The 72,089-nt window shown below is 35.2% G+C and overlaps 1 long non-coding RNA gene across 1 annotated transcript; it reads right to left on the reverse strand.

The window, feature by feature from the left end:
- Positions 1-8,773: 8,773 nt before the first annotated feature.
- LOC144581502 (uncharacterized) lies at positions 8,774-59,553 on the reverse strand. The gene is made up of 4 exons (XR_013532384.1): positions 59,367-59,553; positions 56,108-56,192; positions 41,503-41,546; positions 8,774-9,541 (listed from the first exon to the last, which is right to left on the reverse strand). It is a non-coding gene; the product is annotated as an uncharacterized LOC144581502 (long non-coding RNA).
- Positions 59,554-72,089: the final 12,536 nt, after the last annotated feature.

Consider the following 72,089-nt stretch of genomic DNA (forward strand, 5'->3'; position numbering starts at 1 on the left):
ATTGTTTTCATCTTAAGTTGTGTTTAAAGGTCAGTAAATTATATTTCTGTTTGATCTGCACAGACAAATTTTTAATCAATCTTCTTTGTATGTACCCACTTTCTCTTTGGCCTTCTCTGCCTTATTTTGATGCGGCACAAAAGCCCTCACCAGAAGCCAAGCAGATGCCAGTGTCATGCTTTCTGTACAGCCTGCAGAGCCACAATTTGAGAGAATTCTGTTCACATTTTCAGACTGAAACCAAGGGGAAAGAGATTCTTCTTTAATTAAATAAGATTCCAGTCCGATGGCTTAGAGGAGACATTGAACACCTGCTCTCTCCCCCCGCCGCCCCCCCCCCAAGAAAAGGAACCAAAATTACATACAGACAAACTTTGAATAGAAAATCTAGGGAAGAACACTAAGTCCAAGAGAGAAGTCACAAAAAGCACTTCAAACAGAAGACAGGAAACTGAGCATCTAGCTTAGCCAAGATTGGCCAGGTGCCTAGAAGGGATTGCAGGGAAAGAATAAACAAGAGAACTTCAGTTGTCCGCATTTCCACCATGGACTGCTGCAATCCAAACCACGAGAGAGCTCCTCTACCCAAGAAACCCTGACATTAGCATTACTGGTGATTTGTAGACTCTGTGAGGGTATTACTCCAGACAGGGAAGTTGTTTGGGTTATTCATTCCTCCAAGATCCAAGTAGCTGAAGCTGGGCACCTGGAATAGTAGCACACTCATCACAGGACTGCTTTCTGCCCTGGGAACCATAGCTCTATATCTCTATATTCCAAGAGTGCCCAGTGTCCACGTGGATGGCTACAGCAGTATAGTGCTGGCTAGACTCAAAGAGGCTATTGAGTACTCAGTACTCTAGCAACAGTGAATAATATTCTCCAGAAAATGGACTGCAGTACACACACACACACACACACACACACACACCCCAGCCAGCAGATCAAAGCATGTGCTTTCCAAAAGCCAATAGCTACCTGCCTGGGGCTGTGAGAAGTGACGTGACTCTGCCCCTAACAGCAGCACAAACTCCATGCTCACCGCCACAAGGGGAGAGTGAGATCCCCTCCCACCAGCAGAGTGTCTCTGTGATCTGGCACATGCATAGAGAGCCAGACCTGTTCTCCCCTAATACACATGCCTGCAAGCACAGCAACTGCTGCCATGGGAAGGTGGGCTGGTGAGCAAGAGAGCTGTCTGTCTGGGACTGTGAGTGGTGACTATTCCTCCACTGGCAGCATGGCCTCTGTTCAAAGGCTCATGAACAAACGGTGGAATCCCTTTACTCTTTGTCGGGCACTGTGGTGCAGTTGCCACAGAGTAACTATATACAGAAGATTGAAATGAACCTCTATCTCTCACCATATACCAAAGTCAACTCAAGATTCAAGATGGGTTAAAGACTTAACATGATATGTGAAACTATAAAACACTGGAAGAAAACATGGAAAACTCTTTAGAACATTGGTCTAGGAAAAGATTTTATGTCTAAAACCTCAAAAGCATAAGTGACAAAACCAAAAATAGACAAATGAGATTATATTAAACCAGAAAGCTTCTACACAGCAAAAGAAACAATAAACAGGTTGAAGAGACAACCTCTTAAATGCAAGAAAGTATTTTCAAATTATTCATTTGAGTAATTACTCTTCCAGGACTAATATCTAGAATATACCAGAAACTCAAACATCTTAACATTTAAAAATCTTGCCATTAAAAAATAGGCAAAGGGCATAAATAGACATTTCTCAAAAGACCACATGGCCAGTATATATATGAAAAAAATATTCAACATCACTAATAATTAAGGAAATGCAAATCAAGACCACAATGAGAAAATGTACCATCCCAGTTAGAATGGCCATTATTAAAAGGACAAAAATTTCATTCTGTTGAAAATGCAGAAGAAAAAGGAACTCTTATACACTGTTAGTGGGAATGTAAATGATTACAACCACTATGGAAAATACTATTGAAATTTCTCATAAATCTTAAAAGGAATGACCACATGACCCAGAAATTCCACTATGGAGTATCTATTGAAAGGAAAAATAAATAGTATACCAATTGGATACTTTAACTGGCATGTTTATCTCAGTGCTATAGACAGCTGCCACAATATGGAATCAACCTAAGTGCCCACCATGAAAAAATGGATAAAAAATATGATATATACATATACAACAGAATACTATTTGATCATAATCAGGGAATGAAATCATGTTATTTCAGCAACTTAGATGGAACTGGAGGTTATTATGTTAAGCGAAATAAGTCAGGCACAGAAAGACAAATACCACATGTTCTCCCTTACACATGGAAGCTAAAAATCTTCATCTCATTGACTTAGAGAATAGAAAGACAGATAACAGAGACAGGAAGGTAGGGAAAACAACAGAGGAAAAGAAGTTGATTATGGGCACAGGGATAGAGTTAGAAAAAATAAATAAGTTCTAATTTTTTATAGCAGACTAGTGTGACTATACTTAGCAATAATATTACGTATATTTCAAAGTTACTAGAAGAGAATATTTGAAATAGTACCAAAACATAAAAATACTAAACCCTGAAAGTGATAGACATCCCAATTACCCTGACTTGATTATGTTATTTGCAGAAAACAAGCAATCACATTTACCCTACAAATTTGTAAGTTATTACATATCAATAAAAGGAAAACATATTTATAGTTCTAATTAGTAAGATACAGAAAAATTATATAAGGAGTCATTTATGTTATATGAGAGTAGGCTCATCATAATATTCGATATTGTTACTATTAGCAAAATTTGTGTTAGTTGGCATAACTTTTCAGGATGCACTGACAATGCAAATAGATTTATTTTCAGGATGATCACAGTACACAATTATATCAGTATTTAAATATATTTTTCTAATTAAACAAAAATAATTTATTTTTCCGTTCTCATGCTGTTATGAAGAAATACCAGAGACTGAGTAACTTATAAAGAAAAAAGATTTAATTGATTCCCAGTTCCATGTGGTTGGGGAGGCATCAAGAAACTTAGAATCATGGTGAAAGGCACCTCTTCAATGGGTGGCAGGAGAGAGAATGTATGCAAGCAGAGGAAACGCCAGACACTTTTAAAACCATCAGATCACATGAAATTCACTATCAGGAGAACAGCATGGGGGAACTGCCCCCATAATTCAATTAGATTCACCTGGTCCCACCCTTGACACATGGGGATTATTACAATTCAAGGTGAGATTTTGTAGGGACACAGAGCTAAACCCTATCAAATATATATAAATATATTAAAGCATTATATAATTAAAACCGGAAAATAATGTAAATGGGGATATATAGAAAAGTAGGTATGTAAACTATGAATAATCTGTAAGGTATTACTAAGTTACTGTTTTAAAGAATGAAAATCTATCTATAACTACATCAGAGTATATCTCTATAACAGTAAATATATACGTATGTATTGTATTTCTGTGTATGTGTGTATACATACACACAAAGACACAACATAATCTCTAAGATGTGAAAAATCTGTCATAGAACAAATTATTTTTATTTAATTAATTTTTTAAAGGATACTATTAAGTGCAAAGGATAATATTGGTGCAAAAGTGATTGTGGTTTTTGCCAACCTAATAGATTTGGGTGTTTACATATGTAGCTACATACACCTTCTCTGTATTTAATTATGAAAATATAAATATACACCAGAATGTTAACATCAATTACCTCTTGGGAACTGAATACATTAAATAAATTCCTGAAGGAGGGTTTATTTTATTACTTTAGGTATTTCTAAATTGTTTGCAATTTTCCCATAGTCACCTAATAATTATATATTTTTCAAAAGTATATTCTTCTAAAGTGTATAAATTGTTTTAGTATACCCACAATATTCTATGACTTTCGCCACTATGAAATTCCATAATATTTCATTACCACTAATAGAAGCCTTGTATCCATTTGCAGCCACTCCCCATTTCTTATTCCTCCCAGTCTATGACAAACAATAATGTACTCTCTGTGTTTACAGATTTTTCTATTCTGTACATTTCAAATGTAATCATATTATTTGTGGTCTTTGTATCTGCCTTATTTAGAATTGCTGAATCATGTAACCCTGTGTTTAATTTTTTGAGAAAATGCCACACTACTTTCTAAAGTGACTGTACAATTTTACAATTCTACCAACAATATATGAATGTTCCAATTTTTCTATATCTTTACTAAGCCTTTCTAGTGTCTGCTTTTTTTTATTATAAGCATTTCAAAGGGTGCAAAGTGCTATCTCATTCTGGTTCTTCTATTTCCCTAATGACTTATATGTCATTTTACTTCAAATTGAACATAATAATATTTCATCAAGTTTTCTAGCAAAGTCATAAAATTTATTTCAGGGATGGTTTCAAAAAGATTCTGATTCCCTACATAATGCCCAAAACTTAAAGTATTTTCACAAATAAGAAATATAAGAGAAATTATTTAAAGCCAACTTTTTTTTGAGACAGCGTTTCACTCACTCGCTCAGACTGGAGTGCAGTGATGCAATCACAGCTCACTTCAGCCTGCACTTCCTCGGTTCAAGTAATAGACTCAACATTTATTTTCCAAGGAAAAAAAATTAAATGTACTTAGATTTAAGACCACTAAAGGAGTTTGTTAATTGTGTAAATATAATTTTTCTACTCATTCATTATCTTTAATAAAAATGAAAAATGTAATTCATTATATAAGTTAAGAACTCAGGTTTCTTCAGTCCTATGTAACATAATTGCTAGCTTTAGTGGAAAGCTTCATGAAACTGTTATCATAACTACAAATATTTTTTGCTTCTCTTTTGTCATTTAATTATACCCATTTATGACAGAATAAAAATAACACAATATATACATTCTTATGTCAATAATATATTTATTATTGACATTTTACTTCATACTAGGTGTCCTTCACATCCTTAATTATAAGTGAAATCTATGTTGGTTATGTATCTCTAAAAATTTGGGAAAATCCATATTAATTTACGAAGTAATATTCAATAATAAGTTAGCATTTTTAGGCAGGGTTTCCATGAAATTTATGTATCAATTCAATGTAACAGTTGTGTATTGTTGCAAAGTTTCACAAATTCAGTATAATAATGATAATTTTAAAAGGTAGAACCTTTGGTTTCCAGTCTGGCAAATAATGCTGGTCAACCTACAGGTTCTCAACAAAAATAACCAAAAAATTGTCAACATAACAAAAAATAGAAATTCCAGAAAGGAAAATGGTTGTTTGCATGTGAGACACTTAAAAGAATGTCAAAAGAGAATGTACAAATCAAAGAGAATACTTGAAGTGCATTAAAGAGGATGTGAAAACATGAATTACTTCATGTGAAGAAAAATCTCCTTTCTGTAATAAGTGGAAGAAACAAACAATCAGCTGAAATGTTCTCCACTCAGAGAGTTCCCATTCATACTTATAGAAAATATTTCAGACACCTCAGACTAAGATTGTTGTAGGGTCTTGCAGTGAACAATCCTTGGTTAGATCTTACCAGGGGAGAAACAAGATAATTCTAAATGAAGGCAGGTAAGCCAGGAGACAGTAGACACTGAAACTAATTTAAACTGCTTCAAACAGTAAAATACCTCAATACCAGAGGAAAAGATACTTGTTCTATACACTTCAGCCCATTATTCCTTTTCCTTTATCATAGGCAACTGGGATTCTGATGCAACAAAGTACAATTACTCTTAACTTTGCTATTCTTCATTTGTCTGTATCTAAAAGATTTATGTAGGGACACCATTATCTTTAAAAACCCATAGAAAATAATGATTCTAGACAAACCAAGGCTTAATTTCATAAGAAGCATGAGCAGACAGAAAATTCACAATATATATTTTTTAAAGTACATTGGAGGATCAAAATTGTTTCCTTCTTTGTATTAGCAGCAAGAAACTGTGAACGTTTTTTTTAAATCTCTAATTTTTATTTTCAAAGAAATTTAAGAAGTTAATCATTTATGCAAGTTAATTGGGAGGTTATGACAATGAAATAGAAAAATTATTTAGGGAAAAAACATAATTTAGTTTTGTAAGATCTTTTAAACTGTGATAGTTTAAACATTGGATTCTGCCATAGAACAATCCACAAATTAGAAGACAAAACCAAAAACATCGTTACACAGGGAAATGAAACTAAAAAGCTAAAAAGTATTAATGGCAATAAATTTGCAGAAAAGATAAAAAATAATATATGTTATTTATGTATTAGTTTTATACTCCTATACAGAACTTTGCAAGACTGGATAAATTTATAAAGTAAAGAGTTTAATTAACTCACAGTTCATCATGGCAGGGGAGGCCTCAGAAAACTTACAATCATGGTGGAAGCCAAACAGAAAGCAAGACACCTTCCTATAGCAGCAGGAAGGAGAAATGCCAAGGAAAGAGAGGAAGAACCCTTTTTAAAACCATCAGATCACATGAACACTCATTATTATGAGAACAGTCTGGGGAAAATCGTCCCTGAATTCAATTACCTGCACCTGGTCTCTCCCTTGACACATGGGGATTATTAGAATTATGGGAATTATAATTCAAGATGAAATTTGGGTGGGGACACAAAGCCTAACCATATCAATATGTGTCTGGAGAAACCCATATCATGAGGTTGGCATTAAAATGTAGTTGTTTTTCATTTATAATTAACTTCAGATTAATTTCTCCTGTCCCTAACTAGCATGTTTACAGGTAATCTTTATCTCTACATTGAGACGTCTGCCCACAGAATTATCTAAAATCCACAGAAGGTTTCAGTTACTTTTGGAGTTATACTTCAAAAGCTCTAAATCCTAATGTAGGAAAGAGATAGTTGTTGATTTCAATGTGTTGATATTTCAATGTGTTGATCTGCAATATCTTCAATATATTGTTCATTAGCACTTTGCTGACATCACTGCCACATGCTGTAGCTTTGGAAAACCATTTTAAAGACGCTGGTAAGCATTTGCTATAGAAATTTCCTTAAAGTGGCACTGTGAAACACTCCATTTACTAAGGTGATACTCATACACTCAGCCAGTTTTTAAGTTTTAAGCTAGGGTTTGTGTCAGGGTAGCAAAGTTAAGATATCTTGGCAGTTTCATTTGTATTCTAAGTCAGAAGGTAACAAAACTTACTGGCTCTTATCTTGAGCCTAAATCCTCAGCTAAAACTTTTACTTGCTGCTCTGTGAGACGTCTTTTTGGGCCCTTGAGGACCTTTCATTTCCATGAACTTTGTTCTGAGCCACCCTGTTCTAATCCAGTGAGGACCCCTGACTTTAGTTTTAGAGACAGATATTCCGATATTGGTTTCAGCATTTGTAATATGTCCTAGACAGAGCCAGCTATATAATTTTTGGGTCTCAATGCAAAATGATAAAGCGAGGTCTGAGAACTGCCCCTTCTTTTTCTATCGATGACTTTTTCCATCAAGATTATTTTAAATAATACTTAATCCCAAAACTAGATTACATATCCCTTTTGTGTACAAAGTACTCAAATTTTGTCTTAAATCATCTCACTTTCTAAGGTCCTGTCCACTCGCCTATGCCACCTTAAGGCTGATGGTGATTAAGAAAGAAAATTTATCTTGCTTACCATTGTATCCCTAAAAGGTTGCACATTGTCAGATACATGGTGCATTTTCAATTAATATTTCCTGAGTGAAATGGAAAATATAGGTATTTGAACAATAAAGATATAACCAAGGTACCATCATGTATTAATGAAAGTTTAATCTATTAAACATCAATGAAAATGGAATTTCACAGAAACTCCCCTACCTATATACTGGATACCTTCTATATAGCCTTATTTGTTTGCAAGCTGATGTGACATTGTATAAGAGACAAATATGAGAAAATCTATATAAAATTATTAGGTTGCTGCAAAAGTACTATCAATGGAATAAGTCAGCAAAAGGGATTGTAGAGGTTAATAGTGTAAGTAAAGACTCATGATGAAAATATATGCCTCTTTCAAAATTAAATTTGCCTGTTTCCATTTTTGTGATTCAATGTGTCTTACTTGTGCTTTGGACGTTCTTACTGATTTTGAGCTTATCACAAAAAGATGGGCTCAATACAGCCCAGTACCTTTTTTAAAGTAATAACCATAAATAAACCATGTATTCTATAGAATAAGAAAAACAACATTTAACCCCTGAAACTAAAATAACCATGGAGGAATTCAAATACTCTGTGTCAAGAATAGGCAGAGCTGATTAGCATGAAGGTTTGGGAATTTGGAAGTCCTTAAGTTATAAGTTAGAGAACAGAAAACTCCCTGTCAGATAAAGAGGATCTTATTAGAAGAGGATCAAAATGGAGACTTACAAGAAGCAGTTGAGGCTACTCTTGCAAATCCACACATGTAAAGGGACAGCAAACATCAAAGGTTCAAATGAACTGAGAATGTTTTGCCTTTACTGTGCTGACAACTGTAAATGGTTTGCTAAAGAATTGTTTCTTACTGAAATAACTAAATGCTGATTACATAATCATAAATAATAACATAAAAAGTGGTTAAGACAAGATGGAGGTGGAACATGCAATGATTTTGTAGTTTGAACATAAAGGAGCTTAAACTTTTAGAATCATTAATCTGCTTAGCTTTCAAAGACTTTTTTTGCCAATATAATTTAACAAAAGAATTAATGAAGAACAATAATGAGGACAGCTTTTACATGCTTTCCTTTTGTTTAATTTTCATCACATTCTTGATGTGTTGCCAGAATTTTGTTTTCTATGTTAATGTGGAGTACGCTATATGTAGGATTTCTTTCTCCTCTAAACGTGGGAAGAACTAACTTCGTAAAGAAGCAGAAAATTAACAGCCATATATTTGTCTTAATCCTAGATTTTTAATAAATAGACATTTCATATCATGATTGAGGCCATTTAAATATTTCATATCTCTCACTCCTTCTCCATTGAAACACTGAATGCTAGAGATTAATTCTACTCCTAACTGTTGCCAAGTAATTTCTACCTAAGAGATAATTATATTTTGCTCAGTCCTCTGTCTAAAATACTGATTCACCAGGACCTTGTTTGTCATAGTCTTCATAAGTATACAGTTTTTGTTCAACCTTGGAGAAGGCTTCCTCAACCAACCAGTTAGCTCACCCTAGTCAACCTCTATCATGACATTGTGTTTTATTTTTCTTAATGTAATGATTTATGGGTAGATCAATATCCATAGACCTATATCCATCTATAAACCAATCTATATGTACTCCTATATTCATCTATATAATTTGCATAATTGCTTATTGTCTATTTATTCCTATTAAAAGTTTCATGAGAAGAGATCTTATTCCGTTTTGAAAACTATGCTGTGTCTATTTCCTAGAACAGTATCTGACATTATTGGGTACATAATAAATACCTTCTGGTGAAAGAATGTATACTTACATGCATGAATGGAAGGTATTTTAGAATGTTGATAGAAGGAATAAAAGAAGATATTGTAAAATTGCAGCTTGAACAGCTTTATCTTGATCCTGGCTTAAGCTCTAGAATAAATAAATAAATCATTGAATGATTTGTGAACATTAGAAAAAAATAGTAATTCTTAGGACTCATAGAATCATGAAAAAGGCATGTCATGTTATGATACATGTTCATAAAAAACAGAAAAGAATATTTGAAGAGAAAAATAAGTGTTAATCCTTAGATAACTTATCCTTCAATGAAAATCTCTACATATTTTAGTCTACACTTGTTGAAAGTACATGCCCTGAAATCTGACTGCCTCTTTATGTCCTGATTACCATCTTAATAGCTTGATGTCAGTTATTTTGTCTTGCTGATTAATATTGGGATTTATTTTACCCCTAACACTTTATAGAGTTAGGATCAAGATTGAGTAAGATGAACAATGGAAAATGTTTCATGCAGTGTCTGGCCCATGGGTGCTTATTATTGTTGTTTGTTTTTGTTATTGTTACTAGAGGTTTCTATGCCTACCATTAAGTTGTAATAAATGGAATTACATGTATCTACTTTTTAGTACCAAACTCTTTTTGGCTACATCATGATAACATCTTCACATTTATACATGTAAATTTGCTGCATTATTTTTACTACTGTATATTACTGTACTTTATGAACACCTGAAGGTTTTTCTAGTCATACCCATTTTTCATATTAAAACATTTATTTCTTTCTTTGACAAGATTCTATATTGATAAAGCTTAGATATGAAATAACATCAAATGTCTTAAAGTTAAAATAATAGAGTACACTTTAATATTATGATAAAAGTAGAAACTGGACTTAATTGTTCCCAAAGAAATAAAAAACTGATTCAGAGATCACTATTGATTTTTCAACGGTATAAACATATATCTGATACCCTGTAGAGGAAAGGACTTCAGATCTCTGAGGAGGAAAACCTCCACCAAGGAATCTGGAGTATGAATTTTATGCTAAAATCTAAGTACTGGGGATAAGTGATAGACAAAAGCTCAAAACATGAATATAATCTTCTAAACTTATCACAATGTGCTCACTCCAGCTCTCTGGTTGTAATTTAGGTGAAAAATTGGAAAAAAAGAAACATTTTGAGACCAATGCCACTTCTACTGTATGTATCACAGAGTAAGAAGGACATGTTTCTTTAATTTTGTCAGACTTGACTTCCTGAGGAAACCAGAGGAGATATGCCCCAGTCCTGAAATATATGCAGAAATCTCAGTGGTTACTGTGTTTTGTTAAGGCCATGCATCATAAAGTTCCTGTCTAAATAGCTGTAGCATCTATAAACTCTGTGGGAGTCTCCTGTTAACAAATCTCTAGATTTACCACCATAAGCAGTAGCACTTGCAGCACCTAAAGAACATCAGTCATGAGAGATGAACCCAGAATGGATAATCCAAAAAAAAAAAAAAAGGAATAAAGGGTACTGATTCCAAAGTAATGAGAGGAGGGGTGGCATGAGGACCTTTTGTTATGCATCAAAAAACAAAAACAAAGTATTTTTTATTTTATTCTTGAAGATAAATATCATGCATTCTTATAGCCTCATATTTGTACATAGGACTAAGTTATACTCAGCTGTGATTTGTTATGCTTAGTACATAAATAATAATAACAAATGTATATAGCCCTCTCTGTACTAGGCATTGTTCTAAGAAGTATTGACTTATTGATCCATTTAGCCTTCAGACAAATTCAGGGAAATGGGTACTTTTATTCACCCAAGTTTCTCAAATAAGAAAATGAGGCACAGAAATGTTAAATAACTTACTCAAAGTTATGCAAGTGTTGGAGTCCAGATTTTAACTCTGAACTATTAACATATACTTAAATTTAGCATTGACAAATATAAATAAATAAATATTTTAAAAGTGCTTTATTTTTGTTTGTTTTTTAGAAATTTAGAATATGAGAACATGTGACTTTCAAGTTGTCTTTCAGGTCTTTTGTTCTAATAAATGAGAACAAAATCATTTACGAATTCTGAATGAGGAAAACACTTACAATGGGCTGTGGATATAGAGTGAGAAGATGGACAGACACAGAGTGTGCTTGTCTTTCTATACCTAACCTGTGTCAGTGGCAAGAGAACCACACAAATGATACATACTTAAGGGGATGAAGGGAAGTTTTCTGTCAAAAGGCAAAACAAACAAAACTGTAAAAAGATTAACACACAAGGAGGCAGAAGCTATATATTGTAGAAGCTATACATATCAGCAGAAGCTGATATATTGTGATTACATTCATGCCTCTAATTTGTAATTACTAAGAGGGGGAAGACTGGGACAAGAGCAGTGAATATATTTTAGAAATAACCAACCAAAATGGTATACAGTGACTGTAATAATTAATCAGCAATTTTAATATACTTACAGGGAATATATCTTTCAAATGTGCCATTTTTATCTTGCAGAATAGACAACTTAGGTAGGATAATATTACAAAAATAGTTCCACTTGAGAAAAAATTATGTATTTGAAAATGACAAGCAACTGAAGAGGCAGTTGTGAAATTTGTTGCCAAGCACTAATTATCAAAGTTGCCATGGTGACATTTGTAATTATATGTTACTTCTGAAGTATTCCGGGACAGTATCCAATTTATTCACTAATTTAATACCCCAGTGTCCTGAGTTAAAGAGACAGCAATAGATTATTAAAATATTTAATACTAGATGTTATGAGGAAGTTGAATCAATAATGGTTATGACTCAATAACGTGTACTAGGCCTGGCAACATTGTGAAATGAATATTCCTTGTATCTCTTATGTTGGGGTCACCATCTGGAGGGGTCTGTCCTGCACACCCTAACTCAATGACTTTATTCATAATAAAGTACACTGACACACAGATATTATGATTTGCCAGTTTGACTGAGAGTCCAGGCCCCTTGTAGACTCTTTGGAGAGTGCTGTAAACAGTTGTGACTGCCAGCCCTCACCAGCCAGTGAGACTCACATTTATTCTATAATTTAATAACAGAGGCCTTTAAGCCAACACACTTGTGGAGAAAGATTAAAGGCTAGGTTCTGACCCAAAGCAAATACCATTAGAGGGTAATTTCCATGGTGGACCTCCCCTCAAGAGGGTCATCAGGCTCAAAGGTTAGTTTTTAGACCACATAAGTAAACAAGTTATTCAGATAAACTCCCCCACATACCCTAGCTATTTGCTTTTCTTATTAACTAAATGTAAAGAGTATTTAGGCTGCCTTCAGCCAAAACTTTTACTGAAAGTATGCAAAAACCTCTTGCCCTTCCAAAAAGGTTTGTGATTATTCCTTAAAGATATCTCTAATGTTGTTCCCTTAATATTTTGACCACCACACTGAGTGAATCCTCACACTCTTACATTTATTTAATATTATAAATTTTGTAGATAGGCTAGTAGTTTCCAAATAGAAACTATCACTAATTATAAAATTATAAATAGTTATCAAAATAGTTAACTGTACTAAATTTTTCTTCTAATTACATTTGATAACAAAATATTAAGGAAACTTGACTTTAGATGTCACTGCTAATGGAGAAATCCCAACATAAAACACTTAATTCTAAAAATCATTTATTTTAGACAAAAGTAGCATCTGTCACCTTATTTTTTTCTATTAGGTAGATGGAGAAAATATAAAATATATAGGGAAAATAATCTAAAAAAAAATTTAAATATTTCATATTTGATGTTGTGTTTAACATATTTTTACCTTTTAATATAATACATAATGTCTGTCAGTAAGAAAATACTATCACTGTAGTATATTGTTTAATGGCTTAAATATCTTGTCTTTTTCTATTTATTGTAAATTTCTTCAGTACATAATGTTTTATTAATTTTTTTATCTCTAGTAACTATAGCTATATTTGATATTAAATACCCAATAAATTTAACTTATTTGTAATTCAATCCCTTGCATACAAATCTTATTACTTCTATATAACAAGGCAAATAAATGGATAATGTAGAATTCTGGTTAATAATTAGATATGTGGAATGTCAAAACAAAAGTAATGATGTTTTCTATAAAATTATTTTTTGTAATTTTCCTTGTTTTTTACAGCATGCTTCTAGAAATGATCTGAGACTAGGAAATAATGTGGAAAAACAGACCACACTAGTCTAGTCTTTTTCCAAGAGTGAGGATATTGGATTTTAATAATATTTTCTTACGGGAAATTGTTGTTTTAAATACTTAAAACAGAGCAGTATCTACTAGGGAAGTGCAGCATTTGTGCACAATAAAATACAGCTTAGATCAATTAATGAAGAAAAAGCCCAGTTACTTCTCTTTATTCTGCTTATCTGACTGATGTAGGTTAACTTCAACAAGCTAAGCATAAACAAGAGTTAGACAGTGTCTACACTTTCATTTAAATCTTCTCATCATCTACACTCTCTTTGGTTCTGGTAAACCTGACCTCAGACCTGGTAGAATTTTAGCCACTATTTAGTGTCTAGTTTTCTTCCAGTAATCTCTAGGCATGATTAACAGCTGGCTTAAGGTGCATGAGCATGGCTGTCAGATAAGAAAAGGCAAATTCTTGTACATATATACATAACTGAAGACACAGGATTATCAAGATATCTTGTAAGCAAAACATCTCAACAATTTCTCACTAGTAAAAAATTGTTGGCATAACTGTGCCTGAAAATAGAACAGCCTCCACAATTACTAGCACAAAAGAAAGGGCCCAGGGTATGAAATTTAAAAAGATGTGGTGAAGCTCAAACTAAGGAATATTGGCAAGTCAATTTTAACTAAATCATAGACTCTGTCTGTGTTGTATGAGGTTTATATTTTCTAATCCAAGATCTGGGTAGATGACAGACACCTGGTGAATGTGAATATGTAGAGACTGAAGAACTATGTAAGCCAACTAACTCAGCCAGAATAGCAACATATGGAAGAACATCATTACTATTTTCCATTAAATCTAGTCGGTTAGTTTTCATACACATAGATGCTATATCCATAAAAATCTAACTAGCAATTCCTGGAAGTTAATCAAGTATTTAATTTTTATTACTAACTTCAGAAATAACTGCCCTTTCAAATTATACGTTTATAATAATTTACTATTTTTTTCAGTTCCTAGCATGTAATAAGAGTTAAATAAAATATAGTTATTATGATTAATATAATAGTGTTTACACTATGAAAGGCTGGTGAAATATATAAAAATATATAATTTACCAATCTGCCCACAAAAGGACCTGAAATCTAGTTAAGAAAACCAAACATGGAGACAAAAGATCAATATGCCACAGAATGTTTATAGAGAAGGGCGTCATGACTAATTTCTAGAAAGAATTTGCAAAGTATAAAATATTTCAATAAGTCCTGGAGACATAGCTAAGAACTAGGGCAGTACAGATAAAAGGACATTTCAGTGTAGGAAGATTAATATAAGCAAATACTCTGGAACAAGATCATGTAAAGCATTCATAGTTAATTTACAACTTTACCTAACTTGGTATCCTTCACTCAGAGTAAAGTTATTTTCTTTGTATTTCTTGTCTTATGAACCTGAATATGGAATATTCATTCAAGTTTGCTACCCATTTTCTCCAATATTCCTCTTCTTCTTTTATACTCATTACCTACTTATACTTGAGAAGAGCCATTACTAATACAATTGTTACTGTACATGTCATTGCTAGTATACTGGAGACTAGGCAAGGCTTCAGAAAGTAAATTGCTATTGCTGCTATTGAAATTTACCAGAGCTCACTGTTGATGGAGTACTTGGCAGAAAATTTTTCTAAAACACTTCTCATGTTTGAAGATACAACTATAAAAATATATTTAAAAGATACAACCTAGAGATTATATTAAATTCTATTCATAAATAGAAGCACAGAATATACTTTTTTGCCTCAAAAAAAAACATCAAAAATCCATATGAAATTTATTAAAACAATATGTGAGAATTGAAACCTATATAAAATTACAAGATCTCAACATACATTTAAACTGTTCACTGAAAATGACATCTGTTACAAAAGAAAAAAGAAATGGACAGATTGAAAGTTAATTATACATTTCATAGATATGCACTATTATTCTGAATAATGAGTTTCCATTTTACACTTTTTCTGTGCTAAAAGGAAATAAATTAAACACTTGTAGATAATTAATAACATGTACAGTTTTACATCATTCATTTTCAATGAAAAATAACATATTAAGTATCCAAATGAGAATGATGCATAATGCATCTGACACACATGAAAAGATGAATATATAAGTTAATATACTATAGTCATAGATTAATGAACTCCTTTGTCAGTAATATTTCCATTCATAAGTTGGGGATAAGAGCTCAAATTCAAGGTATAAATTAAATCTGTTACAATAATAAATCAAATTGAAATACAATATGTATTATAATAAATTGATAGAAGATGGTGGGGAATTGAAATAAAGCCAAATGACATTCGCTTTTAAAAAATCAATTTAAGCTATAAAAAGTGATGAAGGGGAAAAGATACCTTTAATTAATTAGAAATAGTCACATCTCAAACCACAGATACTTAGAATTGCTGGTGAATATAATTTTAGACCACATAAAGAGATAACAGGTAAAGCAGACAAAAATCTATAGATGTACAGAGCACAGAAATATGTTAAGTATATGGAATCTAAGGTTTTATTACCTGGAGAGTAAAGTCTAGTTTGGTTAGTGGGAGAGAACCTTTTTGCAGCATATTCTATATGCAAAAGGGAAGTTGTAATAAGGCTAAGAAAAATCCACATCAATTTCAATATTAGGGATCCAAACTGCTTATCATAGAAAATTGAACACATATAAATAATTTCTAAATCAACATGTGACTCAACCGATTGTATAAAATACTTTCATAACAAACCACAAAAAGATCACCTTCACACCCCAATGAAAGGGGATGACACAGGACATTAAATGAAGAAATGGCCCCAGGAGAAAGTTCTCAGATGAGATGGGGAAGTGTAATAAAAGGGCACAGATGAACAAATTTCTTCATCATTTATAACTAAGATATTTCTATAGTTTATTAATCCCAAAATTATTAATGTAATAATTAAAAACATATACATAACTTTTTATACATTGAATCTGTAGATTGCTTTGGGTAGCATGTGTATGATTCAAAACACAACATAAACTAAAGAAAAAAGTAACGAAGGGCAGGAATGAATGACATATTAAAAAGAAAAAAAGAAAAAAGAAACAGATAGTCAAGGAATACAAAAGTTGGCACTATACATTGATAAACCTTTAGTAGCATTTATTGAGAAACAAAGAAAAAAGATATAATTTACCAATATCAGGAAGAAACATTGATATTAACACAGATCTTTCAGACACTAAAAATAAAAAAAGAATAATGTGGGCAACATTACACAAAAATTTTGACAGTTTAGATAAAATGTACAAATTCTTGAAAATAAATCAAAAGATTACCCAGGGAGAAATAGACTACCCGAATACCTTGTTATCTACTAAATAAATTACATGTGTAATTATACCATTGCCATGAGGAAAACTCCAGGACCAGATTACCAAAATGACTTAGGTTTCACTTATGAATTCTTAAAAACATTCAAGGAAGAAATAAAATTACCTCCACAAACTTCTAGAAAAAGGAAAAGACAAAAACATTTCCCATCTCATTTTGTATAGATAACTATACCTATTATCACACTTAATGCTAAAAGAGTATATTTCCTACATTGACACTGGAAAAAGAGGCAGCTTAGTTATCTTCTACATTATACTGAGATCCAAACTATTTCAATAAGGCAGAACCAAAATAATAATAATAATAACAAAGATTTGAAAGAAAAAAGTAAACCTTTCTTTATTCCCAGATTACATGTTTACCTAAGCCAAAAAGCCTACAGAATAAGCAAAAAACCTGCTGAAATAAGTAAGCTTAGGTAGGTCACCAGGTCCAAAGATCAATACAAGAAAGCAATGTATTTTATTTCTTTGTATTAACAATGAACAATTTTAAATTAAAATTTGAAAATACAACTTACAACAACAATAAAAACACAATATACTAAGAATACATTTAACAAAAATATGTAAACTGAGTACAGTGAAAATTGTAAAAAAGTGAGAAATTAAATAATACCTTATTAAATAGAGATGTGTAATATTCATACATTTGAGGATTCAAGGTTTGTAAGATGGTAATTCTCCCCAAATTGGTTTATATCTTCAATGCAATTCTATTCAAAATTAGAGCAGATGTTCTGCTGAAATTGACAAGCTGATTTTAATATTTCTAAGCACATTCAGATAACCTAAGGTAGCCAGAGGATCTTGAGTAAGAACAAAATAGAAGAGCTCACACTACATTATTCTGCTACTTATTATAAATTCTCATTAAAAGATGTAGTATAGTATGGACTTTAATAATTGGCATGATGACAAATGGAATAGAAAAGAAATTCAACAATAGCCCCATACAACAATGTTTAATTAATTTTCAACAACAGTGTCTAGGTAGCTCAATGGTGAAAGGATCGTTCTTTCAATAAATGAAGCTGAAACAATATAATATTTGTTAGTACAAATTGATAGCCAGACACAGTGGCTGATGCCTGTAATCCCAGCACTTTGGGAGACCTAGGAGGGTGGATCAGCTGAAGTCAGGAGTTCGAGAACAGCCTGATCAACTTGGTGAAAACCCTTCTCTACTAAAAATATAAAAATTCGCCAGATGTGGTGGTGTGCACTCATAGTCCCAGCTACTCAGGAGGCTGAGACAGGAGAATTGCTTGAATCTGAGAGGTGGAAGTTGCAGAGAGCAGAGATCATGCCACTGCACTCCAGCCTAGGTGACAGAGCAAGACTCTGTCTCAAAAAATAAAAATAAAAATTCACCCCAAACTTACACAGAATTAAACTGAAATGTAATAGCTACAACTATAAGATTTCTTAAAGAAAATATAGGGGCAAATTTTTGTCAACTTCGTTTTAAGCAAACATTTTACAGACACATCAAAAGAAGCCAAAAATATAAAATAAAATTTTAAAAATTGTTTCACTTTAAAATTTAAGAATACCAATATATAATAAGAATCAAGCCACAGACTGGGAGAAAACATTTGAAAAACACATGCAACTGATTTAAGACTTGTATCCAGAATATATAATATGAATATATATTCAATATGAACACAATCCAATAAAAATGGACAAAAAATTTCAATAGACCCTTCAGGGAATATACACTAATAGCAATGGCAAAAAAATGTAAAAATATGCTCAACATCAATAATCATTAGGAAAATGAAAATAAATCCACAGTAAGATATCAACTACACTGACTCGAATAGTAACAGACTAGCCAGTAGGTGAAAATTAGTGCCACAATAAGATATTGACTGACCACTCTTTAATAGTAACAGACTACCTAATCACTAAGTGGATTTAATAACAGAAGAACAATATCAGTGGATTTTATTAACAGAAAAACAATAACAATATCAGTTGGGAAGGATGTGAAGAACTCACATACATTCCTGGTGATAATGCAAATACAGTATAATACCTTTAAAATCCAAGTTATCAGTATTATTCCTACAGTTAACTGTATACTTATTATTGACCAGCAAATCCTAACAGTAAAATATCTGGATATTTAGCTAAGAAAGGAAGGCATCTTTTTGAAGAAAAAAAATATTCTAATGTGTGCAATGTTTATTTATAATAGTCAAAACCTAGAAACAACCTAAAATATTTTTCACATGTTAAATGGATAAACAAATGCTGGTATATCCATACAAGTAAATACTACTCAGCACTAAAAAGGAATAATCTAATGATACAACAAAGTGAGTGGATTTCAGAAGTATTAGTTAAAATGAGAGAGGTGAGCTATAAGAACTGTATACTATGATTATATGAAATAACAGAAAAAGCAAACTATAAAAATCACTGGCTGTGTGAACTGCAGAATAGGAGGATTTCTGGAATTGATGGTAAAAATGCATGTGGAAACTTGCTGGGGCAATGAAAAATCTTCATATCTTGATTGCAATCATGGTTGCATGAATGTATATATTTGTCAAAACTCATCGAATTGTATACTTAAAATTGGTGAATTTAAAAAAAAATTTTGCCAGGATAAAGCTTAATTCACTAATTAATAACTGTGGTAGTCTTTTTCATGCCTGAATTTCTTATTTTATTTTATCACCACTAAAAATCAGAAAATTACATTTGAATGCAGACTTTTAGAAAAAAACTTCAAAAACTATTTTTTCCTACTTTGCACTCGAATTTTTATTACATTCACTTCTAGCATTCTTTCATATCAATCATATTTATTTTTGCAATAACCTTAATGTGAGTTTCACTGACCAGACACTTTAATTACAATCAATTAATCTTTTATCGAGACTGACACAACCACTGTCACTACCAATCTGAATTGTCTGGCCATATAATGTACTAGAATAATCTCTTATATCCTAATAGCTCACCTTTTTGTGAAAGTGAATATAAAGAATGTGAATATTGTGTATTTGTTTGTGTTCTAGTTATTTATATCTTAAATGAAAATATAATATCTAACAAAACTTTTTGAAAAATTATTTTCAATAATGTTCTCACCTACACATGAGAACATGCCTTCAGTTCCCTTCATGTTGCTCCAAAGGATATGATATTCTTTTTTATGGCTTCATAGTATTCCATGATTTATAGAGCTAAATGATGAGATCACATGGACACATAGAGGGGTACAACACACACTGGGGCCTTCTGTGGGTGGAGGGTGGGAGGAAGGAGAGGATCAGAAAAAATAACTAATGGATACTAGGCTTAATATCTGTGTGACAAAATAATCTGTATAACAATACCCAATGACACAAGTTTACCTATGTAACAAAGCTGTACTTCTATCCCTGAGCTTAATACAAAAATTAAAAATAATTATTTTCAAATGTGTGTGAACCTTGATCAACAACCCCTTAACATTTATTTTCTATACTTATAACATTTACTAATGTAAAAATAAAATGTATTAACCTGACTTAAAATGACAATTTTTTATTAATATTGCCATGAAAAATAGAGAATAAAATTTTAATTTTATACCTCAAGAATAATATTCAGGAATAACAAATAGTGTAATATAGAAATATGGAGGACACAGAGAGATATTATAAAAGAAATAGGGCAGAACTCAGCAAAAATGCATTTACCCTTTAGTTTATGACATTTCTGGTTTGCTTAAAGATTGAAACAAACTGCGAAATGATAAAGTGGTTTTGTCCATGAACCTACTTTCAACTATGATAATTAAGTACATTCTGAAACATTTCAGAAACAACTAACTGACTAAAAAGTTAAGAAAAAATCATAAATGTGAAGTGACTTCTATTATTTTTATTCCCTTCACATAGAATAAAGAGAAAAAACCCTAGTGGTCAGGTGTGCTGAGGATTACAGTTTTCATATGAATCATCTACCATATGTCACAGAGGTAGCTGGATGGGACAGATAAAACTGCATGGAACTGGGAATTAAACTCTGAATCAGGTATCTCAGTTTGCCCTACAAAATACATAAAGCCTATTTAGCTAGCTTGTCTATCATGACAAAAATAAGCCAAAGGCAAATTATGTGGTGAGACATTGAGTTTCAGCTGGCACTGGCTATGTTTTAGTACAGAAACTATAGAGTTTGTAATCTTAAGATTGTAAATATTGTGACAATAAATGGAAAGAGCAAAATATGCAGACTGCTCAATATGCAATCCTATTAATCTACTGCAAGGACATTTTGATAAATTAGTGCATTTCTACCATTGGAATATGAATAGATAGGATTCTAAGGAGGGACAGTCATAGAATTAGATTTAAGATGAAGATGAATATGATAAGGAAGAATAGCAAGGACACCAAAGCACAACAGATGTAATGTAGTCATGGTTTTAATAGATGCTGTCTGAACTTATCAGTGACATAAAGAAATGCTTAAACAGATAAATAAAATAGAGAAATGGGCAAAATAAGAAAATAAGAGAGAACAGAAGAAGAAAACCAGTTACCCCACAAAATTTAAAATGTTCCACAGCTGAAGAAAAACTGAAGGTTGTCATTGTGTTTCACATAAAATCAATAAATTGAATCTCAGATCTAGATGTAGCTCAATAAAGCTTGATGCACAAATAATTTTTACTAGAAGCAAATTAAAATAAAACAAGACATCTACATAAAATAAAATATTTTAGCATTCTAATTTCTAAACAAGAGTGATAGCAAGTGAATTGCAGTTGAACAGACAATTTTGTATGTCATTATGTAATAATTTTAATATCCTATATCAAATAAACTATTAAATAACAATATTAAAAATTTGAAACCTTAAATACAGCAACAGAAAAAAGAGGCATTCAAAAAAAATTTTTAAAGTATTAGTTAACTTCTATTTTAAGTATTCCAGATGTCATAGAGAAAAGAAAGAATGAGAATGACAGATAACAAATAACAAATTCGTTATCATGTTAGATTGTACACATGAAGAAAATTATAGAAAAATAGATGTAGATGAAGAATGATGGGAGATATTAGGGATGGCCTCTGTTAAAAGATAGAACATGAGTGAAAAAAAAAAGAGATGTGGACAAGAAAGTCATAAAATAACTGGGCAAAAACTACCAAGCAGAGAAAATATAAGGTCTCTGCCCCAAAATATATAACCTGTCAGAAATATATAAACAAATATTAAATCAGTTAATATGGTTTCGCTGTCAGAAATACATAAACAAATATTAAATCAGTTAATATGGTTTGGCTATGTCCCCACCAAAATATCATCTTGAATTGTAGTTTCCATAATCTCTACATCTGGTGGGAAGGACCTGGAGGAAGGTAATTGAATCATGGGGCAGGGGATTGACTCATGCTATTCTCATCGTAGTAAGTTCTCTAGAGATCTGATGGTCTTATAAAGTGCTTCCCTCTTCACTTGACTCACATTCTTCTTTCTACTGCCATGTGAAGACAAACGTGTTTGATTTTCCTCCTGCCATGACTGTAAGTTTCCTGAGTCCCACCCCTGGGCCCCCAGCCATGTGAAACTGTGAGTCAATTAAGCCTTTTTCCTTTAGAATTTACCCATTTTTGGTTATGTCTTTATTAGCAATGTGAGAATAGACGAATACAATAAATTGGTACTGCAGAGAGTGAAGTGCTGATATAGGAATACCAGAAAATGTGAAAGCAACTTTGGAACTGGGAAACAGGCAGAGGTTGGAATAGTTTGGAGGACTCAGAAAAAAGACAAAAATGTGGGAAAGTTTGGAAATTCTGAGAGACTGTCAGAAAATAGGAAGATGTGAGAAAATTTGGAACTTCTTAGAGACTCGTTGAATGGCTTTGACCAAAATGCTGATAGTGATATGGACAATGAAGTCCAGGCTGAGGTAGTATTGAATGAAGATGAAGAACTTGTTCAGAGCTGAAATAAAGGTGACTCTTGCTACATTTCAACAAAGAGACTGGTGGAATTTTGCATCTGCCCTGGAGATTTGTGAAACATTGAACTTAATAGAATTATTTAGAGATCCGGTGTAAGAAATTTCCAAGGAGGAAAGCATTCAAGATGTGCTGTTAAAAGCATTCAGTTTTATGTATTTAAAAAGGTATCATTTTGAATTGAAATTTACGTTTTAAAAGTTTAAAAGTTTCGATTCCAAATGATATCTTTTTAAATACACAAAACTGAATGGAAGCAGAGCATAAAAGTTAAAAAATTTGCAGTCTCACTATGTGATGGAAAGAAAAACCTGTTTTCTGAGGAGAAATTCAAGCCAGCTGCAGAAATGTGCAAAAGTAACAAGGAGCCAAAGTTAATCACCAAGACAATGGGGAAAATGTCTCCAGGGAATGTCAGAGACCTTCACAGCAGCTCCTCCTATCACAGGTCCTAAGGCCTAGAAGGACAAAATCGTTTAATGGGCCAGACCCAGGGCTCCCCTGCTATATGTAGCCTAGAGATTTGATGCTCTGTGTTCTAGCTGCTCTACCCATGTCACTTTTAGACAACCAATATACAGCTCAGGCCATTGCTTCAGAGGGTGCAAGCCCAAAGCATTGTCAGCTTCCACATGGTGTTAAACCTGCACATGCACAGAAGTCAAGAATTGAGGTGTGGGAACTTCCACCTATATTCCAGAGGATAAATGGAACACCTAGATATCCAGGCAGAAGTCTGTTGTAGGGGCAGAGCTCTCATAATGAACCTCTGCTAGGGCAGTACAGAAAGGAAATGTGGGGTTGAAGCCCATACACAAAGCCCCCACTGGGGCACTGCCTAGTGGAACTGTGGGAAGAGGGCCACTATCTTCTAGACCCCCCAGTGGTAGATCCACCCACAGCTTGCACTGAGCTCCTGGAAAAGCTGCAGACACTCAACATCAGCAGTGAAAAAAGCCAAGAGGGTGGCTATACCCTGCAAAGTCACAGGGACAGAGCTGCCTGAGGCCATGAGAGCCCACCTCTTCCATCAGCATGACTTGGATGTGAGACATGAAGTGAAAGGATATCATATTAGAATTTTAAGATTTAATGACTGCTCTCTTGGATTTCAGACTTGCATGTGGCATCTAGCCCCTTTGTTTTGGCTAATTCCTCCCATTTGGAATAGGTGTATTTCTGCAATGCCTATAACCCCATTTTACCTAGGAAGTAACTAACTTGCTTTTGATTTTACAGACATGTAGGTGTAAGAGACTTGCCTTGTCTCAGATGAGTCTTTGAACCTGGACTTTTGGATTAATTCCGGAATGAGTTAAGACTTTGGGGGACTATGGGAAAGGCATGATTGTGTTTTGAAATGTGAGGACATAAGATTTAGGAGGGTCCATGGATAGAATAATATGATTAGGCTGTGTCCCCATCCAAATCTCATCTTGAATTGTAGTTCCCATAATTTCCATATAAGGTGTGTGGGACCTGGTAGAAGGTAATTAAATTATGGGATTTATTTCCCCCATAATTCTCATGATAGGGAGTAAGTTCTTACAAGATCTAATTGTTTTATAAGGGGCTTCCCTTTTTATTCAGCTTGTGTTCTTCTCCTTTCAGCAACCATGTGAAAAAGAATGTGTTTGCTTCCCCTTTTGCCATGATTGTAAATTCCCTGAGGCCTCCCAAGCCAGGCTGAACTGCAGTAAATTAAACCTCTTTCCTTCATAAATTACCCTGTCTTTTTAGCACATGAGGACAGACTAATATGCAAGTCTTCAGTCTAAATTGAATCAAAGTTTATAATGAGAATACAAGTTCTATGGGTGAGATGGTCTTGATCTCCTGACCTCATGATCCACCTGCCTTGACCTCCCAAACTGCTGAGATTACAAGCATGAGCCACAGCACTCAGCCATATATTGAAATCTTAATTCCCAAAGTTATGGTATTAGGAAGCAGGGCCTTTGGGAGATGACTAAACCATTAGGTCACAGCCCATAATAATGGTATTAGTCCCCTAATAAAAGATGCACAATTAACTCTCTTGAGCATTCTGTCATGTGAGGCTACAATGAGAAGAAGGTTGTCTGAGGGAGCAGACCCTCACCAGACACTGAATTTCCCAGAACTTTGATCTTAGACTTTCCAGCCTTTATATCTTTGACAAATAAATTTCTGTTGCTCATAAGCTACCAAGTCTATGGTCTGATGTTATGGCAACCCAAATGAACTCAGAGAAGAGTCAAAGAAAGTTTTATAGACAAAATGATGTCCACATTGGGGCATGATGGATGTTTAGGAATTAGAAAAACAGAAAGGAGATCCTGTTAAGGGTTTCAAGAAAAATAAGTAGCAGCTTCTATGACAAGAGAAGTATGAAAACAAAAATAAATTGTTCTGAAAAGAATTCACAATGCCACTAAAGCTGAATATGGGGTTGGAGAGAGGGAGAGACACAGAATCCTAGAAAGATATTTAGAGATAATAAAAATACTTCTAAATCCTCATCTTAAGGTTAATAGACAGCATTTACAAGAAACATAATCAGATTTTTATTTTTAAATGTTACTTAGAGCTGTAGTATGGATGTTGGCCTGGCATATAAGACTAAAAGCAGGAAAAAGAGTTTGATGGGATTGCTATAATACAAGAGAGAAGTAAAGCTTAGAGTTAATTAGAGTAGAAACTCAGCAGTAGAGAGAAATAAAAATATTCAGAAGATGATTTAAAAGTAGAATAGAAAGGGACTAGCAACTGACTTAATGTGGAAAGAGAGGGTGAACAAGTTGAAGATTACTCCTGTTCTGACTTGTGAGACTTAAGTGGATTACCATAGAAATCACCGTGAGTGAAAAAAAGAAAAAAGCTAACGTGAATCAAGAGACAATAAATTCCACAAAATAGATGTGAATTTGAGATGACTGTGGGAAATCAAAATAGAAATATCAAAAGTAGTTTGATATAAGTAGGATTATATTCAGCTCTATTTGACCAAGACAGTGACTTGGTTTATTCTTGCTGTTTGTAAGTGTAGCGCTATCTTTCACCCTTACAAATCATAGTTTGAATGATAAATTAAATAGTATAAGGTTCTGAAGCTGTGGAAATCTATCTGTAATAGAGATATAGATTTTTCAGTTAAAAATACATAGAGGCTAAAGCTGCCTGCATAAATGAGATTAACCATTACCAACATGGAGAATGAGAAAGAAGATGAAAGAGAAAATAAATTTGAAGGTCATCATCGTTTTTAGGACAAGAAAAGGATGTACAAAAAAAAATGAGTCAGAGTTACTATGAGATAAGAGCAAAACCAGAAGCTTATGATCTGAGCTTTCGAAGTTTCAGTTAAAGAAAACATTCAACTCAATAAGCTAAAAACTGAACAAATAATATTGTTTTAAATCGTATTGTTTGAAAATACCACTAATTATTTATCTAATTTATTGTTGATATCTATTTTTGTTGCTTTATTTTACTGCTAAGAATAATTACTGATATAAATTTTCTTGTATAAGTCTCAGTGCTCATGTACAAGAGTTTAATCAGAGTACATTCTAAGATGTAGAATTGCTGAGTATCAGGATGTGCAAATGTCTAACTACACTATATGATGTGAAACTGGTTTCCAAAGAAATTTAACAAAATTATGTTCAGATAAAAGCTTCTGGAAAACTCTACTCTTCCTAATCCTCAACAACACATAGCTTTATCATATTTACTCAAGTAAAAAACCTGTGAATCTGCTGGGCACATAATGGTATCTCATTTAGTTTAACTGTACGTTTTCCTAAATATTAATAAAATTGTAGATCATTTCATACATGTCTTTGCCCTTTGTTATTCTCTTTTCTAAGCTATCTGATTAGTCTGCTGTTGTTTTTCTCTTAAGATAGTCTGTATTTAGTCTGCATAGAAGCATTCTCCTCCTATGTGTTTCTTATTTTTTTCATTCTCTTTAATGTGTCCTTTGATGACACATAGACTTATTTTTAAGAGATTGTAATAAAGCACATGATTGTTCTTATATACTATACATATGTATTTTTATGTACATTTGTATGTGCATTATACATATGTATTTGTGTTATACATATGCATATGATGTATTTGTATGTACATTTATAAATACATTTGTATTTATCAAATATATATTTGCATGTATTATGCATACAAATATATACATACAAACATACATACAAATATGATGAGCTCTAAAAACATTTTGAATTATGCGTTTTGAAATAGCATGAATCTATATTTTATTTTTAACTGTTAAAATATAAAATAATCATCTCTAGCCTATTGAACAACTATATCCAATTTTCCCAACTATCACTAAGAAATATTTAAACACCTATATAACAATGCACTTTTGATGTTTTCATAATTTAAAAAATTTGTAACATCAGCTACCTAATTATTTACTATTTAATGAACTGATCAGTAGATAGGTTTCTTTGCACAGAAACAATATTGAACAATTTATTTTAGAATAAAGAAATGGTGAAAAGATATCAAAGGTACATAAAAATACCAATTACTTTTGGTCAAAATGAACTAACAAATGAGGTTATTAATCAACATTTATTACTAAAGAATTGTTTAAGGAGAAGTTTTTTGTAAGCAAAAGGATCCAGCTCATTGCTGTTTAGTTATAAGTCGAGGGGAGCAAGAGAAAACTGTTAAAGTAATAAGCAAAACAATACATGCCTGAGAGTTCATTATGTCCAATATAAAGATGTTGTGGGAAGAATTATCTTTTCACTTAAGATTCCAGAAGAATAGGTGGATCAATCACATTATCAAAACTATTAGAGATAGACAATCAGAAGGAAAAATAAACATGCATGCACATATTCAAATACCTATTGTGGGTATATTTACATAGGATTATTTATTCCCTGACAATGTGAGGCTATACTTGTAATTAAGTTTTAAAATATGATGCTTGTGTTTAAATCATAGTCATGACACTTGGAGTTATCAATAGGGTACATGACATAATTTCTTTTACCAAAGATTCAGTGTCTAGAGTGTGTGGTTCCTCTACAACAGAAAATGCTTTTGCCAAGTATGCAGATTTTTTGAGATTATTTCTCTCAAATCATCTAATACATTCTTTGAAACTTAAACTTCCTGAGCAAAACATTTATCTCACCAAGTATCACTTTTGAATGTTCAAATGTCCAGTGTTATTGCTATATCAACATGGTAATACATGAAATCATTCAGCAATGGCTATCCATGCACTGCACATGATGGTTCTCTAGTTTTGTAAAAATAATAAAATTTGGCATATATACACCATTGAATACTATGCAGCCATAAAAAATGATGAGTTTGTGTCCTTTATAGGGACATGGATGAACCTGGGAATCATCATTCTCAGCAAACTGACACAAGAACAGAAAATCAAACACCACATGTTCTCACTCATAGGTGGGTGTTGAAAAATGAGAACACATGGACACAGGGAGGGGAGCATCACACACTGGGGTCTGTTGGGGGGAAATAGGGGAGGGACAGTGAGGGCTGGGGAGTTGGGGAGAGAGAACATGGGGAGAAATGCCAGACATAGGTGACGGGGAGGAAGGCAGCAAATCACGCTGCCATTTGTGTACCTAGGCAACAATCTTACATATTCTTCACATGTACCCCAAAACCTAAAATGCAATAAAAATAAGAGATTGATAAATTCCTGGAAAAATACAATGTTCCTAGCTTAAATCAAGAAGAATAAAATAATAATTATTATTATTGTAATTATACCATGCTAGAAACTCAAGCTTTCAAAAGACAATGATGTTATTTTATTTAATTTCTCAAGAAATATATCAAGAAGGGAAAAATATATTCTTGAGAGTTATATGCATGGCCAAATTTACCTCTTATAGGGATTAACAACTCTCAATATGCTTTATCACTTTAAATTTTTTCTTCTAATCAGTGGCTTATATGGGACTTGAAGGCTTTCATGCTTTGTTTAGAAACTTTTGTACTTCTTGAAAACTTTTGTTTTACTTAAAAATATAGAAAGATTATGATGGTATTACACATATATTAAAATAATCTGAGCTTTACATCCTATTAAGAGAACATCTAAAATACTACAGCATTTCCTTCTATATCCTTGATATGCATAATATTTAAATTTTTACATGCAAATCTATTATGGAAGAAGTTCCACGTCTGTATAGAATATAAATAGTCACAAAGAATATTGCTCCCACCATAGCAATGAGAACTGATAATATACAAAAATTAACTTTTTCTTTAAAAGGCACCCTGTAGATGACATCGAAAAGCAATGAGGCTAACCAAAGAGTGACGACCCTCTCAGAAGAAAGATGTGACACACAAACCATTTTATTTTTGGCAGAATATGGCAGAAAAAAGTAGTCATCTTTAAAATAAATATGAAAATAGTAATATTTTCAAACACGTCTTAAAGAACAATGCTAGCTAACATGACAGTGTACAATCTCAGCTAACTGTGGACAAAAGGGAGGAGTTTGCTTAAAGCACAATGCTAGCTAGCATGACAGTGCACAATTTCAGATAGTGGTGGACACAAGGGAGTTTGCCCCATTTGCCAGATCTTTTCTATGAGCTATTTCCAAGCAATAAAGATGGGAACAAGGGCAGAAGACTTGAGAGAGCCTTCTTCAGTGGTGCAGGTGTGCAGGACCTTTTAGGTTTGAGGTTGGGTTAGTAGATTGCTGAGGATCCCAACCACTTTATAAGCCTGACATGAGTATAAGGTTGTTGTCATCTGCCCCTGGGGACAGGTGAAAAACCTACACTGTACCTTGGTATGATATGAGGCAAAACCAGCATACTTCTAGGGAAAAAAACAAGAAGTCTCCCACACCAGGACTCTGATCTTAACCCAGGAAAATATTTACTGCCCCTTGGGTAAGGGTAGGAAATCTATCTATGGCCTTGATCTGCATAAGCAGAGATTGACTGATTCCAGGGAAAGGGTAAAGCTGAGGAGTCCAGGCCCACCTGTCCAACATGCTGCTTGACACTAGGCAAAAGCTATCTGTCACTAGGGACAGGTAAGACCTACTGGCCACAAGGTTTCTGCACTCATAAATGTAAAATATGCTACAGCATATGTACTAGGTACAGTGTATATACTAGGCAAAAGTTATCTGTCACTAGGGACAGGGGAAGCAACCTGCGCATGTCCAAAACCTTTCACCAATTCAAGGTAAAGATTAACTTCTGGGGAAGGTCAGGAAACCTGCCTGTATTCTAGAATTTAACAGAGTAGGTGTAAGAGTGTGTCTATAGGATAGTCAAGATTGCCGAGTCAAGTCAAATTTTGGGTCAGCATATAAGACCACAAGACCTAGCTTATACTTCCTTTGCCAGTTGTGGATCTTGCACTTAACACTTATTGCAGTCCATGTCTTTGGGGAGGAGGTTGCATTAAAGATTCTTCTGTGTTACTTCTCTTTTTCCTTTCCTTATTATTTAAGAGATGTACTCAAGAGCCTGATTTACAGTAATCTCTATCTCCATCCATTTATCACTTGATGGGTATTGGCATATCTCATCAGATAAAATCCACTTTTAAATCCAATAAATAGTATTATTAAAGCTCTAACTAAATACTAATAATGGATGTTATGAAAATTAATTATAGAATCTGTGACCTTTCATAAAAATATAATGTCATCGATGTTCTCATATAATATTCTTATTACACATAGCACACTATTTTAATATCATTTTCATTATAAATAAACACTTTTGTTGTGACTGGAACGGTGATACTGAAAAGTCTTATTTTTATTTTGCTAAAACTCTGCATTCTATGTTGAATATGTTTAGTGGATTATTTTTCTCTATAGTAAAAAAATTTGAATGTTGCAAAGCAAATACCTATTTTCCCAGCCTCAAGAAGAAAACAGTACATCAAAAATAAAATAAAACTTACATTAAAAGTAAAATCATCAAAATAATTCATAATGAAATAAAAGCATGCACAATTTGAAATAGTACAGAACAAACAACTACTTCACTGCTTTTGTTACCACAGGAATCATTTGCATTTTGAAATAAAGACAATTCCCTATAGATGCAACACAAAAATAGTATCAATGTCATTTCCACTGAAAAATGCAGATAAAGAGCGTCTAATTTATATTTTCAAGATTTACACATTGTTAACTGTGGGTTTACCTTATAGACTTCTCTTTCTCTTTCCTAATCCTCCATCTTATTGAGATTGGGAAGTAAAATCCTTCACAGAATTATCATTTGAGTATAGGTAAGTATTAAATTTTCTAGGTCTAATCTGTTGTATACTGGCTATGCTCTGGAGTGAACATCTACATAAGAGACCCAAAAGTCTCCACCACTAACTGTGATTTGCTTCCACAGTTTCTGATTTCAAGGAAAGGGATATTTAATATGCTAGGCTATAGTTTTCCAATGGCAAGTCAATCACTAGGCTATTGACAACAGCCTGAGAGATAAGAGACATGTAACAAGTTTCTTACAAGGGAGCATTGGTCATAATTATCAGAATGACCTTGAGTTCCACTTAATGAGAAGGCTGACCACATCTATTTTTGGTACTTACATAGCTGCTGCAGAGGCTGAAGAGGCACAGTAGTTTAGTAGTTACCATTTTGTTTCAGCTTAGCTAAACCATCAGTGAACCAGCATAGACATTAAGAGAAATCTTTGTGCACCATGGACCTACTGAGTCCTAACCTTGCTTAACATAGTAGAATGAGGAATAATATTTGTGCCAAGAAACAGCTGCCACTTTTCCATGTCCTAATGAGATGTTTCTGGGCCAGACCATTGAGTCTCTTAGTACACTACTTGCATTTGTCAAGTGAGGTTCTTTCCTCCTTGTTAATCATCAGGTCTAAGTTTACCCACCCCAAAATGGGAATACAAAAATAGAGAGAAAAAGGCATCAGGTGTTGAGTTTTAAAAAGCCAAGAGCAAGCTATAATTTCTCAGAAGAATTAGACTTTGTGTGCAAGTCAAAGAAGAGAGGAGTAAAATCTCCTAAAGGGAATTTCCAGGTAGCATCTGCATCTCTTTGCCAGATAATCCAATTGGCAAAATCATCAGTCAAAATCATTAAGAGATGTGCAGCTCAAAACTGACATTAGGATTAACTTTTCTCAGTCATCTCCATTCTACTCTTCAGCCCATTCAATGATGTTAAAAAAAAAACTCAGATGGTTTTCAGTTTGAAATTTTCTAATTATTTTTGTAATACCTATTTTTCTTTTAAGAAGTCAAAATTTTCCTATCATGATTTCCCTTTCTTCATGCATTATGTTTAGGATATCTGCTTCAAAAGTCTGGCAATTCTAACAATATCAGAGTCATCTTAGGTCTGAAATCTGCTGATTGTCTTTTCCCTTTAAAGTTATTGAGATTTTCCTGTTTTATTATATTACAAATATTTTATTATATTTCCTGTTTTATTTTATCATGTATTAGGATCACAACTTGGACACTGTGAATATGATGCTTACAGTTTGGTTGTTCTGAGGTCCTCTGGAGAACGTTTTTTCAGGGAATAAACACAGTTAATTTATTATAAAAATAATAAATCCAGTCTTCTGTGGGCTTTGGGTCTAACGTCAGTTTAATTTAAAAAGTTTTTGCTGCACTATTCAGGTGTGTTCTATGTATTTACCAAAGGGCATTATTGGTCTGGGTGAGACTCTACCTTTGTTCATAAAGCTTTTTCTAGACTGCTCTGGGCCATTTTTATTCATGCAAAGCTCAGGGTGAGTCCAGGACGTTCTTCACAGATTTTTTTTCAGCTCCTCCTCCATGATTCCATTCCTGAGTACAGTCAACTTTTAGTTTATTTCTTCCTGATTGGGGAATATTCTCTTCTTGGTTTTAATCATTTTGATAGATGATATTTTCCATTTTTGTAAGTTTATATTTGAGAATATTCAGTTCAGTTTCAACTGATATGTGTAATATCCTGCACATTTTCTAGCCTCTTCTTTGTTGCCAGTGCTGTGACTTAGAAGTCCTCACAAGTGTTCAATAGTCTAACACTTACTGTTTCTCTTTCTCTTTGTTCTGGTAATTTTGTAGATGCTTTTGCAAACATGGTCTTTTTTGTTTTACTTGGTAAATCTTTTTTTAAAATTTTTAGTTTTTGTAGATACATAGTAGATGTATGTATTACTCTGTTTTCAGGCTCCCAATAAAGACATATCTGAGCTGTGTAATTTATAAAGAAAAAGAGGTCTAATGGACTCACAGGTCCACGTGGCTGTAGAGGCCTCACAATCATGGCAGAAGGCAAAAGGTGTATCTTACATGGCAATAGACAAGAGAGAATAACAAAACTTGTTCAGGGGACTCCCATTTATAAAACCTACTGATCTCATGAGACTAATTCACTATCAGGAGAACAGCACAGAAAAGACCCACTCCTAAGATTTAATTACCTCCCAGCAGTTCCCTCCCATGACATGTGGGAATTGTTGGAGCTACAATTCAAGATGAGATTTTGGTGGGGACACAGCCAAATCATTTCAGTGTACATATTTATGGGGTACATTAGATTTTTATTTTACACCCATAGAATGTGAAATAAGCACATCAAGGAGAATGGGGTGTCCATCTTCTCAAGCAATTATCCTTTAAGGTACAAACAATCCAATTACACTCTTTAAGTTATTTTAAAATGTAAAATAATGGCTGGGCACAGGGTGGCTAGCACCTGTATTCCCAACACTTTGGGAGGCCAAGGTGGGTGGGTCATTTGAGGTCAGGAGTTCAAGGCCAGCCTGACCAACATGGTGAAACCCCATCTCTACTAAAAATTCAAAAGTTAGCCAGGCATGGTGGCATGCCTCAGCAGTCCCAGCTACTCAGGAAGCTAAGGCAGAGAATTGCTTGAACCCAGGAGGCAGAGGTTGCAGTGAGCCCAGATCGCACCACTAAACCTCAGCCTGGGTGGCAAAGCAAGTCTCTGTCTCAAAAAAGAAAGTACAATTAAGCTATTATTGACTATAGTCACCCTATTGTGCTATCAAATAGTAGACCTTATTAATTCTTTCTGTTTTTCTGTATTCCTTTAACCATTCCCGTGCCCCCTAATATCTTCCCAGCATCTGGTTACAATCATTCTACTCTCAATGTTAGTGAGTTCAATTGTTTTGAGTTTTAGCTCCTATTGTTCTCCCTCCATACTTGAAAACAACTGGGACATTATGTGGTGGACACGAAAACTTTGTAGGAATGCTTTTTCTCCACTTTCAAGTTACATGAATGTGTGATATTCTCTATCTTCTAGAAAAATTAGAAAACTCATTAAAATAATTTGGCCTCAACTATTTTCCACACTCAGAATATTATAGTCATCCTTTATTCTTGATTTTTAGCATTTCTCTACTGTTGTCATAGACATGACTGTATAATTTCACCTTGTGACCATTGTGTGACATGCTGTCTAGCCAAGCACATGATCCATTTTGACAAATGTCCATGTTTATGTCAAAACAAGAATTCTGCAGCATTGTGTGTTCTGTGTACGACACTTATGTCCATATGTCAGTTGTAGTCTTTGAATTCTTCATTGTCCTCTATAACTTTTAGTCTGCTTTCTTATATTCACTGAGAACAATTTGGTAAAATTTTACACTATTGTTTTGAATTAGCTAATTTCTGTTTTAGTTATGTCAATTTTTGCTTTATATATTGTCAGTCTGTGTTATTAGATACATGAAATTTGAATTGTTTTGTTTTCTAGCCAGACCAAAGCATTCGTTACATGAAATTTTCCTCTCTATCTCTAGCAGTGTATGTATCTGGTCTCAAAAATCTATTTTTACTTTATATTTAAAATGGGTCTTGTGAGTTTCATATAACTTTTGATTTTTGTGGTTTTGTCCCATGAAAGTCTTTATCTTTTATCTGGAATTGTCTGTTAGGATTTATCATCTTTACTATACTTTGTAGATTAAATCTGCCAACTAATCATGTTCTATTTATCCAGTTTCTCTATATTTCTTTGCTTCTATTTTTTTTTTTTGCCTCCTTTCAAGTTAAGTACTTTTCACCATTACATTTTCCCCATGTGGGCTTCTTTTAATATACTTTTCTTTTAACTATTTACAGAAGGCTTATCCTAAAAATTATAGTTTATATTCATAATTTAATAGATGTAAAATAATTGAAATGTTTTGCAGCTTTAACATGTTAACTCTACTTACCTCCCTATTGCCTGTTTTATTGATCCTATGTATTTTAATAATACCAAATTTTAAACTAAGACACTACTATTGCTCTGAACAATGTTCAATTAGATGACCCTCCTTTTACTTCTTCTTATTATTTTTTTTTTTTGCATTTGGATTTTAAAATGGAAAGATAATATTTTCATTCTGCTTAAAGACTTATTTAGAATTTTCACAAGTTGGATAATTTAGTGATAAATGTTCTCAGATTTTGTCTAAAGTTATCCTTATTTTATCTTTATTTTTGGAAATTATATTTTGATAGGCATAGAATTCTAAGTAGACATTCATTATTTCTTTTGAGAGTTCAGCTGCCATTTTTATTTTTACTCATTGTGTGTGGTTGTCAGCTGTTTTACAATAATGTGGTTCTGTGTGATTACTTTGTGTTTATCCTACTTGGGATTCATAACATTTCCTGAATTTATGGGTGGATATATTTTAGCAGTTTTGGAATGATCTTAGTTACTCTTCCTTTATTTATTGTGTCTGTCTCATGTCATCTCCCTTTAGTATCCCAATTATGCACCTTCTAAACCCTTTAACCATGTTGTATATATTACATAAAGCTATACTTAACATTATCTGACCTCTGTAATATAGTCCAGAAATTTTACACTGGATGGTTTTCCAGTGTAATTCTTTGTCTTCAGCTTTATTTAATCTTCTGCAAAATCTGTTTTGTATTCTCAATTTTTTTATTGTGTTTTTATTCGATACTTTTATTTGATAAGTTTTAAAGGTTATAGCCCTCTTTGGAATTCTCCAACTTGTCTAATATTTTTTATGAGTACATTTAAGGACATTTCTATGTGTGTCTGTTTTTATTGTTTCTTTTTTTGCTATTGCTTTTCAGTTACTTACTCAAGTTCAAGAACGTCAAGCTTTTATTGAATGTCAGACATTATAAAAATTGTAGAGATCATTTGAAACTCAAGATGATAATGTGTGATTCCAGAGAGGATTATTCTTTTACTTTTAGTGTAAATATAAATTAGAAGCAGATTGTTTTGATTCAGTACAGCATTTGTTAATTTGATGCAAATATTTTACATTTGTTAAGCCGGCCTGTTATTGGATAATATTAACCCCCATGAATAGCCCTTGGTGAATCACAATGGACAGTCTAGGGTGTTTGTCTGGGCTAATCTTCCTTGGATGCTCTTCACCCTTGGGTTCATGAAATTGTCTACAGTTCTACTCAGCCAATCAATGTCTTAGTCACCAATTTCCACTCAGCTTCTCTGCTTCCATATTCATTTCCTCTGTGCTTCTTCATATTTTTTGTCTCACATAATTTAAGCTACTTGGCTTCTAGATCTGGCTGTTTCGGCTTAGAAATTATTTCACTTTAAGGTAAATATCTACTCAGAATATTGTACTCAATTCTAAACTTAAACTCTTTCCTAGATCTTGGCCTTTGTTCTCAGTGCTTTGGTATATCTTATATACTCATGTGCTATTTATAAAATTATTTCTAGATTTTTCAGTCATAGACTAGAAAGACTGATACAAACTATGCCTACATATCTGGAAACTAAAGGCATGCATTTTAAAATATATTTATTTATTCACCAAGTTCTTTTGAACACTTACTATTTATCTATTCAATATTAATTTATTGAGAACTTACTAAATGTCTGCTACTCTTCTAGGTACTAATGATACCCTAGTTAAATAAAGGCTGATCCTGTCCTCATAAAATTTACATTTTAATATGGGTGTGTGAACCAAAACAATCCAAATATACACACATAACATATTATTTTGTAGGTAGATAACACTGAGTAATTAAAGGTAAAAAAGGACATGAAAATGGGTAATAAAAGGGAGTGCATTTAGACAGAATGGTTATAAGTTTCTCTTCGTGGAGGTAATATGTAAGAGCAACCTGAACAAAGAGAGGCACTGAACTATTTGAGGAAAGATAATATAGAGAGAAAAGAGAAAGTGCAAAAACCCAAAAGGAGTCTGCTTCTTTTTCTTGAGATCAGAAAAAAGTCCAATGTCCTAGAACAAAATTATTAAGGGTGATAAAAAGGGAGATTTAGAAAATGAGCCTAGATAGATTTAGGAGACAGAGCATGTAGGAACTTTCAGGTCACAGCAGTAACATGGCATTTTATTCTAACTGCAAGGAGAAGCCATTCGAGAGTAATAAAATGTGGCTTAATGTTTCAAAAAAGATTTCCTTAACTGTTTTGCTGATGATAGACTTAAAGAGGCAAAATAAGATATAGGAAGAGTTCTTAGGATACTATTCTAATATACCAAACAAGATCATATGTTGACTTACACAAGGATGGTATTGGTGGAGGTGGGTAAAATGGTTAGATTTGGCTTATCCTTACAAGTTAAAGCATCCTAGTTGAAGTTAAGAATGGATTGGAAGTGAGCTTGAGAGAAAGGGAGATGTCGAAGTGAATTTTCCAATATTTATTGAAATATTCTAAGAATGATGGCATGGGAAACTAGGTTGTGTCTAGTTTTGAAAGACTGTGGCTTCAGTTTTGGTTTGTAAAGTTTAAAATGATATGAGTTGTTCAAGAGGAAATATTGCATAGGCAATAGGTGACACTCAGATTCAGCTTTGAGTTTGGAGCTAGGGATATAAATTTAAGTTTTCTCTTTCTCTCTACATACATATATATACATATATTTGTGTATATATACAATATATATATTTGTACATATATATGTATATACACATGCATATACAAATACATATATACATAGACATCTACATATATATTTCATATATATTTGAGTACAATTACTATATAAATATATACTACATATATATTTGAGTGTTATGTAATTCTGTTACAAAATAATGTATACTATACACACACACACACACACACATACACGTAGTAATAGCACTCAAATGTATATCCCTAGCTCCACACATATGTATACAATCACATGTGTGTTTGTGTGTCCCTTTAAAATGTTAAAAGTTATAAAATTCTTAGGCAGTTAATGTAAAAAGAGAATATATATTGGATGAATACCAAATATTAGAGGTTTAAATGTTAGGGGTTTGAGGTTGAAAAATTAGCAAATGAGTCTGTGAATGAACTCCTGAGACAGGAATTCAGGAGGATGCAATGTCTTGAATTACAAGGTTATTATTTCAAGAAGATAGTGTCAAATAGTACAAAAAATTTTAATAAGGTGAGGACTGGTCATTGACCATTGACTATAGTTTTCCTTATTGATAGATGCATGGTTCACAATGGGAATTATGAAAGGACATGACTTGTACCTTCAAAAGGTTTGTAATTTGGTTTGAGTGGAAAGACAGCTATCACATTAATACCAAATAAATGAAAATTGCATTGCTGTGAAGTTTTTCAAAGTAAAGAGTTTATAATGTTAAGAGAAAAAAATTTAATTCAGTTATGTAGGTCAGATAATAATCCATTTCAAAAGTGATAGGCTAATAGCCAAAAGATGAATAAGAGTTAAAAAGTAGTTAAATTGGGAAAGAGGAAAGAAGGAAAAATAGAACAGCTACTATAAAATATCAATGACAAAAAAGGGTACTGAAATAATGAAGGACTGATAGACTCAAGAGAGACCAAATCATGTAGGTCTCATTCATTCATATTAAGCAGTTTCGTCTACATACAAGATAATAGAGATCCCTGTAAGGATTTAAAGCAGAGAACAAACAAGACTGAAATTTCTGTTTTAAATCAATCACTGTGACTAGGAGAGGTTAGCATGGGTAAAGGTCAACACTTAGAAAATTATGGCAACTGCACTAGCAAGAGAGTCTAGTACTCAACTAGAACAGTTGGGGTGGTGATGAAGATAGATGGAAAATGGCATATTTAATCTGTACATCTTGTTTTCTATTTTTGTCCTTTTGGGCTTTTGACAAGGCATGAACTGAATTAGAATCTTATACTTTTATGGATATATCATGAAACAGGAAGTATAGACTGAGTTAAAATGCTTTCAGAAATTTATATTATTCTACATTGACTTATTTTCAGTAATTATTTTTTGCCTGATGAGATAAATGGCACATAAAACCATTAATATAAATAAAAATATTAGTAACAATTTATTAGAAAATAATCAATGTAATTTATTAATAAAGGTTAATTTTGAAGATTAGAAACAAGATTCAATACAGTGTCAGCAATATGGAAGTCAATACTATAACTTTAATACCTATAGTTACATTTATTGAGTGTTACTAAGCACTAATAAATGTTGTAAGAAATTATTTTTTCTTTCTTTTAAATTACCCTATGAGATATGAGCTGTCATTACACTCTTTATTTTGGCAAGGAAGCTGAGATTAGAGAGTTTAGGTAACATTCTCAAGATCATATAGCTACAAAATGAAATCATGGGATTTTAATCGAGGAAGAATGAGTGCTTTAAATTATTACATTCTAGTGCTTTCCAATACAAAGTGGAAAAAGTTATAATCTTAATTTTAAAAAAGAACTAGATGTTCTCAATATGTTTTTAAATTTGATTGTCCAAATAATGTAATTTCCTTATTCTCTAATTCATGTTATTGTTGTAGGCACATTTAATACTAAAACTGAAAAACTTTAATAGTTTGAAATAATGGTCCTTCAGGAACATTCATACATCTTAAGGTTGCTGAAATATATTTTTCATAAAACTTATTTTTTAAAATGCACATACTTTTTAGAAAAAAAATTGTAAAAGTTATGAGATTGCCCACTTCATATTTCACATGCCAGGGATTAGGCTCTCATCAGACACTAGCTTCCAATACTATCCAAACTGCCCTGAGGGGAAGACTATAGACTGGCATGCTTGCCTGAGGGCATAAATATTGTAGAAATGAAATGGCTAAGATGGGGCCAAGTCATCAGGGGACATGGGAGAGTGTTCGCTCAAAAAAAAAGTTACTCTAGTCTTAGCATTCTGCAACTCTTATATTCTGCAACCATTGCCCAGGGTAGCACTAGTCACAGATTAGTGGCCATCAGTCCAATTAGAAGGTCAACTTATCTATCCATAAGCAAGGGAATAGACCTCTCCTCATGAATCAGAGAATGCCTCTACCACAAAGGTAATAGTAGATATCTTATTTATACACACCCAGAAGAAAAATGTACATGGGGAGGTGGAAACCTGTGAAGGAATTTATATGAGTCAGGCAAGTAGAGCCTAAGTTACCTAAATAATCAGATTAAAGTACCAGACTTAATTAAAATTTAATGTAACTTTTTCAATAGATAGTGTATTAGTCCATTTCCATGCTACTGATAAAGACTTACTCATAAAATCTATAAGCTAAAAAAAAGTCTCATCTATGCATGTATTGTAAACAATTTGTGTATTAAATTCAGACAATTGCCATCAAGCATAGTATAACTTTTTACTATATGTTAGATACTTCCTATGAAAAGAAAACGTGTACATACATATAAGAGAACATTTTTCAGCTTTATAAAGGAAGGCATTCCTATCTTTCCCTCTTCTATGGTTTGGATATGACTTATTTGGCTCAGCCAAGTATCATGTTGAAATTCGATCCCCAGTTTTGCAGGTGGGGCCTTGTGGGAAGTGTTTGGATTGTGGGAGCAGATCCCTCATAAATGGCTTGGTGCCATTCTCACAAGACTGAATTCTGGCACTTAGTTCCCATGAGAACTGGTTGTTAAAAGATCCTGGCAACTCCTCCCTCCCTCTTGCTTCCTCTCTTGTCATGTTATCTGCACCGGACAACTCTCTTTCTCCTTTTGCTATGAGTGGAAGCAGCCTGAGTCTTTTACCAGAAGCAGATGCTAGCACCATGCTTCTTGTACAGTCTGTAGACCTGGGCACAAAATAAACCTCTTTCCTTTATAAATTATCCAGCCACAGGTATTCATAGCAATTTCAAGGAGACTAAAACCCCTTCCATTTCTTCACTGGTTAAAAAAAAGGAGTATTACAGCATGGGCCTCCCAGAGTTGTCATGAGCATTTAATAAAAATATCCATATTGATAATTTAGCTCAATTTAACTCACTTTCTATTAAATAGTAAGCTATGAATATAACTTAGATGTGATGATGATTTTTAGCTGAAGATAACACTTTTGGAACTCCTAGTCATCTTATTTTCTAGAATTGTAAGCAGTATAATTTTAAGATTAGAACCACTCTCAAAATTGTTTTGTCAGTTGATATGTTAACCAGTCTATGCACATATTATAAGCAATTTGCGTTTTAAATTCAGACAATTAACATCTAATGTAGTTTAATTTTTACTGTATGTTAGATACTTACTTTGTAAATAAATAAAAGCCACTTGATAAATGTCTGCCGAATGACTGAAGGGAGAAAAAGAGAGAAGAAATGATAAAAGAACAAGTGATTTGACACTAATCCAATATATTTATGTTAAAATGTATAGATAAGTGTTACAGTAATATTTTATATAACTTCTAAATAGCCTACATTATAAACTAACCAAAGCTAGATAGATAACTAACATATATTATCTTTAACAATTCAATATTGACAGGGCTATATATCAGAAAATGTCCTAGCCACATTATATAGCACTTTTCATAGCCCTTTTTATATACTTTTTCATAATTAGTATTTGCAAGACATATTATGAATGTAAAAACTGTGCAATAAGATTCTCATATTAATCTAAAATTACATATATAGTGATATCTACACATTAATATTTTTAATCTACACTAATTATTAATAAAACATATTTCTCAAATTAATTATATAATAACAGTGATAACAGTTCCTGCTGCTTGTATTCTAAAAAGTTAGCAGGCAAGTCATATAACAATATGCATCCTATACTTCAGTTTTCAAACATTTTGGTATGAACTATTTGGAAGCCTAGTTCAACTAGTAGATAAAAGTCTAATAGCAAGAGTTAAAGTGGGTAGGAAGGACAATTCCTCAGTTAAGAAAAGAAAGTTTGAAGCCATATTTGATATTCATTGTTCTATACAAGATCCTTCATAGTTCTCAGAGGAAAAATCAACACACCTGGAGAAAATGACCAGGTGGGAGTATTAGCGATGTTACTCTCATAAATAGCAACTCCAGAAAATTTTTAGAGATGGCTTCACTGCTGAATTTTACCAAATACTCAAAGATGAACTAATAGCAATCCTACTCTATTCCAAAAGATAGAGGAGGAGGAAATACTCCAAAACACATTCTACAAAGCCATTATCATCTTTATGCCAAAATCAGACAGAGACACCAAAAAAAAAAAAAAAAGAATGAAAAAGAAAATTACAGGATCTGATGAACATTGATGCAAAAGTTTTCAACAAAATACTAGCAATCTGAACTCAACAACACGTTAAACAGATCATTTGTCATGACAAAGTGAGATTTATCCCATGGATCCAAGGATGGTTTAACATATGCAAATTAATCAATGTGATACATCGTATCAACAGAATAAAAGACAAAAACCATATGATTACATCAACTGATGCTGAAGATGCATCTGACAAAATTCAATGTCCCTTCATTATTTAAACCCTCAAAAAACTAGGTATAGAAGGAAAATACCTTGGTACAATGAAAGCTGCATATTGACAGACTCACAGCTAGTATTAAACCAAATGAAGAAAAACTGAAAACCTTTCCTTTAAGATATAGAACATGACAAGGATGCCCACTTTCACCCCTACTATTCAATATAATACTGGAAATCCTAACTAGAACAGCAGACAAGAGAAATAAAGTGCATCCAGATTGGAAAGGAAGAAGTCAAATTATCCTTGTTTGCAGATGATACAATCCTATATTTGGAAAAAATCCTAAAGCATTTGCAGCCTTTTTAATGCCATAATACTACATAGAAAAATTTTATTAAGTTGTGTGTGTTTATGTGTTTAGATTTGAAGACTGCCAAGTATAGCCAAGTTTGTTTTTTAATGGATTGCATATTATAATTCTAAAAGGAGAGACTGAAGAAAATAGAAAAATAAAGAAATAGTTTGCAAAACATGAATCTTTTTTAATTTCCCATTGAGGTAAGAATGATGTTTTAAAAGTAGACAACAGAGACACTTTTAACAGATGGAACTGTAGAAATGACTTGATTTAAGAAAACACCACAAAGACTTCAATGATCAATTTCAATAGTGAAAAATATGTGTGGGATAAAAGCATTCTCAATATTTTCCCTTTCTCAAAGCTATTTCCTCTGAGGAATCCTGAAAATACTGGAAAGCTTTTCATGAGTTGGTGGAATAGTGCACATAGGGGAAATAGTTATATTTGTGAGCCAAAAGTTCTTATCAATATTTTACCAATCCATTTATTTTTAATCAGCTATAAACATGTCTCAGGAGCTTTTAAAATGTGTGTACTATTAGTAACTTAACTGTAAGTTTCACCAAGCAGACTATATCAAAGCTAAAAGAATTGTTAATTGAAGACCTCAATATTACTCTTATTAACAAGTTAATTCAGTGAAATCATTAAGATAATTTGGAACACTTGTAATCTGTAATCTACTTAATATACATATTTTTCATGTTCCAATGTTGCACTGGGTTCTTGCAAACCTGGACATATATTTTATAGGAAGTTCTTTCTAGTCCATATACCATTTTCTAAACACTTTACAGAGGTATTAGTGATTCTTATTCCATAGTTTCTTCAATCCTTATCATGGTTCTGCTGTTCTATTATGTTTGCAGTATTAATTTTAAAGCAAGTTGCAACACATTGTATTTCTCCATAGTTATGTAGTGCTTAGGTTCTTTATACAATTTTGCATTTTCTGAGTGTTTGAAATAATATTTAAAAAAAGTTACTAATAATTAGGTAATAAAATACCTTATCAGATACTAGCACTGTAGAAACAAATGTTCTGTAAATTGATGCTTGACAAAAATACAAAAATAAAAAAATACTGGTAAAAAGAAGATGTAGAATGTTCCCAGCACAAAGAATGACAAATATTTGGGATATGGAATCCTAATTAATACGATTTTCTCATCATATGTTGTATGCACATATTAAAACTTCACAGATATCCCAGGAATATGTACAAACATTATTTATTTATAAAAAAATTAAAATATGCCATTTGTCTTAGGCCTAATTCTAAAGCACAGAACATTATAATGAGTGCCTAACTAGTTTGTCTTATGTAGTTTTAATTTACACTGAGTTATATTAAGAATTGAAAAATTTAGTTTTTCCTTTTTATACAAACAGAAAGGACTCAAAATTTTACTGGATTCACCACCACTAAGCATAACCAACAGAGGATGCGCAGAAATGCACTTGCTACAACATATCTCTAAAATTATTTTCTGATGGGAATATGTTGGTAAATATTTTATTGGATAGTAAATCACACTGCTAAACAATTTTTAAAAATAGTGTACAAGATTAGCTTACACTAAGGACTATTTCTGTCCATTTTAATGACGAAATGAGTATAGAAAGATAAATCTTTTGCTGTAGAAAGTCAAGGTAACTAATGACAAAGTTGATTTTTTCTTCTCAAATTGGGAAATTAGGAGGTAATATTAATATTGCATGATCTGCACATGTACCCCAGAACCTAAAGTACAATTAAACACACACTACACACACACACACACACACACACACACACACACACACACACACATATAAAAGGTGTGAATCAAAAACAAATTACCTAGTGAAGCTATACTATTTTAGACTTAGCCAGGTTTAGGACAAATTATATAAAATAAGATAAAATGGTATCCAAATAATCAAGTGCTATATACTATTTATAATCCCTCCCAAATTTATATTTTAAACCCTAATCTTTAATAAAATGATATTTAGATATGGTCCTTGGAGAGGTAATTAGGTAACAAATTTTAAGCCCTCATGATAGAATTAGTGCTCTTATAAGAAGAGACAAGGCATGAAAAAGAATACTTTCTCTTGCTTACTCTCCCTCTCTGATATAGCTAGATGGCAACTGTCTAAAAGTCAGAAATTAGATTCACCAAACACCAGAACTGCCCTCTTTTTGAAGTCTAGTTTAGATACATCAATCCAAAGTAATTTTAATTTATATTGAGTTATAAATTAAACTCAGTAATTTAATTTGATCAGCCTCTAATCAAGAACTGTCTCTGTAAATTATCTCATCCTTATTTCTGCATCCAATGTTCCATGCTTTTGGGGCATATTCAGGGTTAAAGTTATTCAAAACAATGCACAATTTAAATACTATAGTGCTAATGTAGTTGTGTTTAATATTTGCCCTTTTATTGATATATGCATATTTACATATTTGGGGGGTAACTGTGAGTATATATGACATGTATAGAAAGAGTAAATGATCAAGTCAGGGTGTTTAAGGTATTCATCAACTTAGTGTTTATCATTTTAATGGGTTGGTATCATTTCAGGACCTATTTTCTGGTTACTTTGAAATATGCATAATATTGTTACTATATATATATGTCTGTGCTATACATATATGCTATAAATGTGTGCTATAGTCACACATATGTTCATTGCAGCTCTATTCACGATAGCAAAGACATGGAATCAATCTAAATATCTATCAATAATACACTAGATAAAGAAAATGTGGTACACGTACACCATGGTATACTATGCAGCCAATAAAAAAATATAAGACGGTCCTTTACAAGGACATGGATGGAGCTGGATGCCATTATCCTTAGCAAAGTAATGCAGGAGCAGAAAACCAAATACCACGTGTTCTCACTTAGAAGTGGGAGCTAAATAATGAGAACAGATGGACACATAGAGGGGAACAACACGCACTGGAACCTATCAAAGAGGGCAAGGAGGGAGGAGGGTGAGGATCAGAAAAATATAACTAATGGTTACTAGACTTAATACCTGGGTGATGAAGTAATCTGCACAGCAAACCCCCATGACACACATTTTCCTAAGTAATAAACCTGAACATGTACCCCTAAATTTAAAGTTTAAAAAATAAAAATAAAGATTAACTTCAAAAAAAGAAATTGAATCTGTTTCTCTGTGTCCATTTGTACCTATAACCAAATCTCTTCATTTTCTCCTTTCCCATACCCACCCCTTCACCTTCTCTAGTATTTAACATTTGATTTTCTCCATCCATGAGATCAAGATTTTTAGCTCTCAAATATGAGTGAGAAACTTACTTGTCTTTCTGTGCCTGGCTTACTTCACTTAATATAATGACCTCCAGTGTACACATGTTGCTATAAGTAACATGATATCATTCTTTTTATGGCCTAATAGTATTTTCTTGTGTGTACATGCCACATATTCTTTATTTATCTCTTGATGGGCACACAGATTGATTCCATATCTTCACATCTGTAAATAGTATTGTGATACATATGTGAGTTACTTTTTCTCTACATCTTTAAGCATGTTATTTCTGTCTCATTAGTGACCTAACATATGGTCTATCTCTAAGAATAATCTATGTATTGAGAAAAAGAACTTGTATTGTGTAGCAGTTGCACAAAATGTTTTGCAAATATTTGTTAGATCCATTTTTTTCTATAGTTCAGATTAAGTCTGATATTTCCTTGTTGATTTTCTGTTTGGAAGATCTGTCCAGTGCCGTAAGTGGGCTATTGAAGTCTCCAGCTATTATTGTAGTGGTGTCGATCTTCCCCTTTAGCTCTAATAATATTTGCTTTATATATCTGTCCCTTATTAGAGCTCAAACACTGTGTTGGGAAATCTGGTGGTCTCGTCAGAGGTCAGGCAGGGATGTTTAGGACTGCTGAACTGACTCTGTTCACTACCACCCCTCTTGCCAGGTATTCTGTCCCAGGAAGGTAGAGGCTTTATTTATAAGTTCCTGACCAACTGCTGTCTTTTTTTCAGAGATGCACTGCCCAGCAATGACATCTAGTGAGGCAGCCTGCCTGCAGCTGCTGAGCTGTGTCCAGCTCTGCCCAGTCTGAACTTTCCAGCAGCTTTGCTTACACTGTAGGGTTGAAGCCGCCTACTGGAGCCTCAGCAATGGTGGACGCCCATCCCCCTACGGAGGTTGAATGTCCCAGGTGAAGCTCTGACTGCTGTGCTGGCTTTGAGAATTTCAAGCCAGTGGATCTTACCTTGCTGGTCTCCATGGGACCCTCTGGGCCAGAGATTGGGACCTTCTGAGCCAGACCACTTGGCTCCTTGGCCTCAGCCCCCTTTCCAGGGGAGTGAACAGTTCTGTCTCACTGGCATTCCTGGTGCTAATGGGGTATAAAAAAAACTGCTCTCATTACCTGGATTTCTGCCCAAAGGGCTGCCCATTTTTTGTGCTGAAAATCCAGGGCCCTGGTGGTTGAGCAGGTACTGGAGGGAATATCCTGGTCTGTGTATTGTGAATACCATGGGAAGAGCGCAATTTCTGGGCCAGAGTGCAGGGAACAGTCTCTAATGGTTTGCCTTGGCTAGCAGAGGGAGTTCCTCCACCCCTTTTGCTTCCTGGGTGAGAGGACATGCCACCCTGCTTCAGCTCACTCTCCTTGGGGTGCAGACACTGTCCAACCAGTCCCAATGAGATGAACCAGGTACCTCAGTTGTAATGTGGAAATCACCTGCCTTCTGCTCCGATCTTGCTGGGAGCTGCATATGGGAGCTGTTCCTGTATGGTCCTCTTGCCCAGGAACCCTATAGGTAGTTTCTTGCAACCATTTATTCAACTGGTCAAAATGTATGGAACAACCATGAGTTCTGCACTGAGTCCAGCCCCCACAAAGCAATCCGACTCTTCCTCTGACTATTCCTGTACTAAGGGGAGTGTGGGGACTCCTGAAGTAGAAAATCATAAAATAATGCAGAGGCCTCAAAAGCAGGCATATGTCATTCCCCCATTCACAACTTTCCTGTCTTTTTATTTTATTTAGAAATTAAATCTCCACTCCTTTCTAAGTTAGAAGACCTTACATGATATCAACTCTAGCCTTAGCTTCTTCCTGGCTTTCTTCCCATAAGAAATTGCCAGACTCAGTCTCTCCCAGAAATTTGGTCTTGCTCTTCCTTGCCTGGAAGACTGTTCACTCACATCCTTGTGTTACTTTCATTTCATTCATGAACAGAGTAAAACCCTACTTTCTCTGAGAAGACTTCTCTGACCATCTTCTCTAAAGCAGCCTTTCCCCTTTGCTGCTGTCACTTTCTACTGCCTATTGCTTGTCCTGTATTAAGTTTGATCAACGTGATTATTTCTCAATATTACATTCAGTATACAGTTGTCTATTGCCTGACCTTGACATACAGTATAAACCTAGGGCTGGGGTTCCAGTTGATGCCATATCCCAGGCACCAAAAATAGTGCCTGAGACATGTTTAATACTATTTCTGAATTAACTAGGAGACTAGGGATATGCTCTGTTTACTTTATCCTCTATTTAGAATTAGAAGTTACCTATTTTAAATTTCATGTTATAAGATGATGTGTCTCCTTCCTGAAATTTCCATTTGTTTAAAATATATTATAACAATAATATGTTGTTATTTACATATATTATATATCTTATAAAAAGAATATATTGTTTAAAATATAAATGTGTCTATCTGGCGAAAGATGAAGCTGTCAATTATTATTCTATCTCCATCTTGCTCTGGATATGATTTCCTGCTAAGAAATGAATTCTAAATAAAAGATACTATACATCCCAAATTGCTTTTTATGATAGTTTTACAAAATTGAAATCTAAAAATGACAGAGAGCAATAATTATTATGCAAATGCAGATAAAAAATTGAAACTACACAAATTCTTAACAGAAATCTAAGTGTAATTTAAATTCTCAAAATCAAAGTTACATACCATATTAAAAAATAAAAAAGTAAGATTATGTGATGATCTCAAGAAATTCAGAAATAGCATTAGTTAAAATCTAATATCAATTCCTGATTAAAACAGAAAAAACTCTCAGCAAACTACAAATAGAAAGGGACTTCCTTCACTGCCAAAATGGCTTCTACAACCAATTTAGTTATCATTATACTTACTTGTGAAAGAAAATGGGTTTTCACATAAGATTAGGATAAGAATAAGAGTGTTTTCTATCAAGAAATCTAATTGACGGCTTGGTGCAGTGGCTCATGCCTGTAATCCCAGCACTTTGGGAGGCCAAGGTGGGTGGATCACGCGGTCAAGAGATCGAGACCATCCTGGTCAACATGGTGAAACCCCATCTCTACTAAAATACAAAAAATTAGCTGGGCATGGTGGTGCGTGTCTGTAATCCCAGCTACTCAGGAGGCTGAGGCAGGAGAATTGCCTGAAACCAGGAGGCGAGGGTTGCGGTGAGCCGAGATTGCGCCATTGCATTCCAGCCTGGGTAACAAGAGCAAAAATCCATCTCAAAAAAAGAAAAAAAAAATCTAATTGACATTGTTCCGGCAAGCCAAAGACATAATTCATCCAGATTAGAAAGTAAGAAGCAAAACCCTCTTTACTGTCAGATGATCATGACTATTCCTGTGTATAAAATTCTGAGATTTTCAAGAAGCACTAGAGCTAATAAGTAAGCTTAGCAAGTTTGCAGAATACAAGAGGTAATATGCAAAAATTGATAGTATTTCTTTTTTTTTTTTTTATTTCTTTTTTAATTTTTTATTGGATTATACGTTTTGGGGTACATGAGCAGAGCATGCAAGACAGTTGCGTAGGTACACACATGGCAGTGTGCTTTGCTTTTCTTCTCCCCTTCACCCACATTTGGCATTTCTCCCCAGGCTATCCCTCCCCACCTCCCCCTCCCACTGGCCCTCCCCTTTTCCCCCCAATAGACCCCAGTGTTTAGTACTCCCCTTTCTGTGTCCATGTGTTCTCATTTTTCATCACCCACCTATGAGTGAGAATATGCGGTGTTTCATTTTCTGTTCTTGTGTCAGTTTGCTGAGGATGACGTTTTCCAGATTCATCCATGTCCCTACAAACGACACGAACTCATCATTCCTGATTGCTGCATAATATTCCATGGTGTATATGTGCCACATTTTTCCAATCCAGTCTATTATCAATGGGCATTTGGGTTGATTCCAGGTCTTTGCTATTGTAAACAGTGCTGCAATGAACATTCGTATACATGTGTCCTTATAGTAGAACGATTTATAGTCTTTTGGATATATACCCAGTAATGGGATTGCTGGGTCAAATGGAATTTCTATTTCTAAGGCCTCGAGGAATCGCCACACTGTCTTCCACAATGGTTGGACTAATTTACACTCCCACCAACAGTGTAAAAGTGTTCCTTTTTCTCCACATCCTCTCCAGCATCTGTTGTCTCCAGATTTTTTAATGATCGCCATTCTAACTGGCGTGAGATGATATCTCAATGTGGTTTTGATTTGCATCTCTCTGATGACCAGTGACGATGAGCATTTTTTCATATGATTGTTGGCCTCATATATGTCTTCTTTCGTAAAGTATCTGTTCATATCCTTTGCCCACTTTTGAATGGGCTTGTTTGTTTTTTTCCTGTAAATCTGCTTGAGTTGTTTGTAAATTCTGGATATCAGCCCTTTGTCAGATGGGTAGACTGTGAAAATTTTTTCCCATTCTGTTGGTTGCCGATCCACTCTAGTTACTGTTTCTTTTGCCGTGCAGAAGCTGTGGAGTTTCATTAGGTCCCATTTGTCTATTTTGGCTTTTGTTGCCAATGCTCTTGGTGTTTTGTTCATGAAGTCCTTGCCTACTCCTATGTCCTGGATAGTTTTGCCTAGATTTCCTTCTAGGGTTTTTATGGTGCCAGGTCTTATGTTTAAGTCTTTAATCCATCTGGAGTTAATTTTAGTGTAAGGTGTCAGGAAGGGGTCCAGTTTCTGCTTTCTGCACATGGCTAGCCAGTTTTCCCAACACCATTTGTTAAACATGGAATCCTTGCCCCATTGCTTGTTTTTGTCAGGTTTATCAAAGATTGTATAGTTGTATGTATGTTGTGTTGCCTCCGGTGCCTCTGTTTTGTTCCATTGGTCTATATCTCTGTTTTGGTACCAGTACCATGCTGTTTTGATTACTGTAGCCTTGTAGTATAGTTTGAAATCCGGTAGTGTGATGCCCCCCGCTGTGTTCTTTCTGCTTAGAATTGACTTGCCTATGCGGGCTCTCTTTTGGTTCCATATGAAGTTCATGGTGGTTTTTTCCAGTTCTGTGAAGAAAGTCAATGGTAGCTTGATGGGGATAGCGTTGATTCTGTAAATTACTTTGGGCAGTATAGCCATTTTCACGATATTAATTCTTCCTAACCATGAACATGGAATGTTTCTCCATCTGTTTGTGTCCTCTCTGATTTCGTTGAGCAGTGGTTTGTAGTTCTCCTTGAAGAGGTCCCTTACGTTCCTTGTGAGTTGTATTCCAAGGTATTTTATTCTTTTTGTAGCAATTGCGAATGGCAGTTCGCTCTTGATTTGGCTTTCTTTAAGTCTGTTATTGGAGTAGACGAATGCTTGTGATTTTTGCACATTGATTTTATATCCTGAGACTTTGCTGAAGTTGTTTATCAGTTTCAGGAGTTTTTGGGCTGAGGCGATGGGGTCTTCTAGGTATACTATCATGTCGTCTGCAAATAGAGACAATTTGGCTTCCACCTTTCCTATTTGAATACCCTTTATTTCTTTTTCTTGCCTGATTGCTCTGGCTAGAACTTCCAGTACTATATTGAATAGGAGTGGTGAGAGAGGGCATCCTTGTCTAGTACCAGATTTCAAAGGGAATGCTTCCAGTTTTTGCCCATTCAGTATGATATTGGCTGTTGGTTTGTCATAAATAGCTTTTATTACTTTGAGATACGTTCCATCGATGCCGAGTTTATTGAGGGTTTTTAGCATAAAGGGCTGTTGAATTTTGTCAAATGCCTTCTCTGCGTCAATTGAGATAATCATGTGGTTTTTGTTTTTGGTTCTGTTTATGTGGTGAATTACGTTGATAGACTTGCGTATGTTGAACCAGCCTTGCATCCCTGGGATGAATCCTACTTGATCATGATGAATAAGATTTTTGATTTGCTGTTGCAATCGGCTTGCCAATATTTTATTGAAGATTTTTGCATCTATGTTCATCATGGATATTGGCCTGAAGTTTTCTTTTCTCGTTGGGTCTCTGCCGGGTTTTGGTATCAGGATGATGTTGGTCTCATAAAATGATTTGGGAAGGATTCCCTCTTTTTGGATTGTTTGAAATAGTTTTAGAAGGAATGGTACCAGCTCCTCCTTGTGTGTCTGGTAGAATTCGGCTGTGAACCCATCTGGACCTGGGCTTTTTTTGTGAGGTAGGCTCTTAATTGCTGCCTCGACTTCAGACCTTGTTATTGGTCTATTCATAGTTTCAGCTTCCTCCTGGTTTAGGCTTGGGAGGACACAGGAGTCCAGGAATTTATCCATTTCTTCCAGGTTTACTAGTTTATGTGCATAGAGTTGTTTGTAATATTCTCTGATGATGGTTTGAATTTCTGTGGAATCTGTGGTGATTTCCCCTTTATCATTTTTTATTGCATCTATTTGGTTGTTCTCTCTTTTCTTTTTAATCAATCTGGCTAGTGGTCTGTCTATTTTGTTGATCTTTTCAAAAAACCAGCTCTTGGATTTATTGATTTTTTGAAGGGTTTTTCGTGTCTCAATCTCCTTCAGCTCAGCTCTGATCTTAGTAATTTCTTGTCTTCTGCTGGGTTTTGAGTTTTTTTGATCTTGCTCCTCTAGCTCTTTCAATTTTGACGATAGGGTGTCAATTTTGGATCTCTCCATTCTCCTCATATGGGCACTTATTGCTATATACTTTCCTCTAGAGACTGCTTTAAATGTGTCCCAGAGGTTCTGGCACGTTGTGTCTTCATTCTCATTGGTTTCGAAGAACTTCTTTATTTCTGCCTTCATTTCGTTGTTTACCCAGTCAACATTCAAGAGCCAGTTGTTCAGTTTCCATGAAGCTGTGCGGTTCTGGGTCGGTTTCTGAATTCTGAGTTCTAACTTGATTGCACTATGGTCTGAGAGGCTGTTTGTTATGATTTCAGTTGTTTTGCATTTGTTGAGCAGTGCTTTACTTCCAATTATGTGGTCAATTTTAGAGTAGGTGTGATGTGGTGCTGAGAAGAATGTGTATTCTGTGGATTTGGGGTGGAGAGTTCTGTAAATGTCCACCAGGTTTGCTTGCTCCAGGTCTGAGTTCAAGCCCTGGGTATCCTTGTTGATTTTCTGTCTGGTTGACCTGTCTAGTATTGACAGTGGAGTGTTAAAGTCTCCCATTATTATTGTGTGGGAGTCTAAGTCCTTCTGTAAGTCATTAAGAACTTGCCTTATGTATCTGGGTGCTCCTGTGTTGGGTCCATATATGTTTAGGATCGTTAGCTCTTCTTGTTGTATCGATCCTTTTACCATTATGTAATGGCCTTCTTTGTCTCTTTTGATCTTTGTTGCTTTCAAGTCTATTTTATCAGAGATGAGAATTGCAACTCCTGCTTTTTTTTTGCTTTCCATTAGCTTGGTAAATCTTCCTCCATCCCTTTATTTTGAGCCTTTGTGTATCCTTGCATGTGAGATGGGTTTCCTGGATACAGCACACTGATGGGTTTTGGATTTTTATCCAATTTGCCAGTCTGTGTCTTTTGATTGGTGCATTTAGTCCATTTACATTTAGGGTTAATATTGTTATGTGTGAATTTGATACTGCCATTTTGATTCTAAGTGGCTGTTTTGCCTGTTAGTTGTTGTAGATTCTTCATTATGTTGAAGCTCTTTAGCATTCAGTGTGATTTTGGGATGGCTGGTACTGATTGATCCTTTCTATGTGTAGTGCCTCTTTTAGGAGCTCTTGTAAAGCAGGCCTGGTGGTGACAAAATCTCTGAGTACTTGCTTGTTCGCAAAGGATTTTATTCTTCCTTCACTTCTGAAGCTCAGTTTGGCTGGATATGAAATTCTGGGGTGAAAGTTCTTTTCTTTAAGAATGTTGAATATTGGCTCCCACTCTCTTCTGGCTTGTAGTGTTTCTGCCGAGAGATCTGCTGTGAGTCTGATGGGCTTCCCTTTGTGGGTGACCCGACCTTTCTCTCTGGCTGCCCTTAGTATTCTCTCCTTTATTTCAACCCTGTTGAATCTGACGATTATGTGCCTTGGGGTTGCTCTTCTTGCGGAATATCTTTGTGGTGTTCTCTGTATTTCCTGCAATTGAGTGTTGGCTTGTCTTGCTAGGTGGGGGAAATTTTCCTGGATAATGTCCTGAAGAGTATTTTCCAGCTGGGATTCATTCTCTTCGTCCCCTTCTGGTACACCTATCAAACGTAGGTTAGGTCTTTTCACATAGTCCCACATTTCTTGGAGACTTTGTTCATTCCTTTTTGCGCTTTTTTCTCTGATCTTGGTTTCTCGTTTTATTTCATTGAGTTGGTCTTCGACTTCAGATATTCTTTCTTCTGCTTGGTCAATTCGGCTATTGAAACTTGCGTTTGCTTCGCGAAGTTCTCGTATTGTGTTTTTCAGCTCCTTTAATTCATTCATATTCCTCTCTAAGGTATCCATTCTTGTTATCATTTCCTCGAATCTTTTTTCAAGGTTCTTAGTTTCTTTGCATTGATTTAATACATGATCTTTTAGCTCACAAAAGTTTCTCATTATCCATCTTCTGAAGTCTAATTCCGTCATTTCGTCACAGTCATTCTCCATCCAGCTTTGTTCCCTTGCTGGTGAGGAGTTTTGGTCCTTTCTAGGAGGCGATGTGTTCTGGTTTCGGGTGTTTTCCTCCTTTTTGCGCTGGTTTCTTCCCATCTTTGTGGATTTGTCAGCTGGTCGTCTGCGTAGTTGCTGACTTTTCGTTTGGGTCTCTGAGTGGACACCCAGAATGTTGATGATGAAGTATTTCTGTTGCTTGGTTTTCCTTCTACCAGTCTAGCCCCTTCTCTGTACGACTGTTGAGGTCCGCTCCAGACCCTGCTTCTCTGGGGTGCACCTCTAGTAGCCGTGGCACAGCGAGGGATGCTACCAGTTTCTTTTTCTGCTCTCTTTGTCCCAGGATGATGCCTGCCTAATGACAGTCTTTTGGATATAGAGGGGTCAGGGAGCTGCTTGAGGAGACAGTTTGTACTTTATAGGGGTTTAATTGCTGAGCTGTGCACTCTGTTGTTCATTCAGGGCTGTTAGGCTGCTATGTTTGATTCTGCTGCAACACAGCTCATTAAACAACCCTTTTTTTTTTCTCAAATGCTCTGTGTTGAGGGGTTTGGGCTTTATTTTTGGATGTCCGATCAGGTGTCCTGCCCAGCTCAAAGGCAGACTAGCCACTGTTTGGCTGCCGAGGCTCCGCCCTGCTGTTGTGTGATTCGCGCTGTTCCTGCCGGCTCTGCTGTGGTCTCCGCCACACCCTGCGGCGGAGTCTCTTCGTTGTAGCGTGTTGCCTCAGCAACGGCAGGTTGCGTCAGCAGTGGGCGTGTATCTCAGTACGGACGGGTTGCCTCGGCAACGGCTGGCTGCGTCAGCAGTGGGTGTGTATCTCAGTTGGGGCGGGTTGCCTTGGCAACGGCTGGCTGCCTCAGCAGTGGGCGTGTATATCAGTTGGGGCAGGTTGCCTCCGTAGTGGTGGACGCCCCTCCCCCACAGAGCGTCTCGGACCCTCTGCCCGGGATAGTTTGAAATCGCGGTTTTGTTCGTCCCACTGGGTATCCCAAGCGATCTGTCCCTGCAATCCCCTGGGCTGGGCTACTGTGCAAGTCTCATTCAGTCTCAAGTCCAGCCCTCTCAAGTCTCAGGTTGCCGGTTCAACAAGGCACCCGGACAAGCGCGCCCTGTGGGGATTGCTGGGTAGGGCCGGCCGCCGCCGCCCCGGCTGCCGGCTTCGCCAGGCAGACCTACTGCCTGGGGTCCCGTGTCTTTTTATACTTGGGAGTTTCCCCGTTCTGTGGGCAACAAAGATCAGTCTGGAAATGCTGCACTGACTCACCGTTTGCGAATTCAACATGGGCTCCAATCCTGGGTTGTTCTCACAGCGCCATCTTGAGTCTCTCTCCACCAAATTGATAGTATTTCTATATGCAACCAGTGAAAACACAGAAACTGAAATTAAATACTACTTAATATAGCATCAAAATGTGAAATAAATCTATCATTTTTAGCATAGCTAAAATTCTGAATCTGAAGACTATGTTCAGTTAAGTCTTATTTTTAATTTCTATTTCTTAAATTTGAGTCATATTATTTTCACATACATTTATGGAGCTTTGTTTGGAAGTCTACCCAACTAGTTATTAGTAACGATCAGAGTTGAAATTTGATTTGCAAATGAATAAAAATGGGCAGGGGAGAAGACACATGTTATTTTTACTAAGCTTTAGAATGAAGAGGGCAAAACCTACAGTTAAATATCTGTATTTAGTAGTGAAAAGCTGACTACCTGAAGTAGAAAGAGCAGAATTACACAGTAAGAAGAAAATGTGGATCAGAAATCCAAGGATTGCCCTGCAGGTAGACCTAGTGCATGAGGTTGGCTTAGGTATTACCTGCAGCAACACTGAGAGCAAGCAATGGGGAAATAGACCTCAATCAATCATTGCTATGTATGTGGCATCTCCAGACTATTCACAATTCAGGTAGTAGCTGATTTATAATTATTTTTTATTTTAACACTCAGTTATATTTACCAAGATCCTTTATCTAAACATCCAAGTTAAGAAAAGCAAATCATAAATTTTAACAGGTAGGCATTTATTTTTACCTTTACAAAACAGAGAATTTTACATAGTGAATTATAAAATATTAATGAATGTCATCATGCTTTTCTATAATTACTAAAGTTAATATTGCTAAGGTGGCATTATCTAAAGTATGTCTTAAATCTGACAATGTTAGTGATTTCTTTTCACATTGATTCTGAAGCTAACGGTGTATTCTAAAGGTTCGCAGGTATAAGTCAGCTTAAAATGTGGATTATTTTAAAAATAAATTGTGGTAACTGTAAGGCCAGTTGCGTTGCTGGGAGTCAAACGAACACATTCATCACTCTCCGTGCCTGATAACTGTGTCATCACCCAAGCTCATTATCTGGCTTCCCCACATAGCTTCCCCACACCCACCTCTGCATACCATGCCCAAGCCCACAGTCAGTATTAATTATGCATTCCACCTCCAGCCCACTGTTAAAAAACTCTGCAGAAAATTTTTTTAATGAAGCCCCACTGTACCCTGCCCATCAATAGCCTGCCCCATATGCCCCCAGCAGGTCCACCTACCCAAGGTCCCCCCCACCTACCAATGGCAGCTAGTTTCATGTACTTCCTACTTTAACTCCATGTACTTCCTGCTCCTCAACAGCCAATAGAAATGCCTTCTCTTTGTTTCCCCAGTAGCCAATCAATTGCCTGCCCTCCCCATAAAACCCCAAGCCCTGAATAGCCAGGCGTGACTTCTCTGGCTCCTTCTTGGACCACTGAAGCTCACCCGGGAGCTGAATAAATTAACTTCTCACTTTCTTATACTTGCCTTAGTTTCCTCATTTAACCTCGGCAATAAATAAATCTTACATTTGGTGCTGAAACCCGTGAGGAGTTGTGAGACCCCCTCCTGGGGGAGAAACTGACTCCTCCACCTGAGGCTGGACCAAGAGTTGCTCCACCACAACGTAAGACTTCTGTTGCCCATAGCTTTTCCCACTGCCTGCTCTGTGGACTCCCTGCTTGTAATCACGGCTGTGTCAGGCACTCCTTCTTGTCTCTCACCATGGGCCTGGGACCCTGGCCTCATTCTGAGGACCTGAGCATAGCAGAGACGCCCCTACACTCTTGTCTTCTCCCAGTAAGGGGTCTCTCAAAGCCAGGAATCTGAGGGAGATGTCCCCACCTTCCTGAACCCTCTCCTAATCTCCGGTTTTTCAGGGGGATGGCCGGGATGCTGAGCCGCCCTTCTAATCATCTCTGCAGCAGTGGCTAAGGTTTGGGTAATAAGAAGCCCTGTTCACAAGCCTGGGCTCTGCCCAGGACTAAAACAGACCTCTGGCTCTCAATCTCAAACTTGCCTTTTGGCAGGTCAGCTCCCGCCTAGGCACTTTTAATTTCTCTCTCTCTCTCTTCCCAAGCGAGTGTGTGAGTGAGTGAGTCTATGTGTAGTCCCACAGCTTAATGGCTACGGGGCTTGTGTGGGCCTCTACCTGTGGTTCCACAGGGACGTCATAAGGTATAACGGTGATTCACCTCAGGACCAAGAGTTCTGAGGTGACCAGGCCCGGGGATTATACACGTACACCCTAGCCAAGACGCCCCTGAAATATCCCAATGGGGGCATGGCCAGGAAGGCATCAGACTGGTCTCCCACCTGGGGGGCACCCACCCTTTGTCCATCAATCCTATATGTGGTCCTGTCTCTACTGTAGATTTGCCAGCTTTGTTAGGCTCTTACTAACTAATATACAGTGGTTCAAGCCTACTTCCCTTGAGGTACTGGATATTCTACAGTGGATAACAGACCACTAGCTTCAGGGGACTTTCACTGAGTTCCTGCCTCTACAAATAATTCTGTTCTCCTTTTTCCTTCTATTCTTCTTCTACCACTGAAACCCCACTTCCCACTTCCGCTAGTTTCACTTCCTCTAACTCTACCATGTGGCAAATAGCTCTAGCCCTGTTCGTTTTTATTTTCTTTCTTATTGTTATCATTGCAGCCTGTAAGTTCTCTCAGCCTCCCCCTCCAGGAAAGGAGCTTTTCTGCCCGTGTTGGGTATAATTTATTTCTGTGTCCACTTCTTGCCCTTAGGCCACTGAAGAAGATAAAATATGGGTAATCAGAATTCCTGCCCAGACTTTAAGTCACCACTAGGATGCCTGGTCCAAAATCTACCCAAACTGAGTCTTCCTATAAAAAAGAAAAGGTTACTCTTCCTCTCCTCTGTGGCCTGGCCATAGTATCCTCTAGACAACCAGTCCAAGTGGCCTCTTGGGGGCACCCTTGACTTTAATGTTCTAACAGATTTAGACAATTTCTGCCAAAGAAATGGCAAGTGGGTGGAGGTTTCCTATATTCAGGCTTTCTGGCACCTCCGTTCCCACCCCAGCCTCTGCTCATCCTGCAGTACTGCCCAAGTACTCCTGGCAAAAAGTGTCCCCCCACTGCCCTCAGCCCCTTCACCAACCTCCTCCTCTTCTTTTTCTGACCCCAATCTGCCTGAAAAACTCTCCCTACCCCCCACTTGACCCACTAATCCCCCACCATACCTGGACCCCAGCTCACTCCTGCTCCTCCTCTTCCAATTTCTGGCATGGCCTCTCCTATTAGTGCTCACACTTGCTCACACAGCACTCCCAGCAACAAAAACTCCCTCCTTTGTCCTCTCTGTGAGGTGGCCAGAGCAGAGGGTGTTGTCCGAGTGCACATTCCCTTCTCCCTTACTGATCTGTTGAGAAGCACTTAGGGTCATTCTCTGCCAACTCTATTGCTTACATTAAGGAATTTTGTTATCTCACTCAGGCATATGACTTAATGGGGCATGACATTTATGTAATCCTGTCCTCTACCCTTACTCCTGAGGAGTGTAACCGCATCCTCATGGCAGCCAGGGTACATGCTGATCAGGTACATCTCACTAATAATCAGATGCCAGTAGGTACAGTGGCGGTCCCTGAGGCTGATCCTAACTGGGACTATCAAACTGGCCAAAATGGCCACCGCCGCCGAGACTAAATGCTACAGTGCCTCCTTGTGGACATGCAAAACGCAGCCCAAAAAGTAGTTAATTATGATAAACTGTGGGAAATAACTCAGGGTCCTACTGAAAATCCAGCTGCCTTCCTAGACCGGCTAACTAACGCTATGGTCCTTCATACCTGAGTAGATCCAGACTCTTTAGCTGGGGCTACCCTCCTAGTGGCCCATTTTATTTCCCAATCAGCACCAGATATTAGAAAAAAACTAAAGAAGGCAGAAGAGGGCCCCCAAACTCCCATATGAGACCTGGTAAACATGGCATTTAAAGTTTTTAATGGCCGAGATGAAAACCTGAGGCCACCCGCCAGGCCCAGCTGCAGCAACAGGTGAGCCTCCAAACCCAAGCTCTTGTAGCAGCTCTGAGGCCGGCAACTCACCAAGCATCTGTTGTAAGGGGCCTATCAAAGCCCCTCCAAAATGGTTTCTCAGAACCCTCTGGTCCCACCCAGACTGCTTCAAAGGTCCTGCCCTGGCCCTGTTTCAAATGCAGCCAGGAGGGACACTGAGCCCGACAGTGCCCCTGTCCGCATCTGGACCCTGAACCCTGTCCTATCTGCAAACGGACCAGACACTGGAAGGTAGACTGCCTGTCCCGGACTATAGGCTCACTCCCTGCACCTCCATGTGAGGGGCAGGCCGGTCTGAAGAATACAGTCCCTTCATTTGAACTCCTTGGCCTCCTGGATGACTGATGTGGCCCAGACTCAGAGACCCCTATCACCCTTGCCGAGCACAAAATAATGCTACAGATAGTGGATAAGTCCATTTCCTTTTTAGTGGACATGGGGGCTACCTATTCTGTATTGCCTTCCTACTCAGGACCTAGCACACCTTCCCAGGTGTCAGTTATGAAAATTGATGAAAAGCCCTTCTGCCCCAACCAGACTCCTCCCTTAGCCTGTAAACTTGAGGGACACCCAATCTCTCACTCCTTCCTAATCATGCCTTCATGCCCAGTTCCCCTACTAGGGCGGGACATCCTCCAAACTCTAGGGTCCACCCTCCAACTCACTGGCCCCTCACAGCCAATCTCATCCCCCACCCATCTTCTAATACTAACCCTAACTGGCAATGCACCCAGTCATATCCCTTCCCCTCAACTCCTGAGGTAGTTAGCCCCTCAGTATAGAATACCTCCAAGCCTGTAGTGGCCACACATCACATGCCAGTTAAAATATTTCTCAAAAATCCTACCCACTTTGCCTCCTGTCCTCAGTTTCTCATTTCAAAAAGCCACCATCAAGGCCTAAAACCAATCATCACTTGACTTTTAGCCCAGGGACTCCTTATCCCCACCAGTTCCCCTTGTAATACTCTTATCTTACAGCCATCCAGCAACTACCACCTGATTCAAGACCTCCATCTAATCAATGAGGTGGCAGTACCTCTCCACCCAGTGGTCCCCAACCCTTACACCCTACTATCCAATATTTCTTCCACTACCTCTCATTCTGCACCTCATGACTCCTTCTTTACTATTCCCCTTCACCCAGAATCTTACTTTCTCTTTACCTTCACCTAAACCGACAAGGTATCTACATGTTAAATTTAGCCAAATCCACAAATTTCACCAACTGCTTTTTATGTGCCTCCCTCAACAAACCCCCATTTGCCGCAGTTCCCCTCCAGACCAGGTTCAACCTGTCACAATTGCCTACAGGGCAGCCAAACCCCCCCTTAACAGATGACCCGCTGTTTAAGATACACTCGCAAGGACTCATAAAAAAAAAAAAGCCTTAAGCCACAGTTTCCTACTCCCTCAATGCGTGGCAACCTGCTGACCCAAGACTGGCAAGTTAATTTTACTCATATGCCCACCAACAAAAAAATTTCACTACCTCCTAACCTGTATAAATACTTTTTCTAGATGGGTTAAAGCCTTTCCCACCTCCAGGGAAACTGCAGACATGGGGGCCTCCCTCTTAATTCAAGAAATCATCCCGTTTATCATTATTTGTCTTTTACTTAATGCTAGCCCCTTTCTTTCTCAGGTTTTTACAAACTTGCATAAGGAAAATTTCCAGGGTAGCCATAAATCAAATGGTGCTTCACCCCTCCATCGAACTCACAGCTGAGACACCAACCAACTGATCCCCCACTGCGCCCCTGTTCAGCAGGAAGTAGTCAGAGAGAAGCAGCGTTCTATATCATCGAAAAGGTCGAAATGTAAGGCTGGTTGATTGCTGGGAGTCAAAGGGACACATTCATCATTCTCCATGCCTGATAAATGCGTCATCACCGGAGCTTATTATCTGGCTTCCCATAGCTTCCCCACACCTGCCTCTGCATACCATGCCCAAGCCCCCACCCATCTTCTAATACTAACCCTAACTTCTAATACTAACACTCAGCACTAAATTATGCATCCAACCTCCAGACTGCTGTTAAAAAACCCTGCAGAAAACTTTTTTCAAGAACCCCCACCATACCCTGCCCAGCAACAGCCTTCCCTGTACACCCCCGGCAGGCCCACCTACCAAGGTCCCACCTGCCTACCAATGGCAGCTAGTTTCATGTACTTTCTACTTTAACTCTCTGTACTTCCTGTGCCTCAACAGCCAATAGAAATGCCTTCTCTTTGTTTCCCCAGTAGCCAATCAATTGCCTGCCCTCCCCATAAAACCCCATACCCTGAACAGCCAGGCATGACTTCTCTGGCCCCCTCTTGGACCACTGAAGCTCGCCCAGGAGCTGAATAAATTAACTTCTCACTTTCTTAGACTTGCCTAAGTTTCCTCATTTAACCTTGGCAATAAATAAATCTTACAGTAACATTTTTATAAAACTAAGTTTAAAATATAATTGTTTTATAAATGCACAGAAATAACATGATAATTAATTCAAGAAAAGCAAACTAAGTATTCTTAGTTTCTTTGATTTTAACCTTTTGCTGTTTAAAGTCAAATAATTTGCTCCATAAATAGGGTTAAAATTGTCATAAACATCTACCTTTTACTTCTATCATGTATACAGCTTAAATTGATTTGAAAGAACAATTGCTTTAAGTTGCATGACAAGGATATGTTGAAAGTTCAACTTTTATTTACACTATAAGAACTGTTTATACTTTCATAGTTCAGAAGTCATGAAGTATTTATACTATTTCAAAATGTGCTTAATATTGTTCCCTTCTGGAGATACACTGATTATAAGGTAGAAATAAGAGTAATTATCTTTGACATGTAAAAATTCTCCTTTGGTTTTTTTTCTAGGGTTATGGAGAAAGGAGGAAGTTATATATTACTGCTATGTCCACATTGTCAGTAAAATATCTTTTATGAAAGTATAATAAAATGTTGGTTTTAAAAACTGGCCTAGCAGAAATTATTATATTTCTTCTTACAATGACATTGATCTTTATTCCAAAATATAATTTCCTATTTCAGCTCTTTTTATAATTCAGCAATTATAATTTGATATCATTATTTGCCTTATTTAAATTATACTCTCTGAATATATTTTTTAAAACAGTAACATTTATCTTATCCTTACTTCTACAGTAGTAAAAACAATTCCTCTAAATGATTGAACCTGATAGGGTTTTCAGCTACTCTTTAACATAGAGCAGATAATGTTCCTGTGTCCCTTACCTTTGAGTAAATGATATTACTGTCTAGAGTGGGTGTTACTTATCAGAGGCTCTTTTATTTATTTTGTAAATAACTTGCCTGTTTCCGTTCATGCCCAGGATCTAATAGGAGAGAGGATAGGTCATTTTCCCTTTCTGGCTATGACTCATCCCCCATCTTGTCAAACTGCACAATATAAACACAGAAAAGAAGAAACAGTTGTCATGGAAATTTACCCATAGTTCCAATAACAAACATTTTACAAAATATTATATCTGAGCTGTTTTGAATTTGCCTTATAGATATTTAGAAATGGAATGAAAAGAGAATGGTAGGATGTGACTGACACATTATTTAACATATATAAGAATTACATAATATACTTTGGAGAAGTTTCCACATTCCTTTGTGCTTTGATTTTTACAACAATAAAGAAAAAACATGTAAATATTTTATAAAAATAACACCCAAATACAGTATTTATAAATATGAAATATTGTCCTTTTAATTATCATCATCTGCCTAGTAATTCTTTGTACATTTTTCTCCTCTCAGAATGCCTTTCCTTGTCTGCTCTCATGCAAAATTCCTACTCATTGTTTGAGAATCAAGTCAAAGCTTTTTTACTCCAGGATGCTTTTCTTATTTATTTTTTGTCCCCTGAGGCAAAGTTGATAAATTTTTCTATTGTACTATCATAGTTGCTCAGCTACATCTGCCAAACTTTATTTTGTTTCATAGCCCAAATAACTGCTCTGCTTTGTAGTCCATAATCAACAGCTGGGTGTGGAATGTTTATTCATCTTTACCTCACTAGCCACCAGCAGGAGCCCAGCATATGCTGGTAGCTTCATTTTCTTAATGAATGAATGAATGAATGAACAAATTGAATATCATCTTAAGCTGTATGGACACTAGCCAAAATTCTATAAACTCATGAATACTCATAAATTATGCATTATAAGCTGGAGGAATTTTACTCAAAGTAATAATCAATCATCATCATCACCATTGAATCCTATTAAAGTAAGTATTAATTTCACTTTCATTTCAGGTGTGAAATAATTGAGGCTGAGAGGTTAACTATCTTATCTTTATGTATAATTATATAGATATAAAGTCTATCTAATCTATCTGTCTCCAAATTGAGCCCAGGCAGTCTGACTCCAAAGCTATTACATAAACAGCAAACTAGAGTATGTGGAAGATGAATAGAGTTGTCTCTTTAAATGGATTTGGACTTTTAACTTGATTTTCATGGTTCTATACTCTCAAATAGACAACTATTCATAGTTATATTTTCTTAAATTAACACATAAATATAACTATCCAATAATTAGTGATATAGAAAGCTATAATGTTGCATTCATATGAATAAGTCATGTTTTAATTACTGATTAGTAATTAATCTGTAGCCCTAGACCTAGGGGTTGGTGATATATGGAAGAAAATTAGGAACATTATTGCTACATTATAGGTGAGTGAGTTATGATCCTGTTGGTTAACTGCAACCTATGCAGATGAAACCATTAGTGCATAATTACAGTATTTACACATGCCTCAGGCTTGCTTTTTATTCACTTACTCCTAACCCTTAATTTCGATTCTTTCTTATCTGCTTGCCTCTTGTCTCGTTATCTCTTTTCCTCTTTCAGACCTTAATATTAAATGTAGCTTCCTGTCAAAACATCTTCTTTGATTCTAAACCCAGGTTATTAAATAGTAATATGTTTTGGGGAGTTTTTTTTTTTTATACAGGATCCCACTCTGTCACACAGGCTGGAGTGCAGTCTGGCTTATGATTATGTCTCACTGCAGCCTTGACACCCGAGTTTTAAGCAATTATCCCACTTCAGCCTCTTCAGTAGCTTGGACTACAGCCATGAGCTACCACATCCAGCTAATTTTTGTATTTTTAGTAGAGGTGGGGTTTCACCATGTTGTAAGATGTGTTGTTCCATAGCAGCAATGTCTATAACCTAATGGGTAAGTATCATATAAAAATAAATTCCTCCTTATTTTTTCTGTTTCCTCTTTTGGTCATTCTTTTAATTATATGCATCAACTTGTTCAACACTGTGTCCATAATTCTGAGAAAACTATATTTGGAAGTGATAGTAGCATTATAGACTCAAAGTAGAAAGTAAAAACTATTAAAAAGAGCCAAGGAGAATATAATTTAAGGACAATCTGGATCTATGTTTAGTTAAAACCAAGAGTCTGTTTGGATACCTGGGAAATAAAAAATTATAAAGGGGAGTGAAAGTCATCAAGTTTCAATGTAGTGAGGAATGCTGTCATAGTAAGGGGCAGCATAATATAGAGGTACACAATAAATGTAGTGTCTAAATAAGAATAATCTAGGAGCCTCATAGAAAGATTATTGGAGCAAAGGATGCTGGAGGATAGATAGAGCAGTAATGGCTACACTGGGAGAGATTCAAGCAATGGATGCCACTATCGTGACTATGGATGATGTTTATTGAGAGGTTACTATGAGCCATTATGTTTTACAAGTATCAATTCATTTCCTATGAGACTAACATTATTAGTCTAATTCTAGAAGCAAGGAAACATTACACATATGAAGTGTGGTAGAGATCCTCTAAAGCAATTATCAATGATCCCACTGTTTTAACATCTATACCCTTATGTAATCTCTCTCCTTGAGTTTTGTTTAGATATACTGACTGTTCTAACAAAAAGCATGGCAGAAATGATTGAATGTCATTCCCAAGATTAGACTATAAAAGACAGTAATTTCCATCTTGAAAGTTTTCTTTCTTTCTCTTTGGATCACTTTCTCTAGGAAAATCAGCTGCAATCATATGTAAGAGGCAGGGCAGCCCTCACAGAGAGCCATGTGAGTGATCTTGGAAACAAATCCCACTACCGGACACACTCACCTCTTCTTCAAACCTTAAAATAACTACAAGCCCCAATCAATACCTTGTTGCAGTCTTATTAGATACCTTAAGCCAGAACCACTCAGCTCAGCTGCCTTAAGATGTCAGACTTACAGGAAAAAAATGTAAATGATAAATACTTTACCATTTTAAACAGCTAAATATTGGAGTGAATTGTTACACAGCAATGGAAAACTAATACAGCAAGTGACATAGAAGGGATTTAAACCCAGGCTAATGAGTGTGTACTTTTCACAACTTTACCAAGCTGACATTTAAAAAAAGTGTTTCTCAACATAAGAATGAGTGACTTTATGTTCACAGCAAAATTGAGAATGTACAGAGACCCTGCAACAACAACACATGCATAGCCTTCCCCATTATCAGAATGGCACATTTGGTACAATCAATGAATTTATGTTGATAAACTACTGTCACTCGAAGTTCATAGTTTATATAAGGGCTCACTGTTGATGTACATTTTACAGGTTTAGAAAAATGTGCAATTACATGTATTCATTATTAGAGTATACTTTCTTCCCTAAAAATCCTGTATGCTCCACGAGATATTTTGGGGGGTTCCAAGTTTCGGCAATAATGAATAAAGCTGTGATAACTATAGTTTGCGAATTTTTCTGTAGTCATAAGTTTTAAACCCTTTTGGGTAAACACCAAAGAGTGTGATTGCTGAATCATATAAGAGTATGTTTCATTTTGTAAGAAACTAACAAACTGTCTTTTAAAATGGTATATAGTGACATCTCATTGTTGTTTTAATTTGCATTTCCCTGATGACATATGATGAGCAGCATATTTTTATATGTTTAGTTGCCATCTGTGTAATTTATTTTGTGAGCTATTAATGTCTTTAACCCATTTTAAAATCAGATTGTATAATTTCATATTGTTGAGTTTTTAGAGTTTTCTTTTATATGTTAGATAATAGTATTTTATCAGATGTTTTCAGATGTGTCTTTGCAAATATTTTCTACCAGTTTTTCTTTCCATTCCCTTAACAGTTATTTTCATAGAGCAGGCACTGTCTGCTATGTTTGTTTATTTCCATTGTGTTCTATTTTTCACACCTGCTAAATGAACATACTAAAAAGTAGGTTTAAGACACATGTACAAGTAAAAATAAGGCATTTATCATCTTGCAGTGTCTATTGATCTTCATATTCTCCATTTCTCCAAATTCTATTACCAATTGACAATAACAGACAAAAAATGTGTGTGACCAAATCTCAGCAGCATTTTATCCCTTCTAAAGAAAGAATTATGAAAAAGTCTAAAGTTGTTTGTTTTCTTTAGTATATTCAAGCATGCAAGTATAAAATGAGTTATAGAAGAATTACTATTTGAAATACTGTCTGTTGTGAACTGAATTGTGTCCCCTCGAAATTCTTATGTCAAAACTCAAACCCCAGAGTTATTGTACTGGAAGATGGTACCTTTGGGAGATAATTTACTTTATATAAGTTCATGAAGGTAGGTCTCTCATGATGGAATTACTGACTTTCTAAGAAAAGAAAAAGGTTTCAGACCTCTTCCTCTCTCCCCATAACAAGAGGAGCAGTGAGAAGACACACTGCAAGTCAGAAAGATGACCCTCATCAGGAAATAAATTGGCCAGCATCTTTATCTTGAACTTTCTATTCTCCAGAACCAGGAGAAATAAATCTATTTGTTATGCTACCTAGTATATGGTATATTTTTATAGAAGCTCCAGCTGACTAAGACAGATATTGGTTCTAAGAAGCAGAATGCTGCTGTAAGAAATATCCAAAAATGTGGCAGCAGCTTTAGAACAGGGTAATGGGTTAAAGTTAGAGGAGTTTTGAGGTGATGATATAAATATGGATGTTAAAAGCAATTTTGGTGAGGTATCAGACCAAAATAAGAAACATGTTATTGAAAACTGGAGGAAAGGTTATACTTGTTATAAAGTGTCAAAGTACCTAGCTGAACTGTGTTCTAAGCTTTCATGGAAGGTAGAACTTAGAAGTAATGAAATTAGATATTTAACTCAGGAGATTTCTAATCAAAGTGTTGAAGGAGTAGCTTGGTTCCTCTTGAATGCTGATAGTAAAGTATACAAAAAAAAGAGGAGTTAAATAAATGATAGCTAAAATGAACCAGAACTTCAAACTTTGGCAATTTCTCAGCCTATCCATACTGCAATAATTGAGAAAGCTATTCTTAAGAGAACAGTAAGGGGGTGGCTGAATAACCATTTCATATAGAGATCATGGGAGCAACTAATGAACCTAACTGACTTTTTGGATTTTATAGGTATGGACCATAGTGGTATTCAGCTGCAAATGAACATTGTTATTCAAGAAACTAGAATAAGGAGAGTAAAGGCATTTCAGAGGTCATCAGAAACACGGACTAAATTTCGAAAGGCCAGGTGACCTCCACCGAAAGCTTTCAGGGTGAAATTGTGCTGATGCACTTTCAGAGAGGAGAGACCCAGGTCCTTGGATATGGGATCTCTTTTTGGAAGAGCCACAGAGTGTAACTCCTACACCAGTAGGTACAAAAGGTAGAGCCAAGGTAATTCAACAAAAGAGAATTACTTTTAAATATTAAGATATAATAGAATTTCTCTTACTAAATTTTACACTTGCTTAGGACTTATCACCACTTCCTTATGTTTTCTCTCCTTTGGAGTGAAAATGTCTTTCCAGGCTATTCCACCATTAAATTTTGAAAGTATATTACTTGTCTACAAGTTTTTACAGGTTCACAGGTAGAGAAGAATTTTGGCTCAGGATGAATTATTAAGTACAATCTCAGCCATATGTGATTTAGTTGATATTAGGTAAGACACTGGACTTAAGAATAGATATTAGAATAAGTTAAGACTTTTGGAGGCAAGTGGGATGATATGGATGTATTTTGCATGTGAGGACATGTATTTGGAGAGGGCAGTGGGAAAATGCTATGGACTGAATTGTGTACTCCTAAAATTCATATGTGGAAGCTCTAACCCCTAATATGACAGTACTTAAGTTGGAGATTTTGGAGATAATTATGTTTGGATAAAGTCATCAGAGTGGAGTTCTGGGTTTAGTGCCCTTCTGTGACAAAAAAAGAGACACAAGAAAACATTCTCTCTCTCGCTCTCTTTCTTTCTTTCTCCCTGCCAAGGGGGGACACAGAAAAAAGTTTGTTGTCTGCAAGCCAGGAAGAGAGACTTCAACAGCAACCAAATCAGCCAGCATTTTGATCTTGTACTTGCTAGCTACCAGAACTGTGTGTAATAAATGTCTGCTTATAGAACCCAGTCTGTGGCATTTGGTTATATGAGCCCAAACTGAAAGAAACTGTTACATACCTTAGTGAGCAAATTGAATTACAGCATCACCCCAAAGTAATTTTAGTATATCAAGTGACAAAACAAAATAAAAGTACTTATGATAATTTGGTATATGCACTGTAGATTCAGCAGTTTCATTGTTAAAATCACTTGAATACTAGTAAAATTAAATTTTAAAAATTGACTAATTAAAACATAGCAGTCTCTATTTTCCTTATTCACTTATATTTAATTTCCAGATAAAAATATTTTAGAAAGATAAATACAGAAATAATTGCATAAAAATTTTAAAAATATTTATTTAAAAATAACTTAGTTCAACTCGCTAACAATCTCCAATGATATTGCTAATAGTTACTCAAAATTGAACATGAATATCATAACAACATATGATGTAATATATTAAATTGATAACTGGAAAATAGAAATAATGACAACTTACTTTTCTGGAAAATAATTCATAGTATTGCTTTTATATAATTATATTGATGGCTAACTATATGTTACTACATTACTGATTTGTGATTGCTCTTGAATCTATACTTTCTTTTAGTTTTTCAAATCATGTTATCTTTTCATACTTCTTATACTATTAATTTAGGTGGCATTTAATTCCTTTCCATTGTTTTATGTCTATTGATTTGCCAAATGGAAAAATAGTAAAATTAAATAAATTTTAATTTCTCATATATATTTTTCTGTGAATTGAATGATTATAACACCATGAAAATATAGATAGTATTGATATCAGTTCAAACAAGGATAGTTGAAACTTCCAATAATATCAATATTCATTGCTATTTCCTCCAAACTTTCTGCTTTTTTTTGCTCTTTAAATTTTTTTGTTCTTTTTAACTTATCTAAGAAAGAAAGCCCACATTAATCTTAGCAGAAGGTCCAGACAAATCTATCCACCCAGTCAATAGTTCAACTACTACACAGTCAGGGTAAATGATGGCTTCAAAGAAGAATTTGTTATAACTCAGTTAGCCACATAGATTAGTAAGCCCAGGCAGATACATTCTCATAAATGCCCTCAGCAAAAAGTAGAACAAAAGAAGGATCAGGTAGGATATTATTTAAAATTTGATTCTCTGTTGGTACAGTGATAGTACTTCAAAGATTCTCCCAGTGATTTCAGTCATTAAAGTTAATCATGGATGATGGTAAATGAACTTGAGCTTGAACAATATTTATTCTATTGTAAATATATATAATTATATAGACATATTACATATAGGTTAAAAGGTGCAACATTTTTGGACTAAAATTACTTTCCACTGATCTCTATTAGACATATAATTAATTAATATTACTTTTAAATGTGAAACATAGATATTATTTGACAAGAATAAATTCTCAAGAGAAAAACACTTTTCTGTATGGTTTTATTATAAAAATATTGAGCAAACTGAAATATATGCTAATTTCACATCAACAATTTCTACCTGCTCTAAGTACTTCTTATATATTACCTACTTTTTATTCTGACTTTGGGGGCTACATCAAAATCAGGAAGCAATAATTTTTGAGATTTAAACACTAAATGGCATGCCTAGGTATGTATCCAAGAATGTCATGTGGAAAGCAATACAGGATATAAATTAAACTTCTTGCTGAACTTCCTGAACAAAATGTTCACATTTTGCCTATTAGAGTGGGTTTAAATTAATTTTCAAAGAAGCAAATGTAGATCTAAAAATAACCTTATAAACATTCATGAGACATTTTTAGATTGCTTAGATATAATAATAGCTACAGTCTTTTAAAATGAATTAAGTTTAGTTAGTTCTCCCTTTATGCAGATCTGAGTTATTGAAAGTATATTTCAACATGTAATTAAATGTGCAAAAGATTCACTGGGTATGGTAGCAGGAGAGGTAGGTGAGAGCCTTAAGATCATGATGCAGGTCTGACAAATATAGAAAGGGAGAGGGCAGAAACAGGATTGGGTAGGAAGACTTTCAGACTGAAGTCCTTCAAGTTACAAGAAAATTCAGATGGCACAATGGGTCTTTTTTCCAGAGTCAGATTTTGGAAAAGTGTACATCTTGTCAGAATGAGCCTATTTAATACCCCTGCCATGCTCAGTTATTGGCTAGGAGCTGCCTGGGAGAAGTCTATTCATGATGTGAAGGCAGTAGTGGATACAGAGGGATCAGTCAATTATGTCTCCCACATAAGATCTGAGTAACACATTTTAATGGTAGCCATAAGGTCCAAGATACTATTAATCATCTATAGTTTTAAATTATTCTATATATTTTCTAAGAGGCAAGATAGAAATGGATTTCAAAAACAAAAATCTAGTTTTATAGTCTGTTAAAAATTATCATTTACTTTTTTTTAATTTTGCAGATTGAGTGTAGTAAGATTCTAAAGTCTGTTCTATTTTAACTTGATTCCAAACAAAATCCCAGGGCTTGTTTTTGGGAA

The sequence above is a fragment of the Callithrix jacchus genome, chromosome 2 (assembly GCF_049354715.1).
Source record: "Callithrix jacchus isolate 240 chromosome 2, calJac240_pri, whole genome shotgun sequence".
NCBI lineage: Eukaryota > Metazoa > Chordata > Mammalia > Primates > Cebidae > Callithrix > Callithrix jacchus.